At 37.8% G+C, this 72,089-nt stretch overlaps 1 protein-coding gene across 2 annotated transcripts; it reads right to left on the reverse strand.

Annotated features, from left to right (window-relative positions):
• Nucleotides 1–2,439: 2,439 nt before the first annotated feature.
• Nucleotides 2,440–36,464, reverse strand: flrt2 (fibronectin leucine rich transmembrane protein 2). Of its 2 annotated transcripts, none has more exons than XM_072688299.1 (2): nt 36,435–36,464; nt 2,440–9,959 (listed from the first exon to the last, which is right to left on the reverse strand). In XM_072688299.1, the coding sequence occupies exon 2, from the start codon at nt 9,642–9,644 to the stop codon at nt 7,656–7,658; it is 1,989 nt and encodes a 662-aa protein (XP_072544400.1). In that variant the 5' UTR covers nt 9,645–9,959; nt 36,435–36,464; the 3' UTR covers nt 2,440–7,655. The 2 variants fall into 2 exon arrangements, with proteins under 2 accessions (XP_072544400.1, XP_072544393.1); XM_072688292.1 differs by lacking the exon at nt 36,435–36,464 and adding an exon at nt 14,426–14,708.
• Nucleotides 36,465–72,089: the final 35,625 nt, after the last annotated feature.

Raw genomic sequence — 72,089 nt, forward strand, 5'->3', positions numbered from 1 at the left:
CAAAGACATTGGGGTTATGCAAAGAAATACTGACACATGTTTCTATTTGATGTCTTAGATGGTCACACAGTCCTCCTTTGAAAACAGAGATCAAGCAAAAGTCAGTGTCAGATTTCTGGATAGAGACAGAGTTGATTGTATCTGTATGTTAATGTTGTTCATAACAGCATACCTATCAATAAACTTTCACAGACTAAGTTTGCACAGTGATCAGTTTTAGCTTGTGTTTTGGTTATGTGTTTGTGCAGCTGCTTTATGCTGACTCTCTCACACATGCCCTTAGACTGACCACTGGCTTAGCTGCTGCCTCTGTGATTACAAATGACCAAAGTTCCTCTTCCTCAACCCTGTACTCTGAGCAGCACTTCAGACTGAACCACACCCGTAAGGCTGCATTCAGTCGGCAGAGCGGATTCCACTCAAAACATTATTATATCCTACATCAGGACATGGGTTTTACAGGCTCTGCAGTGAATCAGTTTTTTAACCATATGTTCAACTTAAGAGGATAAACTATGGTTTGCTGTCAATTTATATAAGATAAACACTCAAAATAATCTGGGGCAGCCAGTAGTGCTTCAGTTTTGCTTGCATCTGTGATTAAAAAAAATTACTTTTACACAATGCTCATTGAGGTCTCCCTCTTCTCCAAAAACTGTGTTTAAAGTTTATTTAGTGTAAAGAGTGATGCTTGTGTGAAGACTTTGTTGACTTATTAACTGGCACCCCTGTTTGGGTCAGAAATGCAAATAGATCAGTTTAAATCAGCCCACGTTATAGAAGAGAGGTACTTGCTTACACACTCTGTTGAACCTAGCAGAATTACCAGTTTCACATCAGGTCCAGTTATACAATCTTCTTGTTCTTTATGGCAGAGAAAGGACATAAAGTAACAAATATTTAGGGACATTTGACTTCTGAGATTTCTTAAGTGGTTCTCTTTTTTTCTTTCGTGTTTTGAATTAAGAACAAACTCTCCCTGCAGAGTTTGTAGTGAAGGTAAAGCAGCAGTGTGCTGATACTTTGGGTATATTGATCTTCAACATTTAACACACTTGATATTCATCAGTTGGCCTGATGATCAGGTTTGGCCTAAGTAATGATCTGCCAATTATTTTTTTCCAAGCTACTATTAAAAGCACTGATTAACACTTAATTGGCCTAAAGGCATCACAACTGACATATTTGAAGGGTAACGCTGTTGGCTGCACATTCTTTTGGTTTCCATTTTTTTTTTCTAAACAAAAACAATTTCCCATTAAACATATTAGGTTACTGAATAATGCATTTTTAAATGGCAGATATCCCCACACATTTAGTAGGCAGTTTATAACTTAACAGACTGAAATTGACATTAATTTGGTTATGCTTAGAGATGCATGGTTATATCAAAATTGTTATTGGCAGATTTTACAAAAGATTTTTGAATGTATGCAATAATTGAAATATGTATTTGTATTTTGATGTATTGCTATTTGATTATGTTCATGTAGCATGAACATAATCAAACATGCCATGAACCATGGCATAGAATGCTTACATTATTTTTTGCCTGGTAAAATGGTTCTTCAAATACAAAGTAAAAACTCTTGTGGATGGAACCTTATGGCTCCATACATCATCTAAAAGGGTTCCACTAGTGTTACAAGAAACATAACCCTTTCTCCTGCCTCAACATTCATGCCCTTAAGCAAGTAGGCACTGAGGTGGCTGTTCACTGCTCCAGATGCGTATGTACTTACTGCCCCTGATATGAGAGTGCATGTGTGTTCTGTTCAATGCTAATTTCTACTAACATTCAAGCTTGTTTTGAAGCTTCTAACAGACATTCAGTTCTGTTATTTTCACATAGGAGGAGCTTGTTTAGCTATATCTACCCAGAGACCACTGAGAAAACAATCATGATTTTCCACTTGGCGCTTCAGAAATGTGACTCTTTTGTCACTAACAAAACTTAATGAAAGAATACAACTAGTACCACAATACTGCAAAATGTAAATACAAGCATCATTCTACTGAATAAAAATGAATCATGGAGCCTTCTTTAAGCTTTCTCTGCAATGCATAGATAGACCTCAGGATCCCCCACTGCTAGAAAGTGACAGTAGAATATCTCAAACTTAAATGTCTGGAATCAACTTCCAGCCCTTACAATGGCATGTTAATGGTATAATAGTGTCTTGAAGATTCTTGAACATTCTCTACTAAAGTGTATGGTTATGGTTTTATAAATGGACTGGGCCTCTCGTAACTACCCTTATTGATGTTAAAAAATGAATAGAAACTGGGTTTTGCATAGGCAATACATTTCTGAGCATTAATATTTAAGCTGCCATTGTGCAATGTGGAAAGAGATGCATGGTAGGGAATTGAACAATGACATTCATGAGCACATTTATGTGTTTCAGACAGCAACATGAAATGTTCCAGTCAGTCACATTCAGTAACAATCCAAATCCAACAGCCTTTATTTTTCAAAAAAAAGTTTCAGTTCTCTATGTACATCATTTTTGTGCAAAAACATTAAAGGTTTCAAGGACTACATTGTAAATTCATTTCAAGGCACATACATGGGACAATGACAACAGGGTTTGTAATGCAATAAAATGAAAACAGAGAATACAAGGTTGCTTTGGTTCTTATGCATCTCCCTGGATTATCTATTTAACCCAGTCTCCAACCAAAACATGGCATATTTAACAATGCAGATTTGATGGGCACTGCTGTTGGAAAAGCTCTGTAAGAAATAAAACTTGATACGTTAACTTGCTTAACATTCATAAATGTATTATGGCTTCTACTTGGTTTGCCCTTAAAATGATCAATCAGATGTGCTGGACTCTTTCTTGCTCTGTCTTGCTCTGAGAAAAAGCTAAATAGTTCTGAAATATCCATCTTTTTATGCAAAGCCAACCAAGCATGTACCCTTTGCCAATTAAGGGTCAATTATAGGTATTTGGCCCAGTTTTACAAAAGGTGTGGCCTTCTCAAATTGGACAGATTTAACTGGCCACACAAAGGTCTTAAATGTGTTCAGACTTAGAATATTTTTTTTTTCAAATAGACCTCGCTGCCATTTACAGTAATTATTCAAATCTGAATCAATGTGCTTATTCAGTGTAAGGCCTGTGTGCTGAATGCAGACGCCAGCCAAAACCGCACAGTGCCCATTGACAAACGTGCCACAGACACACTACTGTGTTTTTTAGGTCATCTGCAGAACATGTAGAACAATGTTCACTCCACAAAAACCAGCCAGTGACTCACTCTGATTCATTACTATTCAAAATGCTGTCTCTTCACTAATGTCATCTATTGTTGTCTCACTAGTTGTCGGTGGTAATTGCCATTCCCAAATGTGTCATTTTCGTTCATTCTGCTGTGCCATTCATACAAATGCTGTTATCACCAAACCCCCATCTTCAAGTTTCACATAAAGCGGCCTGACATTTTCTGAAGCAACCACAGTGAAGAACTTCTTCACCTCCCTCACGAACCGTTTCTAGATTTGAAAATTGCCAAGCGCCTGGATTCCATCAGTGCACTTAAAGGGGAATAGTTTGGCAAAAATCTCCAACTGACCCAGTTTTTCCCTCCTTACCTCAAATGTAGTCGAACAGCCAAGACATGTTTGGTGTCTGACGTTTCTTCAGTTTTACAACTACAGAGTTGTTTAAGGCTAATGTAGCTAACAAATAATGAAACCTTACATCCCACCAATTAGCATGATAATAACTGCATACCTAAATCATTACACACTGCCCTCAAATCATGTGGAGTAGTTTAGTAATGTCTAATAGGTTTGCTTAAGTGGTTTCAGATCCTGTATGACTCACTGTTATCTATAAATATGAACAGGTTAAATAAGGGTTCGTAAGGGTAATTATTTAGTAAAGTCTTTTGACAATGCAAAGAACATTTTGGATGCTTAAAATGTTCTTCGCCTGTTTAAAGGAGTATTTTGATTGGTGAAAAATCTTTTGTGGTCTGTTCTATATAGAACCCTTTAAATAATGGATACAACACCAAAAAGACTTACTATACTTTAAGTGCTGCACTATATAGGAACATTTGCATAATGTGTCTGCTATACTTTTATCTCCAGTGCAATGTTACACCAGACTTCAGACACTGGAAAAAAAGAGGGAGTTTTTCAAGCACTCTTTAGTAAATGTGATATATATTGTTTTAAATCATGACAGCTTTAGGATGTGTTTGATACTTATATACTTAAATTGTTTGCCTGTGTTTAAATGGACCTTTTCTGTGATGGAAAACCTCTTTGAAAAAAAAAAAAAACATTCTAAATAGCACCAAAAACTTTGTATAGAACTATTTGCTCAGTGTAAACATGCATTAGCAGATCGACTACATTTGCACTGCAAAAGCAAAATATATAGGAAATCCATAAAAACATCTAAATGAAGTCAATATATGCAATGTTTCTAATTTTATGTTAGAATATTGTTATATTGTTTAACTTATTTTAAGAGACAATTGTACTTTTTTTGGACATGTCGTATAAAAATAAAGAATGTCAAAAAAATACACCTCCATGCATCGTGAACCCATTTAGATTCATATCCACCACTCAGAATGCCATTTGTCTGCCTATTCTCTTCAACTATGCCATTGTGCAGATTTATATGCCTGAAGGGTTAACTCTGCTGCTATTAATTTGAATCCCCTACTGCCTCCTCCACATGCGTCTGGACTTCTGTGTTTGTAAAATTACTTGTGAGAATGAGTTAAAGTGACTGTTAGCTTTAGGGTGAATGTAGTAATAAATAGTTAATGGACTACACATCAATTTAAAAGCCATAAATGCAAGACAGAATAAAGCCCTGTTTCAAGGGCTGACCCACAACATGATGATGATGATGATGGAGATGACAATGCAATGCAGAACCAGTAGTACGTAGCTCGAGAAATACTTTGATGACCACAGAAGTCCGGTAGCCCTTGAATTTTTTCTTCAAGATATCTTTTTCCACATGTACACATTTTCATGGGCTTGGAGCTCTCATTAAGGGATGAAACCTACACTTTTAAAACATGAACAGAACCATATTCACAATTATTAGGAACATTAAGCAAAAGTGTGGAGAACAGCTGTGGAAACCAAAAAAGGCTGTGATATTTCTTGTTTAGGTTCACTTTTATGGCCCCACTTTTCTATGGTCTGCAAACAATTGTAAAATTCTAGCAAGTATATTTAAGATTGTTGTAAAAAATACTGTAAATCATATTTAGATATTTTGTTCTTGTAGACCTAGACCCGGATTCTATTTACTCAAAACACACACAAAAGGTCTAAGTTAAACAGTTTTTTTACAACAGTCTCAAAATGAAAAATATTAAATATTTAAACTCATTTTTTGCAGTGTGAATGTGCATTAAATTTAAAACTAGAAAACAATGGTAATCGTTTAATGGCCAGTTGATTTTCTAGAAGATATAGAATTTCATATACTATACAGTCCTGTGCAAAGTAAAAGCTGTGTTAAATATGTTAATTCTAAAGTTCTTGATAAATGGATTAATAGAAAGTTACAGTTTACTCTGAATAAAATCACACGAACTTACATTAAAAGTTAGGAACACTTACTGTTTAAGAAATTCTAGGATTTTGTACAACAGAGTAAACATTCTATATGGAAAATAGCAAGATAAGACCAAAATGTTTAGCAAACCCAACAAAACTATGAACCACTTGACATTTCCATTTCTAGTTCAGAAGCACTTCATTTGTTAACTGTAGGATATTGTAAGCAACGTTATGTCAAGTTAGAGCTGTTGCCTAGTGATTGTGAGTTCCACAGCTACGTTCCTATAACCGCTGATGCTGAACATTCCCAACCACAACCTTTTTGCGTCTTGTTTGCAACATAGAATTTAAGCTTTCTTTTAACCACCTTGTGAAGGGTTAACTCCATCAATTGGTCTTTCCCCTTTTTGTTCCCCTCTTTCTGATTCATCCTGCCAGGCGAAAATAACGTCTGCATAGTTCTCTTCCTTTTTTGGAGCAGGATTATGAGTGAGGGAAGGCGGAGAGCCGGAGAGAGTTCTTTGAACTCGGCCCACAAAATAAAATCTTGTCAAAGCAAATAAAGTCTATGAGTAACAGTGCATAATAAAGACTCCTCCATGGTAAGGCTGCATTCCTAACTAGGCGCTCAGGCTCAGAAAACCAGCACAGCATTAAAAATAGTTTTAATTGCGATCATGCGGGGTTCTGAAGCGCTTTATCGGCAGACGGAGCTCTGGCATGTGCCAGTTCCTTGGGTTTGAGAAAACTTTTTTTTTCTGGTTGGGGCCCTCAATTCATCATCATATGTGAGCTGTTGCCTAATTGAATAGGCTCTTGATCAGGAAAAGAGTGTAGGGAAAATAAACAGCATGCAGAGCTGCGTATGCTAGGGTTCGTGCCATACCTGTCGAAACTTCTTAATCACAGACACTTGAAAGCAGAAGGAAAGGGTATGCGTCTCTGTGAGACCTACATATAGCTTAGGCCTTATTTGTAAATCTTCCAAAATAATTAGGAAGAGTAATTAGGGCACACAGAAGAGAGATACAGAGACTGTGTATCACTTTAGATTAGGTGTGTCATGAATATTTAAACACTAAGGAATGACTGCACACCTGCTGTTAAACAAAAAAAAGGAGAAAAAACAAAACTCAGTACATCTGCATTGTTTAACACCATGTAGAGCTGGCATTAGACAAGTTCTCAAACCAGTCATGAGGGATCCAAAAATCGCAAAAAAGTGTCACACGTAGGGCTGGAGAAAATGTGAACTGTCTGAGGGGGGGGGGCAGCAGAAGAACCACTGATCTAGACACAATGCAAGCATAACAAAAACACTATGTAGTCAATGGTTAAAAGAATCCATTTTCTGCAGTGAAGGGTGCCTCTCTGTATAGAAAGACAGATAAAAAAAAACTGCCCCCTAGTGGCAACAAAAAAAAAACAAACAAACAAACAAACACCTGCCCTAGTGAATGCTGGCCTGTAAAGCACTTCTGGCATTCTCTCTAGCTCATTCAGTGTTGTTCGCTTGCCCCTTTGTGAGCTTTGGGCCACTGAAAAATGTGTAACCTTCTCCCATCACAAGTTGACTTTCACAAAAGCTCATTTCCTGAATGGCAACTTGCACTCCCTCTCATATTAAAAAAGTGCACTTCATTACAGAAAAAAGAAAAAACAGCTCCTATGTTCACTCCCGCAATCCCCCTCCCCCCCACACAGGCTAATCAGCAGTGTTTAGTTTTCCTGACCACTGTGTTGTCTTAACTACCGTTCTGTGAAAAGGGTTGCTGTATTTCAGAGCAAAGGGCATACTGAGATTCTGTGGTTAGCAAAGTATCCAGGCCTGTGTTAACACCCAAGAGGCTGAAAATCTGGGGTGGACCCATATACCAGATATCTGACGTGCCATGATTGTACAAAAACAATTGCGCCAACCTTGAGTAAAGCCCCAATAATTACAAACCCATTGTATTATATTTACTAAGAATAAAATAAAATAAAAAACAGCGGAATTCCACATAATTGTCCACAGTATAAATTACCATGTTGACTCAACCTGGAAATATATATATATATTGTACATTATGTGTTGAACTACATATTCTTTTAGACCGTTGCAGCATCACGTGTGGCAGAAGTCCACACTCGGAACATTGCTGCTTTTGCAATATGCAATGCTATTGTTACTGAGATGGCAGTCTCTGTATCCAATGCCTCCATTGGGAGTGTATATGGGCTGGATTCTGAAATCACCCTTTAAGAGCTGCTCATTGTTTAGTGAAACTATCTGAAAGCTGGTTTCAGTCATTTCCAGGATAGAGTTATCTTTTTTGGTGCCGGCCTCACAGTAGTCATCTTTTCTCCTGCCTCTGTTATATTTCCATTTGGATGAGGACGACCTGCTCTTCTTGTGCATGTGCCAGCAAAATAGGCTGAGAAGAGTCACTAAGACCACAAACACTACTCCACCTATCACTCCGGCCAAAAGGAGTGTCGAAGTGCTGTCTTGTTGGGCTGCCTGTTCAGACTCCAGTACCTTATTGGAGTTGCTGGAAGCGGACTTGGTCTTGACTTCTGAACAAATCGTATCCTCTCCCGGTCTGTAACTGTTAAGGGTATCCAGAACATACACACAGATACGGTACATGGATCTAGGCTCCAAGTTGGACAAAGTAAGTCTCCGCTGCTCTCCTGGGACTGTCCTTTCTTGGCTCATGTCTGTCATCAGACCCTGGCTTCTCTTGATCCAGGTGATTTTGTAAGCTGTGACAGTGAAATAGGACTCCCAACTCACTTCTATGCAGGTAGCGTTTATGACATTCAAGGACATTTTCAAGGGATCATCATAGGGAGGAAAGGGACCAGGTGGTAAATGTGGTATGGGTGGTGTGGGACTGGATAATGTTGGGTGAAAAGTTGTGAATGGAATAATGGTTGTGTGGGTGTTTCTGGGAGTACTGGTAGTTCTTTGAGGTGTTGATGGAGATGGGGGTACCTGAGTGACCCATGGATGGAGTTCTGTGCCAGCCGGGCACTGGAGGGCTTCCAGTGTGAGCTCTCGTATCACCATCCCCCGTACTCTTTCTGGCTTGTGACACGTGAACCCACGGACGTTCAAGGAGGATGGCAGGGACTTGAGCCAGGCAATAACCCACTTGATGGAGCAGTCGCATAGCCAGTTGTTGTTCCGCACATTGAGATGTGTTAAACTAATTAGGCCATCAAAGACTCCCAGTGGCAAAGATTGAAGCAAGTTACTTGAGATATCAAGTTTTTCCATCTTTCCAAGGCCAAGGAAAGCTGTCACTGGGATGTCTTGCATCTGGTTCTCCTGCAGGTTCAGTTTGACCAGGGATTCCCCAGGAAGAAGCGGTGGTGGAGTTGTCAAAGAGTTCCTGGACAAAGACAGCTCTTTTAAGTTGTTTAGGTTCTGGAAAGATCCAGGAGCAATGGCCTCATCTTCCAAAAGGTTGCCATCCAAAAGGAGTCTCTGTAGGTTGGTTACGTTCTGAAAAGCATCTTCATCTATTTCAGCGATACGATTCTCATCCAAGCGTAGTTCCTTCAGGTCCACTGGTAACCCGATGGGGATGCTGCTCAGGTGATTCTTGGTGAGGAACAAGAGTTTGAGACTGACCGCTTCTCGAAAAGCCCCTTCCTCTACCCCTACGGTGGAGATGGAGTTATCGTCCAGATGCAGTTCTTCCAGCATTGGTAGCTGGGCAAGGGCTGCCCTGGAAATGGTCTGGATATTGTTCTCCTGCAGGTGGAGTACTCTTACATTCCTCGGCAAGTTGAGGGGGAACTCATCCAGCTGGTTCCCATACAAGTAGACAGTCTCCACAGAAGCCACATTGTGCAACTCCAACGGAAAGCCAGCGTTGTTGATCTGGTTGTTGTGAAGGAAGAGGGTTTTGTATCCCTCCTGCACCCCCAGAGGCACGGACGTCAGACTTCTCTCATTACAGTAAACAAATGTTTTGTCGCAGCGGCACTCTTTTGGACAGGAGGTCACAGGGCCAAACTGCACCTGCAGGCTCAGCAGCACAGTAAACCAAAACCGAACAAATGAGGTCCAATCACTATTCCACAATCCCACCTGGAACTCCATTGTGGCACAGGTTGGGATAATAATAAGAAAAAAATAGTAATAAAACACACTGTGGATTGAGGGTAAAGTATATCCAAAGGAAGGAAGAAGAAGTCGTTCAAATTTTGTATTTGCTAGTCCTCCACCTCAGTAGTCCAGTAGTTTTGTTAGTGGGAACAGGTTCTGCTACTGGCGCCATTCATGCTAAAATATCAGAGCATGGCAGGACTCATGGTGCCCAGTGCCCGGCCCATGCCTCCTCCAGCCCCGCCGTCACACTCCACTGGGGCTGATCCCAGGAAAACTCCAGGGGACCGGACATCTGGAGTCTGAGACCTGTGAAAACAAAACAGGGGATAAAGGGAATATCAGTCTTCTAAGCCTGGTAGATTTTTTTTACTGCATATATAAACACACTTTTTGGGACTTTACTCCACTAAAAAGGCTGCAATTGCCATGACATACTGCTACAGCTAAATCTAGCTGTAAGCTAAACATACACACACACACTATGCATGTCAAAACATACAACCTTTATAACTGTTCAAAGACCATATCATGATGCTCTACATCACTACTATTTCTGTTATTAAAACAACAACAGTTCAGTCAGCTCTTTCAAACCTACAGAGCCCCACTGGTGACATCCCATATAAATAAAATTAAGCCACAAATTAGTAAGGCATAGAAATCATGTCCTGTCATCAACCATAACTTAATGATCTCATTCCTATGTCTTCCTAAGTTGTGGCCATTACTTAATCACCAGTGGAGCTTCATACAAAGCCAAAACCTTTATGTTTTCATTTTTGACATCATTATTCATCACCACAGACAAAAGGTACAGTACTCAGTAAAAAATCATATACTCTAGAATAGAACATAATAGACTATATAAATATATATATATATATATATATATATATATATATATATATATATATATATATATATGTATATATATATAGCCTAAATACCTCAGTGAGCATCTTTATACCTCTCTATACTCTCTAAAAACATAATACCCGCATTGACTTGCTCCAAAGTAAAGAGTATTCAAAAAAGACCCTTCCTTCTTTTGTTGGTGCTTCACAGCTCAGTGCTGGGGGGGATTAAACCCCTCTGGCTGACACGTGGCATTAGGCCTGATGCCAACAGGTTCATGTTTGATCTACTTCAAGAAGTCCTATTCTATTGGGAATACTTTTCTACTAGGACTAGACAAGCTGCATGTGTGCATTTGCACATCTATGTCAGCAATGGGAGCAACTTAAAGTAGCTGAATGCATTAATTAGAAGAGGTATTTACAAACATTTTGACTTTCACTAAAATGAGTTGCTATTTCATAAAAAAACCCTAAACAACCCTACATACTAGATAGTCCATAAAAACCTTTATAACCACCCCTGTACACTAAAGTAGGATATATTTATTTATAAATACTGTCAATCAACAGTATAGTGGGATGTCTATATAGCATATGTAACAACACAACAACATATACTGCCTTTTAACCCGCAAAAGCAAACATTGGCAAATGTTGCACAGTAATTATTTGTGAAATGCGAAGCTCAGGAAGGTGTGGAAGAGTAAAACGCTGTTATCCTGCATAAACATATAAACTGTTAATATGGCACATACTGCTGTGTGCCAGTAGTAGATGCACTTTGAAGTGCTTGCTGGTAAACATCCTCAGCTAACAGTAAACAGAGAGTGTGACACCTGTGACGTCCGTATATTTCACATGTGCAGTGACTGAAGTGCAGCTTTGACAGGGATAAAAATTAGATGAGATGAGGGAGTGACGAGAAGGTGGGGGTTGAGCTCAGGGTGACGAACACGGCCTGTCAAATGAAACGGGATTGGAGGATAATTTAGCCCCTCCATCCGCGATAAATGATCGATACAGGCTATTCCTCTCAGCGCTCTGCTCCTGAGTGTGCTCAAGGCCACCGCTCCAGAGTTGACACAAGAGCCGCTATTGAGGTTTAACTGCTTATCCTATGGCCCAGCTGATTCACATTTCAGACCTGCTACAGATTTACCGATTTACTTTTAAGGTCATAACACACGCAGAGCATATTAAAGCCATGCCTCACTCAGTTTCGGGCCGAAGCTGTGCCGTATAGCACAGGATCTTTTTTCTGCAGTTGTTGTTTTGGATCAACAACCACTCTCCACCACTGTTTCAATACCAAGCAAGCTCTGTCTACTGCTTTGCACTGCATATTATGTACTCAATCAAAGGTTTGGAGTCAGTGCTTTAAATAGCAAAAAAGTGAGGGGTGCATGTGATGGTCAATCATTTTTTACTTTTTGGCCTGATGAACTGATTAATAGAATTAATTCAGAATTACTTAAAAAAACTAAATTATTTTACATTACCTTCTGCAAAGGTTTTTCCCACATTTGTATTGTAAGTGAAAGTGAAAAAAGATGTGTATAATAATATTTTCGAACATTTCCTATTTTTTTTTTTTTAAGTCAACTTATGGCAGAAAAAGTAAAAAAGGGTTCTTTAGGGGCTGTAAAAACAATTTGTTCTACATACAAACCATGATGACTCAAATAACCATTAAAGCATTCAACCAAAGCAAAATGGCTATTTATACAACTTATTCATAAGTTCAAACTATTCTTGGTTTATAGCATCTTTATTGAAATGGTTTTCCATGACATCCATGAAGACCAATATAGTTATGAGAATCTTTGTTCTGTACTATATAGGACCTCCTTTTTGCGTGTGCTATGCAAAGGGATTCCACTACTAGTGCATGCTGTAGTTCCATTTTGTTTCAGTTTTTTTTATTTATTTATTTATTTATTTTATTATTAAATACCCTGTTTTGCTTTCCTGTTTTCCTTCTGTGATATTGTCTTGTTTTTTAGTTGCTCTTCAAAATGACCTTAAGATTTTAAAAAGTAACATAAAAAATAAACAGAACATTAGGTACACACTTTGTTCAAAACTGTTTTGTATTTTTTACACAGCAGAATCACAAAAATGATCTGTCTGAGACGAAAAAGAAAAATGCTTGTTTGTCTACTAGAGGTGTGTGTAAATCTCACTAAGTTTATATATGAGGTTCTTTAGGAGGCCTCAAAAACTAAGACACAGCTACATTGGTAAAGTAAAAGCCACATGAGGCGTATTTGATAATCTTAATCTGGCACCAAGGCATTACAGAAGGTCTTTTAGGCTAAATTGTGATGTCGGGTCCTATGGATGGCATCAGTGAGCCGTGGGAGCTCATGACACTGTCTCTATTTTACTGGTCTTTCCTTGGAGCACTTTCGGAAGGTACTGACCATTGCATTCTGGTTACAATCCTCAAGACCTGGTCAATGTTTTGGAGATGCTCTGACCCAGTCATTTAGCCATCACATTTGGGTTATTGTCAAAGTGGCTCACATTCTGATGCTTGACCATTTTTCATCAACTTTAAGAACGGACTGTTCTAAATTGCTGTCTAATGTGTATATCACACCCCTTGACCATTGCCATTGTAATAAGATAATCAATGTAATTCATGTCAACTGTTATGGCTGATTGGTATGTGTATACAAACTATAATACATTTTGAAATTAATAAAATGTGTAATAACATTAATATCCAGAATGAAGTTCTAATAACATTAATATCCAGAATGAAGCTCTAATAGCATTAATATCCAGAATAAAGCTTTTATAACATTAATATCTAGAATGAAGCTCTAATAACATTAATATCCAGAATGAAGTTCTAATATCATTAATATCCAGAATGAAGTTCTAATAACATTAATATCCAGAATAAAGCTTTTATAACATTAATATCTAGAATGAAGCTCTAATAACATTTATATCTAGAATTAATTTCTAATATCATTAATTTCCACAATGAAGTTCTAATAACATTAATATCTAAAATGAAGTTCTAATAACATTAATATCCAGAATGAAGCTCTAATAACATTAATATCTAGAATGAAGTTCTAATAACATTAATATCCAGAATGAAGCTCTAATAACATTAATTTCCAGAATGAAGCTCTAATAACATTAATATCTAGAATGAAGCTCTAATAACATTAATTTCCAGAATGAAGCTCTAATAACATTAATATCCAGAATGAAGCTCTAATAACATTAATATCCAGAATGAAGCTCTAATAACATTAATATCTAGAAAGAAGCTCTAATAACATCTAGTTCTAATAATATCCAGAATAATGTAATGTCTTTTCTGAATTAAATAGATCTGCAGATAGATAGATAGAGAGCTGTAAATGGATAGATAGATAGATAGATAGATAGATAGATAGATAGATAGACAGATCATGATGGTTTATAAAGTTTACAGCGGGACTGATGGGATTCCTGTGGGTCTGTGTGAAGCTGTAATGTAAGACACAAAAGCGCCCCCTACTGCTGGCTTAAACACCTTCACTGCGTTCATTCACTCTCGTTCACTATCGTATCAGTGTGGCAGTGAAAGTTTACAGCAGCGCGTTTTGGTGTGGAAGTGTGGAAAGCATTTAATGTGGGTGAAGCTCTGAAGCGCTGTGTGCCTTGACACACTCCAACTACGCAGCACACACACACACAAACACACACACACACACACACCAACAGCAGGAAAACAAACTACACATCTATCACACACCGCAGACACGCATAACTACTAATAAATAACGCTAAGTATCAGAGACTAAAAACACACTGACATAGTTTAACACTCAGCCACAGTCACCCTCAAACCTCTCACACTCACCACAGCAAAGATGAACTGCCCCTAAAACTACCCAGTTTCACCCCTACCTTTTCACTCTTCTGTTTGTCCATGCTGCCCTCCTCCTCTTGTCCTTTATGTTCTTCATGCACGCGCGCACTTATCCATTACAGCAGAGTTATTCCAAAGCAAGTGAGTGAAACTCTTATTCCAGCTGATCCGCCCCACGCACCATTCCACCCCACTTCTGCCCGGGCGCTTCTCTCTCTGCCCTCTGCCCTTTTGCTTCTGTCTCCTGATCCCCTCCTTAGTGCTGCATTAGGACAGAGGGAGCAGATTTCCTCCTGTATGCCTTCCCTCGCTCCGTTCCGACACTCGTCTCAAAGCCATTGCGCTCCAGCTCAGCGGAGAACAGAACAACCGACAGAAAGCCCTGCTGAAGCTCCGCCTCCTCTTGCTCTCAACACTCTCTCTCTCTCTCTCTCTCTCTCTCTCTTCTCTCTCTTTCTCTCTCTCTCTCTCTCTCTCTCTCTCTCTCTCTCTCTCTCTCTCTCTCTCCTCTCTCTCTCTTTCCACTACCTCTCGGTCTCTGTCACTCTCGCTCTCTCTCTCTTACTATATTACTCTCCTAACACACACGTATTTACCCCATCTATGCTCCTCCACCCTGCATGTCCCTCTCATCCCATCCTAAGAGCATTCTTCATTAAACTCACGCATTACATACACAACCCCCCACCCCCCATTGAAAGCAAAAGAGGAGTTTGTTTATTACACTGCTGTAATACAGATGCTTTTGGATTGACATTGTAACAGCTTCAAGTAGGCCTTTTTTTTCTGTCCTGGCACTGAAGTGGTCGAACAAACTTCCCCTGGGTGTCCGAACAGCAGAGTCGCTCACTGTCTTCAAATGCAGACTGAAGACCCACCTCTTCCGAGAGTCCTTAAGCGAAGTGTAGTGTATGTTAAGTATTAACTTATTGTTGTATTAACTTACATGTTGACTTTGAAGCACTTGTGTAAGTCGCTCTGGATAAGAGTGTCTGCTAAATGCTATAAATGTAAATACAGTAGAATTGTAAAAGAAGAAGTCTCATAATGAATGATGTTGTGACTAGACTTTTCACTGACTGAGACACACTTACATGTATCTGGCTCATTATTAACGTTCAGGCTATATTCACATTACAAGAGTCACTGCTTAGTTCTGATTTTTTGCTTAGTTCACACTGGTGTGGATGAGCGATCCGTATTATCCTTTAGTGTAAACAGACTACTCTAAAATGACCCACATGCACACATCCCGATCAATAAACATCACATGGACCATGAGTGCCACAAACCTTAAACTACAGCGTTCCAAACGGCGTTGAGTTCCAAACGCTCCCTGCTCTCTAGTGCACTCTGTGAATGATGTGGATATTACATCCAAACGTCTAGCGCACTAAAAGAAAAGAAAAGGTTCTATATAAAACTGAAAAAGGGTTATTTGGCTCTTTACAGTAGTGGAACTTTTTTCTGATTGGTGTTTCAATGAACATATGAAAAAAAAAACTAAAAAAAAAAACGTCTAAGCACTTAAATTGATTATTTGACTTCTTCTACGTCTTGTTTCTATGTAGAATCTATAGTCTATCTATATAGAATAAGATATATATAGAGTCTTTTAAAAAGAACCCTTAAAGAATTTCTTAAAGAGCTAAAGTAGCCATCTGAGCCCATATACTGAATCCCAAATGGCTCTTTATTTGAGAGGATACACAGTTTTGGTACAGTTTTGGCACTTTGTAGGGAGCAGTGAGCCGTTTGAGATATCTCTGCAGCGAAAGCCGTGGTGAAGACAGTCTGATCCAAACATTGATCCAAACACTGATCCTAATCGTTATTAAGGCCATTACACACCAAATGCATTTTATTACTGTGATTAATCCAGATTGTCAATAAAGTCATTTGAACAGACCAAACAGGATTTTGCTCAGTGAAAATGTGACATTATTACATTTTGTTCTATTTTTGCCAAGGCGACACTAACTCCTTTCACTAATCACAACTGTATCCAGTGTTGGCATGGCGACAGCAAAGATGATGGATCTGCTGTATCTTAGTAGCTAAATTTCGTTAATAAACATCAGAAGGACAATATGATTTGACAAAATTTTTTTTTTTTTTTTTTTTTTTTTTTATATGAACATCTCAACCTTTTTTTAAAACAATATTATTTATGAGAAAGAGCTCAAATGTTACTGTCCTGAGTGAGGCAGGAGACTCTCTGCTCACTGCTGTTTTGAAATACTTACATCAGACTTCCTGTCCTGCTGGTTTCTGACTGATCTGCAGCCCATGGCATTAGAAAATACAGTCAAAGCTGACTAGTGTGTGGATCCACATGAGCTACAAATCAGAAATGTTTGCTTCCAGAATTTGCTAGTATTTAATTCAATGTTTTCCCCCTGTAACAGTGAAATGTTTCCAGTGCCACTGGCTGCAACACAACCCCAAAGCATGATTGATACACCCATGCTTAACAGTAATTATTTTTGAGTTACAATGAAAATGTTGTACTCCCAATATCCCCCTGAAAATTACAATTATGATTAAAAGCTTAATAGTTTGGTGAACAATCAAACAAACGTGAATTATCAGCAACTCGATTTGCAGTCAAGACATGTTTGGTGTCTGATGTGCTTCTTTATTTTAACAGGAGATGCTACAAGAGAAGCGATTCAGACTGTCATTGATCTCATCTCCAGAAACACATGGCCAAATATGTTTGTCTCTAAACCCGTCTCCCAAAACAAATCTTCATTGGTTTAGAACATTATGTACAGTATGACTTACCTTAGTTAAAACATACTTTTCTACAGAGCTGAATAGGAGCTGCTGCTTTAGACACATCCTCACGTAGCTTTTAAATGAATAAAGATTTTGGGTGGGTGTTTAGAGAGATGAGATTGGTGACAGTCAAAATCCAGTGATCAATCAATATTTAATTTTTCCTGTAAAGCATTTTTAATGCACAGTATGATTGTGTATGTGGCTTTTCTGAGGTTTGTGAACAGGTTGGGACAGCTAACAAGCAGCACTTCATTCTATTCACATGGATCCACTGCAGTAATGAGACTTTTTCTTTAAGGGGTTTTAGGCTGTAGCACCTCTGGCTGTAAATAAAAGTGATGTGGATGAGCAAAGGAAGTAGTGTGTATTTCTCTCTCATCCAGCCTGTACTTACAGCCCCCGCAGTATCAGCTTCCCACCAACCAGCTCTGTGACTTTCTCTGTGCCTTTCATGTTTAATTTTGTCTGCCAAATTTCAAAGATTGACTGCCTCGCCCTTCCCAGTCCACAAAATTTAATTTTGACATAAATCTGGCCGCCATACTCACTATGAATTATATATCCAGCACATGGAACGTGCAGAGAGGAAGGACCCTGCTTTTTGAATGTATTTATTCTATTTAGTGTTCTTTTCTTTTCTTTTACATTGATGGAAACATCTCGTCGCGCTGGCGAATCCAGGCACTAAAGCTCCAGACTGTTTTATAAGGTATTGGGTCATTTGGTTTCGTTTAACAGCTCAGTTTTACTTAGAGTACAGTTAAGTCCAGCTCTTTTTCATTTCTGTCTGGAATTTGAGCTGTTAAATACAGTAATCCTGAGGAGCAACGGCCTGTTCTCTGTGTTACTATACGTTCCCGTGTACAGCAGGGAAGACGAGGGAATTGGTGTCAAGTTTATTATGGTGTTTGCTGATTGAGCAGCTGCTGGGTTTCTGGTTGATGAGGGCTGAAAGATGTCACTGCACAAACACCACACACACTCATAGAAAAAATAAACACACACTTCCTTCCACACTGTTATTTCCTCTAAGAGGATTCTATGATTCTAAGTGTGTTCATGGCTAAAAGGTTTTGTGTTAAATAACTTAAATATTATGTTTTTAAAAAATTTGTTAAAATCAGTACATAAATATGAATTGTGACTAAAATATGGAGACAATGTTTTATTTAAGTTTACTGGAGAGGATTTGTTCACTTATTTACCTATTCTTTGTTATTTGAATAAACTAGCTTTTTATATTGTAAACATTATTAATGATGCATGGAATTGTTCTGAGATGTGATATTGGATTATATAGATTATAAATATGTTTTATTGTGAACTCATATATGGTTTACTACTTTCTTATTAATTTACTTTTTGGAATGAAGTCTTTTCACACTGACTTCTATAGTCCTTTTTTTTGCATTTGGAGATCCAAAATGTTTGTGACGGTGATAATGTGTGTGTGTGTGCGTGTGTGCAATATCTAACTTTATATCTTGTATTTTGTTTGGATTGAATCATCATACTTTGAAAAGCAAACCTTTAAATCGAATTTAATTCGGATTTGGCAGCTGTTAGCTGATGTTAGACTGTAATTTGCTGTAATTATCATCTTGGCTCTATCACGTTAGTGAATCTCACAACACTGCATGTGGATTGTACAGGAAGAAGAGCAAAATCTTAACTGTACACAAACATATTTTATGTCTACAAAATAAATCACAATTCCAGTGAAAAATGTTTGTTTTTCCCACACCAGAGAGGCTGACCACACCTCTCCACTCAGCTCCTAGTTTCAGAGTCTTCAAATGTAAGGCTTGACCTGGGTAACTTTTTACCTTTTGGGTTTAAATTGTCTGCATGTCACTATCAGCTCAGCTGTAGATCTTTTTCTCAACTTAATCACAAACACATGCAGGAAGCAGACAAACAGCACAGCCATACACATCTGTAACTGTGCTAGTGCTATCATTTCATTAATGCTTCAGAACTTTTATTATAGATATTCATAGATATTAATGTAGAATATTATTCCGGATATTAACCTAATTAGAACTTGATGCAGGATATTAATGTTCTTTGAGCTTAATTATGGGTATTAATGTTATTAGAATTTAATGCTGAATATTCTCTATTATTTTCCTTAAATTGGTGTTTTTGTTATTTAGTTCACTTTAAAAGTCATTTTTATCTAGAGCTAAAATAAGTAAAACTGTCCATACTTAAACAAATAAACCATACAGATAGCAAGTCATCTGGGGTGAAAGGTCAAAGTGGCAGCTCTCATCTCACACCCAGATGCACCCCAAACCTTAAAGTGTTTGAAGTCCCATCTGCTGTGAGTTTGCACTAGTCTGGGCTTAGACCAAAGGAAGTCTGAAGACTTTGGGGCTTTCCCGGAGTGTACCTCACACCCACCACTGAAATCCCAGCACTAATACTGAGTCACCACACACTAATCTGCTCTCATTCTCTCTTTTTCTTTCACCATCTCCTTCTCTCTCTCTCAACCCTATCAACCCTCTCTTTTCCTCTACACTTTCTCTCTCTTGTTCACTCGCTTTCGCTCACTCTACCCTCTTTCTCTCTCTTGTTTATTCACTTTTGCTCACTCTACCCTCTCTCTCTCTCTCTCTCTTGCTCTCTCTCCCTCTTTCTCATGTTGAAGGAAGTGTGGGAGTTTAAAAAGAGAAGAGATCCAAAACACTTGGAACCAGAGTCAGCAGTTTGCACACTAGTTAGTGTAAAGGGTGTGAGGTGTGTGTCAGTGTTCTGAAGTGTTGCTTGTCAACCCAGAGGAAACTGGCTCTCTAATCCATGGTTTTAAATGTGGGTTTTAATTTGGGATTAGACTGGAGTTTAGTCTGATTCCAGGCTAGGATTTACTAATAAAATAGAACTTATATAATAGAAGGTTTGTTTTAATCTAGGATTGCATGTTATTTCAATTTAGTACTAGATTTTAGACTATATGGATTAAATCTGATATTGCAATGAATTTTATTCTGAAACTATGCTAGCTTTAGTCTTAGATTCATTTTTGTTTTTACATTTTAAGACTGTGCTGTGGGTTTGACCCTGTTTACACCTGGACAGTTAATTTGACTAGTATCTGGATTGTATACTGATAAGATTTTAGCCACATGCGTTTTTATTCTGTCGTAAAATGTGTCAGATGGAAATCTGGGATGGAATATGATACTTTTTGCATGGCTGTTATTGCTAGTGTTTTAGTTGTACTGGGAGGGGTTTTGGTTGTTGAATTCATCTTAGAGAAACTGATGTGTTTACACTGCTATAACATGGTTCAAATGTGTCTCAGACCAACTCCTGAAGTAATTTGAGTTATTTTTATGTGGCCTATTCCAGATATAATTCTGATACTCAAGACACATGAATTGAAGGTTTAAATTGGGTCTTTGTTTGTCTGGGATTGCACTGAATTTCAATCCTGGTTGTTTTTTGTAATTACACTGCATATTTATTGACTACAAGTGGCTCATTGGTCTGTGCTGCCATTATGGGCTGGGGACCATGAGTTGCATGCTAGCTGCATGTATTGGAGGAGAAATGTGTCAGGAGCATTACCAATGTTAAGGGGAGAAACAGGCGGGCTAATTGGCAGTACCAAAATGGGAGAAAAAAGGGGAAAAAATTATATGTGGTTGGAGTGTTGAGTTTTGGTATACTTTTCCGGAGGTATACTAAAAATGAATGCACACACAAGAATAAAAAAAGCACACGTTTGAAGTTTAGGACAGGCCACAAGAGACTAAAACTAGATATATAATCTTACACATACAGTAAGGCAAAAAAGTATTTAGTCAGCATCTAATTGTGCAAGTTCTCCTACTTAGAAAGATGAGAGAGGTCTGTAATTTTCATCATAGGTACACTTCAACTATGAGAGACAAAATGAGAAAAAAAATCCAGGAAATCATGTTGTAGGATTTAATTTTTTTTTTTTTTGTAAATTATGGTGGAAAATAAGTATTTGGTCACCCACAAACAAGCAAGATTTCTGGCTCTCACAGACCTGTAACTTCTTTAAGAAGCTCTTCTGTCCTCTACTCTTTACCTGTATTAATGGCACCTGTCTGACCTCGTTATCTGTATAAAAGACACCTGTCCACAGCCTCAAACAGTCACTGCGCCAGGCTGGGAAGAGTGAATCTATAATAGGCAAGCAGGTTGGTGTGAATAAATCAACTGTGGGAGCAATTGTAAAAAAAATGGAAGGCAAACAAGACCATTGATAATCTCTCTCAATCTGGGTCCCATGCAAGATCTCATCCCGTGGGGTCAAAATGATCATGAGAACGGTGAACAAAAATCCCAGAACTACATAGAGGGACCTGATAATTGACCTGCAGAGAGCTGGGAAAAGTAACAAAGTAACAAAGACTACCATCAGTAACACACTACACAGAGAGGGACTCAATCCTGCAGTGCCAGGCATGTCCCTCTGCTTAAGCCAGTACATGTCCAGGCCCGTCTGAAGGTTGCCAGAGAGCATATGGATGATCCAGAAGAGGACTGGAAGAATATCATGTGGTCAGATGAAACCAAAATAGAAATTTTTGGGTAAAAACTCAACTTGTCGTGTTTGGAGAAAGAAGAATGCTGAGTTGCATCCCAAGAACACCATGCCTACTGTGGAGCAAAGGGGTGGAAACATCATGCTTTGGGGCTGTTTTTTTTTCTGCAAAGGAGACAGGACGACTGATCAGTGTTAAGGGAATAATTAACAGGGCCATGTATCATAAGATTATAAGCCAAATCAGTGCGAGCATTCAAGATGGAATGTGGCTGGGTCTTCCAGCATGACAATGATCCCAAACACACTGCTCGGGCAATGAAGGAGTGGCTCTGTTAAAAGCATTTTAAGGTCCTGGAGTGGCCTAGCCAGTCTCCAGACCTTAGCCCCATAGAAAATTTGTGGAGAGAGTTAAAAGTCTGTGTTGCCCAGCGACAGCCCCAAAACATCACTGATCTGCATGGAGGAATGGACCAAAATACCAGCTACAGTGTGTGAAAACCTGGTGAAGACTTACAGGAAACGTTTGACCTCTGTCATTGCCAACAAAGGCTATGTTATTATATGTTATATGTATTGAGTTGAACTTTTGTTTTTAACCAAATATTTATTTTCCGCCATAATTTACAAATAAATCCTTCTACAATGTGTTTTTTTCTCATTTTGTCTTTCATAGTTGAAGTGTACCTATGATGAAAATCACAGACATCTCTCATCTTTATAAGTAGGAGAACTTGCACAATCAGTGACTGATTAAATACGTTTTTGCTCCCTTGTAAACTATATTACCTCAATAACAAGCAAGCTACACTGAGCTGACTAACAGAAGTATTTAGTATTTTATCTAAGACTACATAGTTTTTTTTGTCTGCAACTAGTCTGTTTTTTAGTCTTAGACTAAATTATGTTTATCCTTTAATGGCACTGGTCTGCAACAATTTTGTGTTTTAGTTTTTAAAAAGGTTTTGTTTAACCCGGACTGTGATTTTTCTGGGGCCAATCTGTGTTTTGTTATGAGACTGTGTTAAACTGTGTTTAATCTGGGACAAGACTGTGTTTTAGTTTTCAGTCAGTCTGATTATAATCTAGAACTGATCTGCGTTTTAATCTTTATCTAAACTGTTTTTGGTCTGGTACTTATCTTTGTTGTAGTTTGAGACTAGATTGTGTTTAGGTTTAAGATTCACCTGTGTTTTATGTTGGGACTTGACATATTCTTTCACCAAAAAATCAGCAATGAGGAAATGTGTTCCATATTACAATAGCACTGATTAATAACATTAATTATTAACACTTTTAAAATCACTACCCAGAAGTGCTCAGACATTGAATAGGAGTAATTATAGGTTCGTTGGTATGTGGCTAGATGACAGATGTACTTTTAAATAACCTTCTGTATTGAAAAAAGCAGTATTGTCCATTCTGGATTATGCTGATGTGATTTAAAGATATGCATCTATCAATACCATTAAATCTTTGAACTTTGTAATATGCTATAAGATTCATTTTTGGAGACCCCTACAAAACCCATCACTGCTTACTCCAAGAAAAGATGGGTTGGTTATTTCTGGCTGTGTCACAGGAAACACACTGCCTTCTGTTAGTTTACAAAGCACTCGTTGGTCATATGTCATCATCCATTACAACAATGCTTCTTGTAAATATTTGACTTACTGTCCTTTTTATTTAGCTTTTTTTTTTTTTCATATTGTTTTAGCATTTTTATTTTTCAGTTTTATTTTAATTACTTTACTTGCACTTTTATTTTAGAAATTTTATAACAAAATGTCATTTGTTTAATTTAACTGTTTTATTAAAATAATCAGCATTTTCTACTTACAGACCCATATTAAAGATTCATATACAGACTAATGCTAACATCTTATTCATTCTGAATGAACGCTTTATTATTTATGGATATATAGCTTAAGAGACTGTCCTAAGTGATCCAGTACAGATGCTAATAGGCTCTGTCTGGCTCATTAGCAGATATAAATATGATTTGTGTGGAGCTTTTCTACACAGAGCGGATCAGCATCCTGCTGTTAGCTCTCGATTTCCAAACAGTGTTCAGGGTTACGGCTCTCATACGGCTCACTGAAGAGATTAACTGCCTTTCTCTGCTTTAGAGCTTCCTTATGAGAGGCATACACTCTGCTGAGAGAATGCGACCCATTTAGCCCTAGAACAATTCACCAGAACCTCTTTAATGGGAGAATAATTGTGTTAATCCCAGGTTATATCTGTCTAAACACTTCTGAAAAATGTTATTTGAAGTCTACTTTTATTTGGATGGTTTCCCCTTAACAGATAGTAGGGGTGTTCGGTTTATGGTAAATCTAAAAAGCTTTTTAATTTATTTTTTAGTAACTACATTTTTTTAAAAATTACATTTATGTACAATAAATAAATGAATAAATGAATAGTTGATATATAGCACATAAAATCTAGTACTTTTATTCCAGTATTACGACTATAGTATAAAAAACAATCTTGACAAATTGAATAATCCTACATTTGCTTGTTGCAAAAATATAATATGATTATTCACTTATTTAGGTTTGTTTTCTTCTCATATTGTGCAGTGGAACATTTATTGGCATATCCACTATATGTACAAAAACATACATACTCATTTTAATGAGTTCAGGTACTTTTACAGTGCACCCATTACTGACACAGACATTTAGCTGCACATGCACAGCCTATTTAATAGCCATAAATAAGCATTGCTGTCAGCCATGCATAAGTCCAAAGTCACCATGCCCAATGCCATACAGTAAATAGAGGCGTATAAACTGACTTCTCTAGAATGCTCCTGCCAGTACCCCTGGGATATGTTTGAGTGGTATTTTTGATCTATAACAAAACTCCCATTGGCAGTGCATGACTTCACTAATGCTCATGGCTGAATGTCACCAGATGCCATCCTTCCAGCAATATTCCAAAATCAAGTGTGAGGCCTTGACAGAAGAGTTGAGGCTGCTACTGCAGCAAAGGGAAAACAAGTGTCTACAAACATCTGGACATATAGTGTGCATTTGCTTACATCAAGCATATACATTCCTGAAAGAAGCAAAATTCAGAAAAAAGAATAACTATTAAATATACTGAGTAGCTTTAAGAGGATTTTTGGAAAGATTTAATTTCCCGCAGAATGTGTTTACATTTTACAGATTGCTCAGACAAATTCCTCCCAAATGTTTTGGCTGGTTTGTGTGAAAGAGTCTAAGATAATTTCTATCTTGTCTTTCATCTTCTGTGGAAACGATCTGCATGCTGCACTTATAAACACAGCATAATCAAAACAGGAGTGTATGAGAGACGTTATGATAAGATATATATTTTCTGTTCTGAAGTACATTCACTGCCTGAAGATTGCAAATACCTTGCCTTATTTAGACTGCATTTTAACCCTATTCATTTTATAATTAAATACAGAGAAACAAATTCCGGAAAGGTCTAGCTTGCAAAAAGCAAATGTGTGCTTTGGGTATATTTATCTTCAATGCTTAGTTTTAATGTCAAAGTGTGTTCCAGAGCTCTGAACTGAGAAAGGAAGAGCAAAAATAAAGAGCATAATATTTCAAATGACTGCTTAAGAATTGACTTTATCACTGGATGATTGTGATTGCCAGGAGTCCCAGAGAGCATCACATAGCCTAGCTCTCTCTAGGTGTATAAGATGGCCCTCACCTGCCCAGTCACTCACTCAGTGTGGGTGTCTCTTTGCCTACAGAATTATTAGTTAGCTTTCTTCTCCAAGCGTTCTATGCTCCAGTGATGTTGCAATAGTGGCAGTTTAAAAGGAAGTGGTGAAACTTCACATGTCTTGGTGAAAGCATATGTTTGCCATCGCCCTCCCAGTGCTAGCATCATGGCATTGAAGAAGTCACAGCTAGCACATGGGGACTGACAGCGACTACTGTAAAGTTGTTGTTCTAGTTGAAGACAAAATTTGAAAAGAAAAATGTTCCTGTTACTTTCATTTGAAATCGCTTGTTGTTAATAACATTTAATTAATTTAATAACATGATAGTTCTAGGTAGTCTTTGTTGCCACAATGTCACAGAATGATTTTGAAATAGAGATTGATCATCTGTCTTAGAACTCATGTTATGTCATATTACCCAAAATAATGACCTAGTACTTTAAGTGTTTACCTCACTCTTAGGCCTCATCCACAAGCATGAAATCATGAATTCATAATCTAAAGAGAGAGTTACATATTTGTAGTAGAATAGTATTCATACATATGTCATACACATGTCATACACATACAAATGTGAAATCTGTTTCCATGTGCTATCTGTGTGTAGATGTTGAAATTTTATGACTTATGTAGTTCACTATATAGGGAGTAAGGAGGTTTTTAAAAATCTCCTATTTGGAGAGTGTTTTCAAAAAGTTCAGATTTCAATGACCAAAAACAATATTTGATGGAATGGGGGGCCAAAAGGCAGACACAATATAAAAAAAGCTAAAAGCTGATAACTTTTATATATGGTCATTTATTTCAGTTTTCATTCATACCAAACATTGTTAAAAGAAAAGAAAGCCTAAAAGCTACATTTTGGTGAGCAGCGTGGCGAGACGAGAGCTGATAAAGTTTATTGATCTAGTTGTTTGTTCTGCAGCTCATAAGCATGTGACAGTCAGTCTTCCAGTTCTGCCCGTTCTGTCTGTGTTTCTCAGGTAGTTCCTGCAAACTGGCTCAGATTAATTGAAGCATGGCTACTGCAAATAAATAAAAAAAAAGAGAGAATATTTCCTCTTTTTGTCTCAGAGACACTGTCCCTTCAAAAAATAAAAGGAGGAACAAAAGCTGCAGTGGATGTAACAAGAGGCAAAGGACCCAAGATCAGTCTGCATCTTTCCCAATCCATCCTTTTTTATTTATTTATTTAGAAAAAAAAGCAGTATCCAGTGAGAGGAAGCACATGGTAAGTGTTTCTAATAAAGTGGCCAGTGAGAGGAAACACATGGTAAGTGTTTTTTAATAAAGTGTCCAGTGAGTGGAAGCACAAGGTGGGTGTTTCCAATAAAGTGGCCAGTGAGTATAAGTACAAGTTGTGTGTTTCTAGTACTAGTGACTAGTGAGAGGAAGCACAATGTAGGTGTTTCTAATAAAGTGGCCAGTGAGAGGAAGCACATGGTAAGCCTTTTTTAATAAAGTGACCAGTGAGTGGAAGCACAAGATGGGTGTTTCTTATAAAGTGGCCAGTGAGTGGAAGCACAAGGTAGGTATTTCTAATGAAGTGGCCAGTGAGAGGAAGTACATAGTAAGTGTTTCTAATAAAGTGGCCAGTGAGTGGAAGCACATGGTAAGTGTTTCTAATAAAGTGTCTAGTGAGTGGAAGCACAAAGTAGGTGTTTCTAATAAAGTGTTCAGTGAGTGGAAGCACAAGGTAGGTGTTTCTAATGAAGTGGCTATGGGTAAAAGCACAAAGTAGGTGTTTCTAATAAAGTGTTCAGTGAGTAGAGTCAGTTTTGCTCTGATTCATTGGAACTGCTCTTTCCTTCCCCTTTGTAGGTTCTGGGTTTTCGTGTGAAAGACCTTATCCTTCTGAAGATCAGACTTTAGCTGAGACACTTTTGGCACTGCAGACCTAAGTTAATAACACACTGTCATTAGTTCTGCAATGTGAGACCTGATGCCTTGATAAATCCAGTGTCACCCAAACTCAAATGCTCAGCGAAGGCGTCAGCTCTGCATATCTTGCTGTAGATCTGCTAAAGTCTCATATTATTTTGGCCTGATTTATGTGTCTTAATATGCATGTGGAAGAAATTGGTTCTGATCATATTTCTTCAGTGGTTTTGTCTATAGGGAATATTCCTTAAGTTACATTTCTTAACTTCAGGGATGAAATGAACATTTTGGTTTGTCACATCAAATTAAACTAAAATGACCAAGCCATTCAATAATGTATTGCAAGGTATAATGTTTATTTTTATTTCATTGTTATGCAGTTTGTAGTAATGGGAAATGTAAGATAATGCATAGTACAATAAACAAGCATGCCTAATGTAAGCACTGTGGGCATATTTGAGACATATTATGTTCAGACTATGCAGACATTTATTAAACTCATTTGGCTCATACTGTTATACCTTGTGATGAATATGAAGTAAGAAGGTAAGAATCATTGCAGGAATCTGTAAACTCTCTTTGTTTCAAATAGCCAGGGCCTAGTTTCCCTAAAGCATCATACTTGGTTTTAGCATCCATCTCAAACAGTAGAGAGCCCTCAGTTCCTTATGGGTGTTCAAAAGTTACAGTAATAATCTTATTTCACTGCTGAATATTGATTAGAAACAATGTAAAAGCCAAGCAAGCTTTTCCACTGGTTAGTCCTTTAGGAGCTGATATGAAGGTCTCATACATCTGATTAACCACCAGCATACTTAAAAAATGAGGAATCAGAAATCACACTTTTGGACCAACTATATAAGTTTACTCCTTCTGTGTTTAGTTCAATGGGAAGTATCTTCAATGGTAAGACACTTCTGGGAAACCCAACCTTCTTTATACTGGACTGACTGCATAATATCATGCATGACTGTGTACTGAACACATTAACATTAAGTCTGGCATTTGTACATAAGGTTGAGCAAACGTAATGGACAGAAAAACAGAAGCTACATTTTATTTTACATTTTTATTATTAGGGAGATATCTGTAAAATAATTAAGGATTTGAAAGAACAATTTAAGGAGAAAAGGGGGATAAAACAGTTGGTAAAATAAGATAATGGCATGACAAACTACCACTTAATCCACTGCTTGTTACTATGCAGTCTATTCAGTTTACAAGCTCTCTATAGCTGGTCTAAAAGCTGGTCTTTTTTAAGATTCATACAGGTGTTCAGTGTTCTAGACTCACATTCATAATACACTTAGAAAGGAGTACTGAGAACTGAACTTTAATCATATTGCCAAGCTGTAAACTCTTAATTCTTAAAGATTTCTTTAGTAAAGTCAGTGGATCCATTTAGAACCATGAGTACTTCATAAGTACTTCATGAGTACTTCAACAAACATGTTTGCTTGATAAAACTGTTCTTATAATCGATGGAAAATCTCTTGTAGATGGTTCTCTGAAGAAATGATTCCGCTTTTGTCACAATTTTAAGAACCCAATTTCAGTACAACGTATTATAAAACCATTTTTTTGCTTACAGCAAACTGTTTTTGATTAAAAAAAAAGACCCAAAAATGTTACTTGGAGAAACCACATTTGATTCTTTTTGCCTTCCTTGAGTAGAGTGTTTTTTGCTCTGTGACTTTATCACACCCTAAAGATTACTAACGATTAGCAAACTGACCAAGTTGTTCCTAAGTTATGACAGTGGGGGGAAAAAAAGCCAGGACCCTCTGGTGGTCCTGAGAAGTTAAAGAGGTAAAACTCTTAATGTACAGAACTACAATAAATAATAATTATTTTAAATACTGATCGAAAAAATCTTGTTGGAAAAATCGCTTTACATAAAGTCACATTGTGTGCTATATGTGGAAAAAGATGTTATTGCAATTAGATATGTGTTCCTCATAGTGTTTAGCATATTGCAGAGCTACGGGAGTGGGGTTTTAGCAACTGTTTTATCAGGTCTGTCTTTAGTCACTGACTTTAAGGCAGGGTTGTTTCCTCGTTTGGGTCGTTGCACTGATTAATCATGCAGGTTAGTGTAGGATTAGTGTTGGGTAACGCTGCTGTCAAGAGTTTTGTTGAAGTTTGAGGGAAAGTGAAAGGCATACAGACTCGTTATGCAGTTTCCATTTTACTTCAAGAATAGAGTCTTTGTTCCTGGGTGACCTTGGCACTGACAGCTTTATTTGCTGTTAAGGTGCTCCAGCCACCATCATTTGCATTAGGTGTTCAATCCACCACACAATCAAAATAAACACATCGTCCGACAGTACAAAGCAAAAAGGAGAACAAAAAAAAACACCTCGGCTGTATTCCCTTGAGAAATCAGCTCAAACTGCCTCGGCACGTATGCGAAGAATGACAAAAATCCCCTCTTCCTCAGACTTGTTATGGCAACCGGTCTGGCCTAGTAACTCTCAGGGGTATCGTTCTTTTTCTTTTTTATTCTTGTAAGTATCATGTATCGGAGGTGGACAGAGATGGAATGTCCCAAAGTCAACTCAACAAGCAAACCTTTTATCTCCATTTGTGTAATTTTTTCTCATTTCACAGAATTTGAAAAGACCAGCTACTCTTTACAATGTGTTCAAATGCCATGATAAAACGACCAGTAAAAACAGTCGAAAAGAGCTTGGAAATAAACTTGTTCATTTACTTAGAGAAACTATTTTACCAAAGCAAATTAAGTATTTTACTGTTTTGTAGATCTAAATCATTTGACACAAACAGCCCAATATAAGCTTCATTGCCTAGCGTTGCCCATGTTACTAACATGTCAAGTCAAACATCTATACATTTGTTTGTGTAGGGCCTGGTGGTTGGTGCTACAACAGAAACAGACCTACAGGAAGTGATACCTGAACAGTCCCATGAAAAACATTTACATATTTTAATTAAAGGAAAAAAACATTCAAATTGTATAGTTTACATCTTCAGTGCATCTTTAGTCTATATGTAAAAATTAAACTGCAGAAACAGGCAGTTTAAAATGCATTGTTTTTGTGATGTCAACTAATACATTTACATTTAACTGCCTTTACAGCCTGCATCAGCCTAGCACTGTCCATTCACACACACACACACACACTTGCACACAGCCCTGCAGGCCTGAGAGAGGCCTGGTGGCCCATCCCAGTGTCATCACACCTGATATAACACATATACAAACACACACACACACACACACACACACACACACACACAATCAGAACAGTACTATTGTTGAATTATAAGGAATAAAGAGAGAGTTTGGAAAGAGATCATGTAAAAATGAATTTTGAGGTATGACTGCTTTGACTCATAAACGTACACAAATGTAATAAGTAGATCTGAGAAAAAAAATAAAATACAATTTATAATATAGACTCTTTAACAACCGTTGCTGATGCCTGAATTTTTTTACCCATATGCTGGGCAAACTGAATCATTCCCAGATGATTCAGTTTTTCTGCACCAGAATTCCCCAGTGGATCTGTGTCTCTTGCTGTCTAAACAAACACATAAAGTGTTTTAGCAGAGCTGTGGAGAAAAAGACAGCAGCTACACATCTGAGAGATGTTTCTCAGCAGGTAAGCCGGACGTGTGTTTATGTGTGTGTGTGTGTATGATAGGAGCAGTTGAGTATTGAGCAAGGGGGCTGTCATTTAACACCCAGACTGAAGGAGAGAATGCCTCAGGGCTGTTCGTCACTGGCGCAGTTCCAGCTCCACTGATCGCTAACAAGAAGAGCTTGTTCTTATCAATGGTCCTTTTATGGTTCCACACACACACACACACACACACACACTCGCAACCCTGCAGGCCTGAGAGGCGTGGCAGCCTGCCCCAGCGTCATCACACTTTTCACACACACAGACTGATATACAGTCACTGTTATTCTATGTGAACGGAACTGGAGACCAAACAGACAGGTCCAGCTTTGCCCCATAGCCATTTGGTATGTGTGTGTTTGAGTGTTTGTTTTTGTATAGTTGTAGTGCAAAAAAATAAATAAAGGTGCACGTATTTGTCACTGTACAGCGTACAGCGAAATGTGTCCTCCGCATTTAACCCATCTGGTAGTGAACACACACTCACACATGTGTTAGGGGCAGTGAGTACACACACACACACCCAGAGCGGTGGGCAGCCAACTCCAGCGCCCGGGGAGCAGAGAGGGTAAAGGGCCTTGCTCAAGGGCCCAACAGTGGCAGCTTGCCGAGCCCGGGAATCGAACCCACAACCCTGTTATCGATATCCCGGCGCTCTAACCGCTGAACCACCACTGCCCCTGACTCAAGTAAAACTTAAGTAAAAGAATATAGGTACTCTGATGACTCTTCTATTGACATTATATTTGAACAGGGGTTTGCACAGTAGAACAGTGCATCACCACTCTAAAGTCTGCTGCAAGGAGTTCTCTTCATTTTCGTGGTTTTCTAAGACTAATTCTTTATAGCCGTGCAACAAGAATTTGCAATAACTAGTGACTAGAATGAACACACACACACCTGGAGCAGTGTGCAGTCACTTCAGTGCTCAGGAAAAAAGGGAGGAAAAGTGTTGCTCCTTTATACAGTTCCAAGGTACATGTAATTGAACCAGCAGCCTTTTAATCCCCAGTCTGATTCTCTAAGTTGTATGCCATAGCTAACCTCCACTGACAACATATGGGGTGTGTTACTGTATGTGCATATATAAGACATATTATTATTGTAATTATTACATATAGCTAAAGCATGTGTGTGTGTGATTCTGCTGGGTTTATCTTGGCTTGTGATTCCTTTGGATTCTCATACTATAAATCTCTGCTACTAATGGTGAATAAAACAACTGCCATTTACACAGCACTTAAATACACAAATGGTGTGGTCAGCTACCTACACTCACTCTACCTTTAACACCTTCTCCCTGTTTCTCACTTGCATCTTCTCACTCATTCTACACACACACACACACACACACTCACACATTTCCTCTTCTCTGTAATTATGTGCTTTCACTGCTGTCAGCACAGTTATTTCTCCTGCAGCTTGTAGCTGACTGTTTTCCTCGTGCAGCAAAAAGCTGACCGCATTGCACTCTGCTAAATGCTGGCCAGTACAGCTTCACAGATCAACAATTAATGGCCCAGAGAAGAGAGAGGTGCACAGGTCACGAACAGAGCTATAAGAGCTCAATTGGAAGAACACTTTTGATTGGCATACTTCATACTGTATATGACACTGTATATTTTAGGTTTCAAAATGCAATTCCCATTTCTTGGTTTCTGAAAACCAAGTTACAAAAGCATTTTGGAATTCATAATTCAACCTATAGCACTTAACCCCACTAGTTAGTCAACACAAGTTTAGCCCTGTCCATTCCACCTACAGCAATTTAGCCCCACCCATACAGTCTATACAAGTCTAGCCCCACCCCATTCAATTTACACCAGATTAGCCTCACCTCATTTAGTCTGAACCGATTTGGCTCCACCAATTTAATCTACCCCTGGTAGCCATATTCAGTCATACCATACCATACCAAATCTACCATACAGTAGATTTGGCTCCACCAATTTAACCTACAGCAGTCAGCTCCTCCCATTTAGTCTAAAGCAATCTAGCACTTAGCATAAGTACATAAAGTATTTAGCCCCGACTCAACAGTCTGTTCCACATTTCTGCCCAGACTGCTTCTAGAAGGGGAGTCAATCAGGGCAGAGCTCACGTATACATATTAGTCTTAAAGGCACAGCAACAAAAACAGTCCAAGGGATAAATAGATTTTTAATATAGTCAGGTGAAAAATATTTTTGACTGATTTTTCTTCATAAATCCACACATGTTATAAGGTAACACAATGAGGGAAAATAAAATAAAATAAAAGAATAAAATAAAAATAAAATATCTATTAACCTTTTCTCACACAAGCACACACATCTCTTCTCAATAGACTGCTGCATGTCCAACTGTTTAGGCACTAAAACTGTGCCCTGCAGAATTCAATATACAAACTGGATTCGGGCCAAGATCATCCTACATGAAAAGCTTTTGACCTTCATTTAGATGATCAAATCACAATTCACTCCACTGTTCCACTGCTGTGGGTTAAGTATGTGCTAATGGCTTTATTAGCTTCTTATAGTGTTATTTAATCCATACAAAACTAACACTCTTTGTATAAGCTCCTAAGAGGTATCTGAAAATTAGAAAAGTGAGTCACAGATGTAATTATTGTAATACATATACAGTTGAAACCAGAAGTTTACATACCCTATATAAAAAGACACATATGCATTGTTTTCACTGTCTGACAAGAATTTATAATAAACTTTTCCCATTTTTGGTCAATTAGGATTGGGATTGCTAAATGCAAGAATAATGAGAGAGGTAATTTTTTAAGAACATTTTTATTACTTTCTCCAAAAGTCAAAAGTTTAAATGCATTTCATTAGTATTTGGTACCATTTGCCCTTAAACTGTATGACTTGGGTCAAACGTTTTGGATATCCTTCCACAAGCTTCTCACAATAGTTGGCAGGAATTTTGGCCCATTCCTCCTGATCTGGTGTAACGGAACCATGTCCGTAGGCTGCCTTGCTCGCACATGCCTTTTTGAGCTTTGCCCATAAATTTTTTATAGGATTGAGATCAGGGCTTTATGATGGCCACTCCAAAACATACATTTTGTTCTCTTTAAGCCCCTTTGTAACCAGTTTGGCAGTATGCTTCGGGTCATTGTCCATTTGGAAGACCCATTTGCACCCAAGCTTACCAGCTTCAGCCAGCATCTTCACAAGGTATTTTGCTTTTGTTCTTGGGTTGATTTGGGCTCATTTCGGACCAAAGCACGTTCATCTCTGGGACACAAACCTGTGTCTCATTCCTGAGGGGAATGATGACTGGACATTCCCATCTTGTTTGTACTTGTGTATAATTGTTTGTACAGATGAATGAGGCACCTTCAGAGGTATCTGGAAATTGCAAACTACGAATGAGCAAGACTTGTGCAAGTCCACAATTCTCTTCCTGATATCTTGGTTGATTTTCTTTAGACTTTCCCATGATGTTAGACAAATAAGTAGTCTCTAATTATCTCAGATATTGCCAATGAACCTATCAGAAGCTTCCAAAGCTTCCAAATTGTTTAAAGGAATAGTATTCTTAGTGTATTTAAATTTCTGACTTTGAAAAAAAGTAATAAAATCTGCCTTAGAAATTCCATCTCTCATTATTCTGGCATTTAGCAAATAATAATATAACAATAATTTTGGTAATTCTAATTAAACTAAAATGGGAAAGGTTTATTCTAAATTCATGTCAGACAGGGAGAAAAAATGGCTTTTTATATAGTATATGTAAACTTCAGTTTCAACTATATATAATAACAAAACAATTTGACTAAGGGTGCCCAAACCTTTGGAGCATTTTTAACTTCTCCTATTGTGCCTTTAGGAGCGATATTTGTAAATGAGCTCTGTTCTGATTGACTATCCTGCATTGTGTCTCATTCATAATGCATCCTGAGCTGAAACATTCCTTATATCATAAGCATGAATATGCAGGAACTAAACTTCTGAAGGCGGCTGGCTAGGGCAGGGGTTCCCCAAATGTTTTCATCCCAGTTTCCACAAGAGTAGTTGTATTGTTACAACACAACAGGTGTTTTATGTATAATTTCTTTAACTTAGTATACAATCAACAAATGACAAACAACCCATCAACAAACCCAACAACATTCTAAAATGAATGACATAGATCATGACTGTCAAACAAAGACCTTGTACACCAATCAACTATAACATTAGTACCTCATATGTATGGCCAAGGATGTCTCCCTTGTGCCACCACAACAGATCTTACCATTCAAGGCATGGACTCCACAAGACACTGCAGTAAGTTGTGAGGTGTCAATGTGCCTTAGGTGGCCATGAACTTGTCACCAGTTCACCGGTTGTCCTTTCTTGGACCACTTTTGGTAGGTACTGACCACTGCATACCAGAAAGAAAAAATCTTGTCAGTCTGAAGAAGTTCTTAGACAGTTTGATTTTTGTCAAAGTGGCTCAAATACTTACACTTGCCCATTTGTCCTAATTTTCAGCTTGCAATCAGCTTTAAGAACTGACTGGTCACTTGCTGCCTAATATATAAACCCCTTGACAGATGCCACTGTAGATGAAGATAATCATCACTTTTCACATAACCTGTCTCTGTCACTTCACCTGGTACTAATGTTATGGCTGATCAGTGTATCTCTAAAATATTACCTTTACAGGAGAAGGAAAAAAGCTTCAATGCAACTGTCTGTGTGCCTCAGCAGAAATAAAGATTCATCAGACCAGATTAAGTTTCTCCACTGTGGCTTCAGCTTTTCGTTCCTGGCTGACAGAAGTGGAACCTGGCATGATCTTCTGCTGCTGTAGTTCCTCTGCCTCAAGGTTCAACATGTGCATTTTGAGATGAATTTCTGCTCACCACAGTTGTACAGAATGGTTTTCTGAGTTACTGCAGCTTGAACTTGTCTGGTCACTCAGTTGATCTTTCTTATAATTTTCATCCAGAAAACTGCTGCTTAGTGGATGGTGTTTTCCTTATTGACCCATTCTAATACCCATACCAAACTCTTATTTAAGCAATAATTACAGTAGGTGTACAACTCAGTGAGACTATATGAGTGGGAGAGAGTCTACACTTCTTAACGTTTTGGACATTTCAAAGTGCAGATAGCACATATAGTTATTAAAAGTGTAATATCTTTTCTTTAATCCAACACTCTTCACTACAGCTGTTAGTACAACAGCAGTACAGGCTGAGCCAAAGCTGCTGTCAGGCCTAAAAGTGGCATAATGGTGTTTAACAGGCAGCATTGTTGCATTAAACAAGCAGCAGCATACACATCCCTATTAACTAGCTCCATCTGTTTCAATAGTACACATGATGCCAGGTCTATGTTTATGTGTGTATGAGTGGAAAAAAGCCCCCTGAGAAAGTCACTCAATTTGCAGGTGCTAAAGTTATTAGGCATTCTTTATGGTGGACATGGTAACAAACTTTTAAACTTCCATGTAAATAGCCTGTGGGTGAGGGAAACCCACTGACACAAGGAAAAAAAAAACACACTTACATCCGCTTAACCCACTGTGCACCTGGAGCGTGTGTTTATTTGAACTTCTTGGCCGTGGGAGCTGCAGGGAGGACGAGCTGTGCAGGACGGAGATGAGCACAGAAACAAAAACACATGCTGTGTTTAATGTGTTGTTGATCATGATATAATATATTCTGTAGTACAGTGTTGTACACAAGAGCATTACTTTTTTAATGATTAAAAATGACATGATACTGCTTATAAAAACAAATTGGCCAAAAAGAACTTTTGCAGTCATTTTCTTCCCAAGAATTTAGATTGCACAATTAGCACTCAACTAGTGTCTTTGTACATCGCCATTAAAAAAAATAAAAAATACCACACCAGCAGGATATCACACCTTAGCAACCACTTAGGAACCACCTGGCAACAATCTAGAACACCACAGCAACTACCGAGCAAAAACCAAAGCAGTCCTCTAGCAATCACATGGAATACTACTGTGACACCACAACAACCAAAAAGCAACACTTTAACAACAACTTGAAAGTTGCTTAAGCTATGCAAGTACTTTCCATTTTTATTTTTATATATTATATATATTATATAATTATTATAATTATAATTTTTACAATTATAATGATATATTATTATTGAATACAAAATAATAACATTGATAAAAGCAGTGATTGAAATTTCAAACAGCAGCAAGTGAATATATAAGCTATAGCAAGTGTCATATGGTAGTGTGATATTAACTTGAATGTCTCTAAGAAATATTTGCTACAATTTATATTCCAAAATAGTTTATTTTTGCTAAAGTACAGTGCCTCCAAATCTATTTGTGCTCAAAGGACTCAAAAGGCATATGTCAAGTTTTGCTTCATTTTTGAAGAAAATGTCAACCAGCTCATTTTCCCAAATTAAACTTTAAAGCCCAACTTGACACTCATATTTAAACCACTCTCTCTCTCTTTTTCTCCATCTCTCAGTTCAGTTTTTTCAGTTTTCTACTTTTCAGTCCTTAACATTTGGACATGAAAAATTGACAATGTGAAAAAAGATGCAAAGGATTTTGGAGTGTGTACACACAAGAGTGTGTACATTTAATCCAGATTATGACTTTTTTTTTTCTTAGAAAACGATTATCATAAACCATGCCATAACCCTTGATAAGTCAGGGGGCCATGCCACCCCCACCCCCACAGAATAACACCAGTGAATTCTCAACTTATTAAAAAGAACTATGAGTCAGAGATTACAAAAGTACAGCATTAACAGTGACTTCCAAAGGCGAAAATCAGGTTTCTCATTCAAGTCTGCTCATGGTATATGAATTAGAATCAGAGGGGAAATTATAGAGCTACACTGTAACAGGAGTGGGAAACAAGCCGAAACCTCAGCACTGAATTTTATCACTGCTTTAAAAGTCTAGTCTGACTGAGACATTAGTGATGTGGGTAGTGATCTGACTGTCTGGGTTTGTGCTCAGACAAAAACGGTACAGGAAGATGGGTGTGTGGGTGTATGCATGTGTGTGTGTGTGTGTGTTCTGGCATCACCTGAACTACATTTCTGTGACATTCAGAATGAGGCTCTAATAAAGGTCATTTCTTATAAAAGCTACAGTTAAATTAATGTCTATAGGTGACTCATATTTCTTAAGCAGTGAACTAATCTCAAAGTAGATAATATCACAAAAAATATTTTAGTGATTTTGCTACACTATGTTTATTAAATAATTTAATCATTCCTTGTGGTGAAAAACTAATTTATTCTAATTTAATCTGAATTTAATTTTGATGTCTAGTTAATAATATTTAAATCTATATTAATTGTAATGAAAAGCAAATCTTTTAAATTTTTAATCTTTTAAATCTAAATTTTTAAGGTAAAAATCATAAAATATTTTTTTGTTATTTATGTTAGCACAAATTTTACACAGTGTTCCAGAAAAAAGATATCTTGAATATCTAGGATATCCATGAAGTGTATCAAAGCTACAAAAGAAATACTTATTCAATATTCAATGCCGCAGCTTAGCGTTGTTTCATTATGATCAGAATAATGGATCCACAGAGTGTGATACAGGACAATAAGAGCCAGTGATATTCAGAGTCTAAGAAATTCATTCAAACAGCTCATATATAGAACAGGTCAAACTAGACCAGTTTTACTTTTGTTTGAAGTGATTGAATAAAGTAAAGCAGATTTAAAAGCAGATTCATTTAAAAGCAAACTAGCATGATTTAATTTGCATAACAGTAAATCACATCTTTCAGCCCTATTCTTAAAATGCTGACACTCACAGATAAGCTCTTTTTATCTGTACATACTGTTCATAGATTTTTCTAAAATGTTGTCAAAAAACTGTCAGATCAAAAGATCTTAAGTTGGAATTTTAATGTATGATTCCAAAAACAGTAAAAACTGAAAGACAACAGTTTTTAAAGCACAATTATCCTTTTTAATTTTTTTTTAATTCCTTTTCCTATCAATCTAGCTATACCTCTGAAATTATTAGTTTATGTAAAAAAAATGATTATGATCTTTTAATTTAATCAAATTTAATGTTCTTTATTCTTTATTTTATGTAAAGCAATTTGAGTATGAAATGTGCTGTTTCTGTTCATGTGCCTTTAGAACTTATATTTGTAAATGATCTTTGTTCTGATTAGTTGACCTCTATTGTGCCTCATTCAAAAAGCACTCAGAGCATAAAACACTTCCTATGACCAGCATAAACGAGCAATGCAAGACAGTTTTATGCTACAAAATAAACATATACTGTATATATTTATAATTGCTAATTGTTGTGACATCATGAAAACAATACATTCAAAATGGGCTATTTCTGCAGATGACTTTTCATTTATGGATTGCGTGAACTAGAGAGTGAAAAGTATGTTTTTAAATTTAGAGTTTCCATGATATGTGCCTTTAAAGCCATGTTCAAAAATGGCACATATCTTGTGGTCATCCAGCGGTCCACCTGGTATGGGGGTTCTTTTGTCAATATTTGACTTTGAACATTTTTTTTAATTTTTTTCCAGGAGAAAGATAAATGATCCTGATTCTGAAGTCTGTGTTTCTGGGCCCAAGGGAACTATTGCCTAACATACTCACCCGCAGTGGCCTGAACAAACAGGGGCCAGATCGAATAGACAACTTTGAGGGAAAAATCAGAGAAAGAAACCAACACAAACACAGCACTGAATATACAGGACATGTGTTTTACAAATTATTCCACTGATCACATTTAAGCCTTTAAACTCTAAGGGTCTGGAAGAGGTCAACACTCTCACATCAACAGAGGGTACACACTAGTTTTATAGTACATACTGAATACTTCACAAATACTGCATAATTCATAACAGATACTTAATACTTTGCAGTGGTTACTGACTAATCCATTGTAGATACTGAACAATTTAGGTTATAATAGGTACTTAATAATTAATTAATACACATTTCAGGTGATCTATTAACTTGGGTATGTTGAGTATTTTACTAGGGCCTAGGACATAGCTCAGTCAATCAGATTTTAGAATCTGAACTGTATGTTTTATAATAAGCAATAAGTATTCATAACTGAATAATTAGCCCACAGTTTTGGGGCTTTCTCCACAGTTACAGTACATGTACAGTTGAGGACACAGCTGATGTAAGATGATCCTGTCTGATCTGAGTGATCTACATGAGCCCTTCAGAGCATTCGTACTGATGGTGTGGTGTCTCTGCATGCGCTACAGTGCTGATCTGTGAAGCTGGTCGGTGCAGAATGGCGTCAGTAAGTTAATACACCCCAGAGACAAGGGCCGGCTACGGGAGCGCTGCCATCCCTCATATTGTTTATGGAAAAAGGTGGCAACAGCTCTTTTTTTGCAACTAAAGTTGTGGCCAAGGACACAGAACAGAGCGGATTGCAGACACATGACTGAAACTGACCGCCACACTGCAGCACTGCCAATCCAAACCTGAAGCGCTTCTTGGAATCTTCCAATTTGTGGTGATAAATCACAGTAGGAAGCGATTGTGGGGTGATGGTGCTGAGGGGCTGAAATTGGAGCCCCTCCCATGCTGAGAGGAGGGGTACACCCTCAAAGGACGCCCGCCGTGTCCCACGGACCCTGGCCAACCACCCGATCCACCTCAGACCAGCTGAACAAACCAACCTACTCCGCAGGCCTCGCTCCGAGCAAAGGGATAATGGGGGAGAAACACTGACCACAACATGGAGGATAGCCATCTCAGTGCAAACCTACAATGTCTACATTTATATTTATTCATTTTGCAGCAGCAGTGCCGGACATGGCTCCCAGAGCAAATCTAATCAAATGGAGTCAAATACCTGTCTCAGTACAAACCTAGACCATGTACATTCATTGAAAAATTGCTCATACATTCAAACTAAAAAGACTTAACATGGTATTGAGTGATGTAACAAGTTAAATCAATATTTCTAGATTAAATTAAACCATATCAAAACTGTACAGATGTGGATGGAAGTTATACAATCATCATGAACTTCAATGTTGGGCCTTCAGTGATTTCTGGGGCAGAATGAATGTTCAACATAAATTGTTAATAGAAAAAAAAAAACATTTTTGTATTTTCTGAAAACCTTCAGGACAGGTTAAAATTATTTATAATTCTGTGATGCAGGTTTGGTTTTTCCTAATTCCAAAATAAACTTGCCAAGACCTCCTAACTTCCAGTCAGTGATCATAATTGACTACAGCTGGTAGATTTTCTTTGCCCACATAAAAAGAGTAGGTTTGATAGCATACTGTACAATGGAAAAGAGCAGATCTGAGGGTGGCTATAGATTTACACAAGACATGAATGTCTTGTACAACCATTTTGATACATAAAGAGACACATATTAGGCAGAAAGAAAAAAAAAGAAGTAAGGAAGTAAATGTTAAGGAAGTTCAAATTGAATTCATGTAAATTTAGCATGTATTTTGCTTATGCCATACATTGGACATCATATGAAGTTGAACAGACCATTAAATATAGGATATTTAGATATACATGTATTTTTTCCCTCTGAACAATCTTCTCTTGTGTTCTGCTATGTTTGTTTCCAGTTAGCACTCTGCTGACCTAATCTGGCTCTTCTCACACTGCAGGTGGCATAGGTCATATATTAGCCTTTCCCAAGCCAGTGAACAAGAAAGAAGAGCAGCAGGATGGAACACAGATGGAACCAGATACAGCATTGAGTCAGACTGAATCATAGAAGAATTGGAACTGGACACAATCTAATCACAATCCAGGTAGCAGCTAAGCACACTCCAATCTGAGCACAGTGGATATGGTCAGGTAATCCACACCTCTAACCCTTGAACTTTTTTCACAGGCTGAAAAGTCTGTACTTGTTCTACCACTGCATTTGTCCACATTGGCCTTTCCATTGCAAGTGCAATTTTTCCCCATGTGATATATTTGGATGTTAATAAATGTATTTCTTTAAACATGAGTATAACGGTTGATCTCTTGCCAAATGTTTTTGAAATTCCCAAAAAAAATTATAAAAAAAAAAATATATTTTATTTGCTGCATATTCAATTTAGCTTTTTTTGCTTTTTTTTTTTTTACAGGAGACAGGAACTGTACCAATTACCAGCATCAGAAATATTATAATGTGTTTAAATACTTTTAAGGGCAAAATTGTGGTTAATCATGCTGTTGTTCCAGTACTATGCTAGCGCTATCAGCTTGGCAATGTACTCCTTTGGTCCCTTATTGTTGTTGATTACATCAATTGCGCTATAAGGCATTAGAAGTTACTGAGCATCACAATCTATTTATTTATTTATTTGAATGATTCTGCCTTGTAGTTTCACTAAAAGAAGCGTAGAAACTGTGTAGAAAGTGCAGGATGTAAATTTTGTCACATTTATGTCACATTAGTATCTGACAGTAAAAGGCTTTTTGATACAGAATGTCAATCAAACATAAATGTAATTTATGTACATTTGCAATTATGTTTAAATAGTATAGCAAAACAACAGTAGGAGCAAAGGGAGCATAAATTGACAATTCATATCAGTCATTACAGACTCTTCCATCGACCCATATCTTGGAAATAAAGCCTAATTTATTGTTCAGTGGTTCAGTGAAAGGAGGATCCTGGTTGATGGAAGAGGGGAAGCAGTGGGAGAAGGAGGATCATCTGACATGTGGTTGGGGGAAAAGCTGTGTGTGGATGTTTTATTGGGTGACAGACAAATAAAGCATACCAGAAACAACGTGGGGGAAGACACACAGCGGCTTAAAAGCTGCAGTCACTCTGAGTCATGTTTCACGAGGGCTCCAGTGTCAACATTAAAGAGAAAGAAAGAAAGAAAAAGGCAAGCTTAATATCCTCCATATGCCCATGTGAGAATAACATTGTGGAGATATGATTGCCTTTCCTGTGCTAAACAACATTCAGGCCCTTTAGCTGTTCTTCTTTTTTCATTCTTTTTCCTTCCCTTTTTTCCCTACCTTTGCTTATTATTATTAGATTTGAATAACAATGAAAATATATGCATAACCCTCCTGTGGCATGCCGTGTCCTTTGAAGCGGCGTCTTCGTTACGGCTGATATTCACTCCGCTCCTCCTGGCTCTCTCTTCGTAAAGCTGGCTTTTTGAGAGGAAACACTGCTGCTCCCTTCAGCTCCAAAGAAGAAATGAGGGATCGGGGGGAAAAATAGGCTCAAAACAGCCTCGTTTAGCTCCGTTTGAGAAGCTCCAGAGATGCAGGCTTGGATGAGATTGGTGAGAGTTAGAGCGAGCAGATGTAGGGCCTGACCCTGAGGGGTGCTGTTTTCCACCACTGGCCAGCAAGCGAGGAAGGAGTGTCTCACTTGAAGTGAGACTTGCCAAGAAATGTTTGGTTTGCTTCTTTCATTTTGGAACAAGCAAATGTGGTTATGACTACTGATCGGCACACTGCTAATTACATGTCTAACCATCACACACTCACCTTATACCATAATCTCTAATAGACTCGCTTGTGTACATTAGACTCTTCTTTCTACCCATATCTTGGGGAAAAAAAGCCTAATTCTTGGGAAAAAAAGCCAGTACCTATAACCCATAACGTTTTTTTTTTTTTTTTTGATGAAAAGTATCTTCTTCCATATGTTTTCTTATTTTTCTTTAAGCAATGACTTTTTTCTTCAACTCTTTCATAAAGCCTCTCTGATTAATGCCTGGTCAGAGAGTGTTGGTGCACAACCCATTCTTTTGAAATGATTAAAAAAATTGTATAATGCTACTTCAAAGTATATATATATATATATATATATATATATATATATATATATATATATATATGAAATATCTACAAGTGGAGATCCCTTTAGTGAGCAAAATGATTCGTTTTTGTTTGTCTATATGATTTCTTTTAATTGTCATAGTTTAATTTTCTTGAAGAACATAGAATTAGAACATAGAGTGTGGAATTTAATTTAACTTTAGAAAGTTGCATTACAGGGAGAAATGCACTCAGCCACTGTAAGAAGAATAACTGTAACTCATTACTTTCCACCTCTGCTGGTCATTGGGAATAGAGGGCGCAGGAAGATCAGAGGCCCAAAGCCAAATCCTTCCACACTGGGCTTCCAGCCAGGCCATCCCGCGCTGTGCCTGGGCAGAGTTTGGGCTGGGGGATGAGGAGATCAGCCTGCCAGAGCTCTTTACTGTGTCCAGGTCATCAGCTGAGCATAGAGCTGTAACACGGCCTGTTAAAATGGCACCCACTGAACACAGGTGGAGCTGGATAAGCTTCAGTCCAGCTGACAACCACCCACCCAAAACTGACCGAATAACTAGCTGTCCAATTTTGCAGCTATTTGGTCATTTTCTGCCTCATTGCTTTGAGAGAACAGGAATAATAAGGAGAAATATCTTCAGAACGAGACCTAGAAGTCTGAGAGAGAGAGAGAAGTGGTGGTGGTGGTGAGGTGGGGTTGTTCAGGACTTAAGCGGGTTAAATGCGTCCGCTGTGAGTGAAGCAGAAAATAGAGTGTGTGTGTGTGTTTTTGGGCGGAGATGGCAGGGTGCACACACACCACACTTTCTGCCTCTCGCCTCCACACACTCCAAAACAAACATCAATCACCCGTTCAGCTTTTGCACAGCCCAGAAAATGACAGTCAAGAGCAGGACACATCCTCTCAAACTTCTCACAACTTACACAGAAGAACTGTCAGGAACTCAACTGCACCAGTTACAACACTAATATTAAGAACAATGCCAACAACACTATGAACAATAACAGAGCAACACCACCACTAACAATAACAAGAACCCCAATACTAACAACAATCCTAGAGCAACACCAACACTAACAACACCAAGGATAGCAACATTGACAACATCACCGAAAACACCAACATCAAGAACACTGCCATTATCACCAACACCAACACTAACAATACCAAGGACAGCAACACTAATAACAATACCAAGAACATTTCAAAAACACTAACACTAATAACAGTGCCAACATCACTGCCACACACCAACATCAAGAACACTGCCATCACCACCACACCAACACTAACAATACCAAGAACACTGCCATCACCACCAACACTACCAAGAGCACTGCCAACATCGCCAACAAATACAATTCTAACACGAACAATACCAGAAACACCAACAGCAATACTAAGAACAGCACTATCATCACCACCAAGAACAACACAATAACACCACTAGAACAATACCAAAAAGAATGTAAAAACATCACCAAGAACATTTACAGTACAAAGAACACAACCAACAAGACCACTGAGATTGTTAATAAAAATACTACTAAGAATGCAAACACCACCAAAAACACAAAGAATATTGCTAAAATTAACACCTCGAACATAAATTATAACAAAATCAAGAAAAGGACACCCAAAACAAAACAAAACAAAAACCAAACACCAAAAACACAGAAAAACACTGATACTGATACCAAAAAATGGCAACACTTCACCACAAAAAAAAAAAAAAACTTTTTTTGCTGTACCAGAGAATACCAAAGAATGTCAACGGCAACAACATGAACGACTGTGACATTGCAACATCAACAAATATTAGTAATCGCTAAATCCATCATTTTCAGACAAACAACTCCAGAAAAAGAAGCAAACAACACACAAAAAAACTTCTACCTTGTAGCAGGAGCAGTCTTAGTGAAATGCAGATGGTTCTGATGTCCTGATGTGCCTGATGCAGCCTGTTTCTCCTGCAGGTTCTCGGGACTCTGATTAGCCTCACTGTATTGAATTACTGTCTTAACAGAGACTCTCCACTGAAAACAGCTTTTGGTCCAACTCTGGGTCATGCTCGAGAAACAGTGGAGAGATGAGGGAGGTGCTGACAACTTTTCTGCTTTATGGAGAATTCATCATATTAAACATATGGAAAGTTTAGGCTATTGGAAAGCTCCCCAAATGGAATACACAGTGCCGTTCTTTGGATCCACAAAGCGGATCTTGACGAGTCCAAGGTGATTTAGAAATGGTTACAAAGGCAAAATTAAAGCTTGTGACAAGAAGTTTAAAATGATGTATGTGAAGTATGTGGCATTAATTTCAAGTCGAAATGTCAATATACAATTACTTCATTTTAAGGGGCATGTCCCCTTAAAGAACCAACTGTTATTAATATCCTGCACTGATGTTCCGCAATAAAATGTAATGTGGCTGTTTTAATGTGCGCTAATTTCTGCATCTCTCACTGTTGTGTCGTGTGCCGTAACTAGGTCTAATTTGTTTCCTGTGGTTTAACTGAAAGCAGTAATTAGATCTATGCTCCCCACAACATGCTGTTGCTGTAATTATTACAAATATGAGTTTAGTTCTCTGAGTTTGTTTCTCATGAATGTTTTCACCCGCAGTTACATTTTAAGAGATATTTAGTAAAGAGCATGGTTTTATAGAACCATAGCAATTACATTAACCATTAAAATGCTTAAATTGTTCTTTAAATGATTACTAATTAAACAGTCCTTCAGTTTAATGGAAAACCTATTGTAGAACCTTTTTAAGGTGGTTATTGTATTTAGCACTGAAAGAAATGCTTTTCAGTACTTAATGAGCCTTTTGGTGTGTAAAGTTCTAAAAAGGGTTGTTTTACTTCTAAGAGTAGTGCTAACTGTTTTTGGTGCTATATAGAGGTCCTCTATTACACCAAAGAACTGTTTAACCTGGCAAGGAAACATAAACACTGCCTTTACTAAAGAAGAATTCAAAGTAAGCTTTTTGGTGAGAGTGCACCCCTTTTAAAGAATTGCTAATGTAGCAAAGCTATAATAGTTTTACCCCTTTCCACAGTCCCACAAGTGTTTCTGCCCTTGCTGCTGTTTACTCTCCTTTCCTCTCCTTTTAATAATATGATGCCTCACTGATGTTGCTGTATTTACAAAATATGTAAAGAAGGTGATCAAAATAATTCCCATAATTCTCATTCTAAACAAGAAAACACACAAATTTGAATATACAGCACAAATTAATCACAGTTTATCATTTCTCTAAAACAACAATAAGTGCTTACTGATCCAAACTGTGCTTTGGATAAGCTGACATTCATTCAGAAAAAAACACAGCATATCCAATAATAAATTAAACCTCAAGGACCTGAGGCAGTAGCTCACATCAAGCTGTTTCTACATACTAATAAGCTGTGCTAAGTTTCATAAAGCAAAAGATGAAAATATCTCAAGTGAACATTTTATTGTTCTAATATCAAAGTCTTTTAGCAGACTAACAGTCTACAGATCACAGTCAGATAGAAAGGCAAAACTGATCAAATTGTGATCTATGATGAAATAGAAACAACAGAATAGCACTGTTTCTGTACTGCCAAGAAATGTAAATAAATGATTAAATGTATTCTGTCAATAACATTTAGAACAATTTGTTAAATAATTATATAATTCTATAATTCTATTAATGTTTATGTAGCTTCTGTTTAACATGTAAATATATCATGTACTGTAGATGTACTATATTTATTAAGCTTTTAAAAAGCCTATGGCCCACCGGGGGCCTAAAGTGTTATCACAAACTTCTATTACCAGAGAAATGCCCCACCAGTTTATACAGAAGTTACTGTGATATCTCTATACCTTAGTGTGTAATAAGCCTTGGAGTGTTAAGAGGTTAATATTGGGTTTACTTCCCTAAAGAGTGTAGAAGTCGCATAATTCACTCCCATTATTTTAATCCCTCTTGATGGCTGTTATAGAGCACCACTTTGAAGAAGATCAGCAACACACGGTGAGAGCCAGCCAGATTATAATAGAGCCATTAGACAACAGAGTTATTTTTACCCAATTTCATAACAAGTATCACAAAGTAAACAATGACAGATGAATGCGTGAAAAGGCAGACCACATGGCTAGATTCTTGATTTCATACACCTGCTGCAATAGGACTGAATGAAACAACTAAGTTTAATTGCCCAGCAGCGTCTCTACTTCCTCCGGAAGCTGAGAAAGGCCTGTCTCCCTCCACCCATCCTCACCCTCTTCTATAAAGGGACCATAGAGAGCATCCTGAGCAGCTGCATCACTGCCTGGTTTGGGACCTGCACAGCCTCTGACTGCAAGACCCTCCAACGTATTGTGAGGACAGCTGAGAGGATCATCGGAGTCTCTCTCCCCTCCGTCATGGACATTTACACTGCCCACTGCATCCACAAAGCAACCAGCATTGTGGATGACTCCACCTGCTTTTCGCACAGTCTGTTCTCCCTCCTGCCATCAGGAATAAGGTACCGCAGCATCCAGTTCAACACGACCAGACTCTGCAATAGCTTCTTCCCCCAAGCCATCAGACTTCTCAGCCCCAGAGACTGAACTGATGTTTTTTCTGTCCCATGCACACACATATACTCTCTCTCTCTCTCTGGTGTATTTGTTTACATCACAAAAGTAATAAGAAGGCTATAGGAAGAAGCTGTTCAGGGGAACTGTGGAGGCCAGGATGTGTTCTTTAAGACCAATAAAACTGTTAAAGAGAACTGCTTATATGCTAATAAGACGGGTAGGTCAAAACCCCCATTATTACCAAGAACCTGCACAAAGGTTTAGTTGAGTCAAAAGGGTCATGCACCATTCCAATTAATGTTCACCAAACAGTCATACAGAAAAAGAAAACCTTACCTGTAAGCTCATTACAAAATGCAATGTATGGCATATGCTACAGAACATCTAGCGAAGCCAGGTGAGTTTTGAAAAACAGCTTTGTTAGAAGAAAAAAGCTGCATTTTATAAAAAGAACACCTTTGCCAACTGTGAAGGATGGGGGTGGCTCTATTATGCCTTAAGGTTTTACTGCCACCAGTGGCACTGTCAATAATGCACAGGTGGAGGAAAGAATGAATCCCACAATATACCAGCAATTGCTGGATGCAAAAATATCAAACCAACTAAACAAGGCTTCAAAAGAAGTATAATGATCCAAAATATATTTCAAAACCACCATGGGCTACCTTAAGAGACAGGACCTGAAGCTTTCAGAATAGTACTCACAGTCCCCTAACCTCCTCGTATTGTGTATGCATGAAGAGCCAAAATATCTCACATCTCACTGTTAGTGCCAGACTTTAATTTCCTCAAAGATGTCTTGCAGCATTATTACTAACAAGTTAACTTGTTAACAATATATACCTTTTTCTTTGGAATCAAAAGCTCATGTTTAACAGTAATCTTTAAAAAAACAAAACAATTTGTTCGAAGATTGGTTGACTTGCTAAAAAATGACACTGGACATGTACTTTGAGAATGATCTTAAAATTAGACATGGTTTCAAATTCAGATCATATTAAAATATCTTCTGTACTACTAACAGACACTAATGTTGTATGTATGATCTAAACATACAGCACAGCACAGTCTCATTGTTTTAGTGAAACTACAGATCCGAAATCATTAATATAAAAGTACACCATTGCTTTATTATCATTGGCAATAGCTGTGATTTCTTAGGATTTAAATAATGGCCTGATTATGAAATATCTAGAGCACGTCTGCGATGCTTCATTGCTGCACAGAGGAGCGCACACCGCCGGCCCACCACAGTGACTGATGGCTTGTGAGGGACAGACATAGCAGGCTTAATTGCATTAATGCCCCCACCCGCTGTTTTAGCTGTAATTACATTACCCCTCATCCCCTGTGTTTGTTTTTGCTGCTCTTGTGGGAGCACTGGGCGTTTGGAGCTGCAGTGGTCGGTGTGAAGGTCAGTCGTGGAAATGTTTGGGTGGTGTTTTGAACGGCGTGGAAAAGCCCAGAGCTCTGGTTCTGGATTTCTGACCCCACTTTTGCTCTCTGCATAACTCAGCTGCAGCCTCTGGCTGAGAATAACACACATACAGACACGTGTGCCCGCACACACACACTCACTGACAACGGCTGATTCATCAGCTCTGTCTCTCTCTCACTTATTTTTCTCTTTCTATTACTCTTTCTCTCTATTTCTGTCGTTCTGCTTTCTTTCTTCTGTTCCTTTTTCCCTGTAACTCATTCTATCACATTCTCTATTCCTCTCCCATTTCATTTTCCTTTCTGTCTTTATCCCTTCTGTCTTTTTCTTTCTCTTTTCTTTCTCTCTCTCTCTCTCTCTCTCTCTCTCTCTTTCTCCACCAATCAATTAGCTGAAGTGCCTTTTAACCCACTGCAACTAAATATCTGCTGTAGTTCTGTCTGAAAGATTACGACTAGTAGTGTCAAGTGGAGACACTGTATATAAAAGTTCAGACATTTGTTAGTAGAAGAGATTTTGAACCTAACATCTTCCATTGATCCATTCATAATGCATATGTGTGTGTATGTCTCCTTTAACCAAGGAAAATGAGTTGTGTGTGAGCTGTATGTCCACATTGATCAGTAGAATGGTTCTGCGAGCTACTATATATGTATTTAACTTATCCAGAGTGACTTGAATTTATATCATGATGCATAGACAGATGAATGTAGTATTATGGGACTTGATTCTTATTGGTGTAGTGTGGTGTGTTTGTCCAGAGAATCACTTACTTAAAAAAAAAAGAAATTCTTTTTTATTCTATTCTATTGTGTTCTTTGTTTTTTTACATAGTTGAATTCTGTCCTCTATTCTATTCTAATCTATCCCACAGGCCGGGATGTTAAATGGTGAACTACTGAGGCTGAAACATGCCCTGTTTGTATAAAATCAGTTTTACTCTGTGGTAATATTCCATTAAGTGTAACTTCTGTGTACATGTTAAAATGATTTTGTGGCAGATAGTAATGCACAAGTCTGCAGAATGTACAGCGCTGTGTTTAACACACCATGTTAGGCAGCTGTGTGCTTATTAATGGCATAATATGATGGAAAATTGGAGCATTTCTGGATCAAATAAGAAGCTAATGGTTTTTCCATGTGCATCTCCAGACTGTGTGTGTTTAAAGCCACAAGCATATCGCATTCACACACACACATACACACACACGCACATACACACACACACACACACACACACACACACTCGGACTGTTTATGTAAGATCTCAACTTCACCATAGCATTACCGCAGGGCTAACACACGCACACACAGACTCTCACATGCATGCTTTTACAGCACTGAAACAAATGTGGAGCGTTAGAAAGTGATACAGTGTACAACAGTCAGTGTTCTGGAAAAAAACCCATTAATAATTCATAAAAGTATATCCAACCGTACCCAAGCCAATTAAACTTTTAAAAGCCTGCCATTGCTTTCAGTCTCCAACACGTGTAAATTAATCAGCAGCCCCACAACTTTTCTCCAACAAACTCATTATCTGCATTGATTACATGATTATCTTTTATGAGCAATACACACACAGAAACACACACCATACTCCCAAAACAGAGCTAAACTGATTTAATCATTCACTCCCTAACTCTTTCTTTCTCTCTCTCTCTCTCTCTCTTATCTCTTTTTTCTCTTCCTGCCTTCTCTTCCTTCATTTTCTCTCTCACACATATAGCATCTTCTTATGTCTCGCTCCCTCTTTTACTATTCCTCACTCTTTACTGTCCCTCTTTTTTTACTGTTCAGTCTATTTTCCTCTCTATCTCTTTATGCCTCTTCTCTCCATGTTTACTTTCATTGTATTTTTTTTTATTATTATTTCTCTCTCTCTCTCTCTCTGTCTCTCTCGCCATGCTGTCAGTGGCACTTACCTCTATAGGCATCAGGGTCAGAGCAGGTCACAATAGGATCCAACTTCCCGGAGTTACAAACATGCACCCACATCCACACACTGCACAGTCCCAGAAGGTACGAAACAAACCAACTTTGAACACTGAAGTTACAAAAACAGAAGAAACGAGCAGCAGCTGTGCGGACACTGTGCTTCTCTCTGTAACAAAACCTCACCAGCGAACTTCACCAAACTCCCTCTGCAGCTTATCTCCCTGGCTTATGTTCTCTTTCTTTCTCTCTCTCTCTCTCTCTCTCTCTCTCTCTCTCTCTCTCTCTCTATCTATCTATCTATCTCTCACACACATACTCTTTCTCTCTATTTCTCTGTCTCTATCTATCTGTCTCTCTCTATTTTTTTGTGCATCTCTGTCTGTATCTCTCTCTCTGACTCACTGTGTTATAAGTTAGTAGTGTAACAGTGTGAAGTGTGTTGTGTTAGTAGTGTACCAGTGTGGAGTGTGTCACTGTAACAGTGTGGAGTGTGTCATGTGTTACTAGTGTAACAGTGTGGAATGTGTTACTGCAACAGTGTGGAATGTAGTAGTGTAACAGTGTGGAGTGTGTTAGTAGTGTAACAGTGTGGAGTGTGTTAATATAACAGAGTGGAAGGTGTCATGTGTTAGTAGTGTGACAGTGTGGAGTGTGTCATGTGTAACTAGTGTAACAGTGTGGAATGTGGTAGTGTAACAGTGTGGAGTGTGTTTGTGTAACAGTGCGGAGTGTGTTACTATAACAGTGTGGAGTGTGTCATGTGTAACTAGTGTAACAGTGTGGAATGTGGTAGTGTAACAGTGTGGAGTGTGTTAGTAGTGTACCAGTGTGGAGTGTGTCACTGTAACAGTGTGGAGTGTGCTATGTGTTAGTAGTGTAAAGGTGTGGAGTGTGTCATGTGTTAGTAGTGTGACAGTGTGGAGTGTGTCATGTGTTACTAGTGTAACAGTGTGGAGTGTGTTATGTGTTAGTAGAGTAACAATGTGGAGTATGTTTGTGTAACAGTGTGGAGTGTGTTATTGTAACAGTGTGGAGTGTGTTATGTGTTAGTAGTGTAAAGGTGTAGAGTGTGTCATGTGTTAGTAGTGTGACAGTGTGGAGTGTGTCATGTGTTACTAGTGTAACAGTGTGGAATGTGTTACTGTAACAGTGTGGAGTGTGTCATGTGTTACTAGTGTAACAGTGTGGAATGTGGTAGTGTAACAGTGTGGAGTGTGTTTGTGTAACAGTGCGGAGTGTGTTAATATAACAGTGTGGAGTGTGTCATGTGTTAGTAGTGTAAAGGTGTAGAGTGTGTCATGTGTTAGTAGTGTGACAGTGTGGAGTGTGTCATGTGTTACTAGTGTAACAGTGTGGAGTGTGTTATGTGTTAGTAGAGTAACAATGTGGAGTGTGTTTGTGTAACAGTGTGGAGTATGTTATTGTAACAGTGTGGAGTGTGTTATGTGTTAATAGTGTAAAGGTGTGGAGTGTGTCATGTGTTAGTAGTGTGACAGTGTGGAGTGTGTCATGTGTTACTAGTGTAACAGTGTGGAATGTGGTAGTGTAACAGTGTGGAGTGTGTTTGTGTAACACTGCGGAGTGTGTTAATATAACAGTGTGGAGTGTGTCATGTGTTAGTAGTGTAAAGGTGTAGAGTGTGTCATGTGTTAGTAGTGTGACAGTGTGGAGTGTGTCATGTGTTACTAGTGTAACAGTGTGGAGTGTGTTATGTGTTAGTAGAGTAACAATGTGGAGTGTGTTTGTGTAACAGTGTGGAGTGTGTTATTGTAACAGTGTGGAGTGTGTTATGTGTTAATAGTGTAAAGGTGTGGAGTGTGTCATGTGTTAGTAGTTTGACAGTGTGGAGTGTTATGTGTTAGTAGTGTAACAGTGTGGAGCATGTTATGTGTTAGTAGAGTAACAATGTGGAGTGTGTTTGTGTAACAGTGTGGCATGTGTTATTGTAACAGTGTGGAGTGTGTTATATGTTAGTAGTGTAACAGTGTGGAGCGTGTTATGTGTTAGTTTAAGAGTGCGGAGTGTGTTATGAGTCAGGGTGCAACAGTGTGAAGTGTGTTACAGATTCATTGTATAACAGTGTAAACCTTGCTACAGGTCAGCTGTGTAACAGTGTGTAATGTGTTATAGGTCAACAGTGTAACAATGTAACAATTATGGGTAGGTTTTGCAACAGTATGCATTGTTTTATAGATCAGTGGTGTAACACTGTGTAATGTTTTATAGGTCAGTGGTGTAACACTGTGTAGTGTTGTATAGATCAGTGGTGTAACACTGTAGAGTGTTTTCTAGGTCAGTGGTGTTACAGTGTGGAGTGTTTTACAGATCAGTGTTGTAACACTGTGTAATGTTGTATAGATCAGTGGTGTAACACTGTAATGTTGTATAGATCAGTGGTGTTACAGTGTAGAGTGTTTTCTAGGTCAGTGGTGTTACAGTGTGGAGTGTTTTACAGATCAGTGTTGTAACACTGTGTAATGTTTTATAGATCAGTGGTGTAACACTGTATAATGTTTTCTAGGTCAGTAGTTTTACAGTGTGGAGTGTTTTCTAGGTCAGAGGTGTAACACTATGTAATGTTTTATAGGTCAGTGTTGTAACACTGTGTAATATTTTCTAGGTCAGTGGTGTAACACTGCGTAATGTTTTATAGGTCAGTGTTGTAACACTGTGTAATGTTTTCTAGGTCAGTGGTTTTACAGTGCGGAGTGTTTTCTAGGTCAGTGGTGTAACACTGCGTAATGTTTTATAGGTCAGTGGTTTTACAATGTGGAGTGTTTTCAAGATCAGTGGTGTAACACTGTGTAATGTTTTCTAGGTCAGTGGTATTATAGTATGGAATGTTTAATGGGTACATGGTGTAACTGTGTAGTGTGTTATAGATCAGTGGTGTAACATTTTGTAATGTTTTATGCGTCAGTGGTGTAACAGTATGGAGTGTTTCATAAGTCAGTAGTATATCAGTGTGGGGTGGGGTATGGATCAGTGGCGTAAAAGTGTGAAGTGTGTTAAAAGCCAGTGTGTTTTAAAGTTCACATTTGCATTTACATTTGTCAGTATTTTGCATCTGTGTCTAAATCTAACCTGTCACATCTCTGTTTCCTTTCTTTCTCTTTTTTTCTGCTTCACTCTCTTTCCACGTCCCTTAGTTTTCATCCTCTCTCTCTCTCTCTCTCTCTCTCTCTCTCTCTCTCTCTCTCTCTCTCTCTCTCTCTGTGTAATCCCACTCATGCTGATGAGCTCACTCGGGTGGAGTCCTGTTTCAACCGCCTACAGGAATTCTGGGAGCAGGAAGAGAGAAGCCGCGGGAGGTCGTAGGGTCGTGGCCCAAACAACAAAGCTGGGAATTATGGGGGTTCAGGGTTCAGCAGGGCCTGCGGCTGCCGGAGCTCTGAGAACACCACATTACAGCTCTGGGCTACAGGCACACACATTCACACACAGCTGTGTCAGCATTACGAAATACACACCACTGCAGTTTCTTACAGGCAGGATTTCATAGTTTGCTGGATAACTTAAGACAAAAGTGGCAATCATTTAAGAGATCTGTTCAGACTCCGCCTACACTGTGCTTTCACAGCTACTGCTGGGACATTAGCCAAGCTAATGTAGCATACAATTAATCAAACTGGACCACTACAATGCTTGTTCAGAGATCCTACACCTTTTGAATACTGGTCCAGGAATATTGTGCCCTGCATGTTGATGTATTCCAAATCTAACCTAGCTAATTAAATTATTTTGCTCATTAGCAAATGATTACTCATTGACTTGGGTGTGTTGGAAGAGAAAAAACACTGTTGTTTGCCTGATCTTACCTCTAATCTCCAATTTAAAATGAGATATCATGTCTGAATTGACTCTCACATAGAGTGCAATAGGGGACATTAGTTCACACAAAAAATTAATAAATGGATTTATGTGCCAGAATAGGAGATATTAGTCTATATAAAACAAGCACTCATATACACTAGAATAGGAGATGTTTGTTTATAAACAACCCCAATAAACACTCCTATACATTAGAATATGAGATTAGTCAACATTCCCATGTACTAGTAGGTTTCCAAATAGATTTCATTATTGCTTTTCTGAGTGCCACGACTGAACTCTTGTCTGACTGAGCAGCTGTGTATCTTTGTATCTGAGATGTTTATACTTGTCGACATGCAGACACATTCACCTCAGTAAAACTGGTGCATATTCTTTCACCTATTAGCAGGTTAGCAACAGGCCATAACTCTTCTTCCCCATGGCCCTCTCAGCTTTTATACTCCTTGGCAACATAGAATTTATGTTGCTTTGCTGGAAGCCGATAGAACTTTGCTAAATGAATGTGCAAAATGCTCTGCCTTGATACTTTCTGATCTACAAGCTGGATAATGCGTGGTTTTTAGCACAGTGAGGGATTTACACACCTTGTACTGCAAAGAAAAATAAATACTGTCCTCTGATTTATTATTTATTTCCAGATGTGTTCTTTCCCTGGGCCTTGCCTTCAACACAGAAGCTAACTGGAACTGTGGAGTAAGTGGCCTCCTTAAAATTCTCATAGAAAATCAATGTGTGCTGGGCTTGTGCACTTTTTAATTGTTTACTTTTTGGGTGCTGTTTTGCCCAATATTTCACACACACACACACACACACACACACACACTGTGTGGCCTCATGTTTATGTATTTATTTTAACATTTGTATTTTTTTTTTTTTATTTATTTTATTTATCAGCTTATTTAAGCTACATTGGATGATAAAATGCTTGAAATCATTTTGCAGTCAGTAAGGTTTTCTATATAGGAAAACAAAATCCCAAAGAGACCAAAGCTCTGTCTAGTGTGGTAATTAGGAGGATTTGGCTGTTTTAGTCAACAGTTTGAAGAGCTGGAGTTGTCCTATATCAGTGATGAAGTTCAGTCGCAAGCTAGTAGTAGCTGACCTTGACAAGTAAACAAAGGAGTCTGAGCTGTCATATTAACAAAATAGTTGAATGTGACAATCAACTGAGTGTTTCTGTTTCTGCAGGTGGAGGATCACACTTTGCACACAAGTAAACACATTGCACTAGTTAGCTAGCTTGTGTCTGTCACTACAGAAATTGCATAAAGCTTTCTAACTGGCCTGCTCAAATTGTAACCATTGTGTGTGTTTGTGTCCATATGGTAGTGTGTGAGTGTGTGTGTGTGTGTGTGTGTGTGTGTGTGTGAGAGAGAGAGAGAGAGAGTGTGGTAAGCTCTTTGCATGATAGGCTGTGAAGCAGTGCTAGAGTGTCAGTGCACTGAGAGCAACTTTAAAGGGCTGGTCATGTTAAATAAATTGTGTTTAATTATCCATCTGTGTGGCACTTGACACAACTCCCACAGGAACTCTCTTCACACACTTGTTTACCCACACAGCCACTGTTGTACTGCATTTTTACATGAATAAACACCACACTCTGCTCTTTACTCTGGCTTCTGATTTTTCCAAGGTGGCAACTGACTCACAGTGATTGGCTTTTCCTTTTTGCGAGCTTTAACACATTTACACTGAATAACGCAGTCAGTGTCTGAATTGTCTGAAGAAAAAATAATAATAATAAAAAATAACTTAATGTGTTATTAAATTAAGTCTGGAAGGATCTGGATCAATAGATAATATAGGACAATATAAAGCCCACAGACAATAAATAGATAGGTTCAGTGGTATTTTTCTTACTCTTAATAAATGTATTTATTGTACTTTTATTTATTGTACTTTTTATATTGTATATATAAATGTCTTATCTTATCTTATCTTATCTTATCTTACAGGAATATGTTGAAGCCTAAATCATAAACTAAAAGTAACTCTGTTAGTGCACATTCAGTTTTCAGTTATGCAGCAGTTTATCATTTGGGTTTCATAGGAGGATCAGTTCTGCACAAAGGACACGCATTTACAAAATGGGTCAGAACAGAAACAGTTTAAGCAGATGTGCCATTAAGTGGTAGATCACTGATATGGGTCTTTTAAACCAGTCACTAAGCTCATACAGTCCATATGTGAAAAATAACGCTTTGTTTATTGTAGTTCAGTTCCCTTCCAGACGAAGCAAGGAAATACATATTTATATGCTGTTGACGTATATATAAATATACATTTTAGTACTGGTTCACATTGCGTTCATATGGACATATTTGCAATCGAACAAAAAAGGTAAAAATAGGTGAAATATCACACCCGTATGACAGAAGGCTGCAAGTAGAGGTCTGCAGAGGAAAGTGTGTTTGCAGATCCTTTGTGAGCCATGCACTAACTAGCAGGTTATAATTAAAATAAAGCGTCATGATGGAAACTTTATGGAATGACGTACTTTAAAGATATAACATGTAATATTAAATAATGTGGCTAGTTTTTAAACTGAAACTAAGGTGTCAGACAAAAGATGTTAAACCAGAGACTCACCTATGATGAAGTGGGTAGATGTGGACAGTATGAGGTGGTAGAGTGAACAGACAGTGTTGATATTAGATTTTGTGCACAACTCTGCATTTTGGTTCATTGTGTTCATACTTAAAATGAACCAAATCAGAATTAGATTAGAAACACACAGAGACCCACCTGCTCAAGCGGTCTCAGTCTGGTGCTCACGATAGTTTGGTGAGCACCAGAGTTCGAAAGGCAGCAATCACACTTACTCTAATAAATGGTACTAACAAAGCAGTAGCACCAGTAACACTAAGCTGCAAAAGCAGTCTGTTTTGACCTTTGTGTTTGCCTACACTACTGTAGCTCCACCCATGTTGAAAGTAGTTTTCCAAAAATGAAAAAAACTCAACATAGGAATTAAAAATTTTATTTAAAATTTTAAATGTAATAAAATAAATAAGTATTTGCCCCAACAGACAGTACAAACAGAATAATAAAATCATAGAAAAACCTAAAACTAAATAAAATAAAAATGAATTATAATTATAAAGTTAAAAATAGTGATTCTCTAAAATTAACTGAAATTAAACTTAAATGAAAAGCAAAAATAAAATACAAAATGTAATGCCAATGCTTGAAGCCAGCAAACTAAACTGCTAAAACATTCCTTTTTTGAAAGTACCATCTACAAAAGATTTTTAGACCAGTTTCCAGGCAAAATAAATAAAAAAAAAATAAATAAAAAAAAAAAAAAAGAAAAAAAAGAAAAAAAGAAATATATATATATATATATATATATATATATATATATATATATATATATATATATTAAGCAAAGATGTTTGAGTTGAAGTTACATCTAAAACCATTGTCTTTTCTAAAGACCCTTGAATTTCTTTTTATAAGGAATTTTGGTTCATAAAGCCTTGCATAATGAAATTCATCGAAAGAACTAAAGAACTGGAATAAGGCGCAATATGGTCCCTTTAATAAGTCATTATATGTACAAAATAGATTTAAACAAGACCTGAAACTTTCTGTGCAGTGTGATGAGCTAACAGAGGGAAGGAAGCATGTTTTATTTGTGAATGAGTGCATGAGATATGATATTTAGCCCACAGGAGTCTCATCAGACATGCAGAACAATTCACTTTTCTTCGGTGGCAGGAAGAGGAAGAGATTGTCTCCTCGGACAGACGTCAGCGCTATTGTGTGTCTTCATCTTGGATGTTGGAATATGGGGAAAAAAACTTTCTTCCATTCTTCAGAGAACACAAACAGTCCAGTGGAGAAGACTTGGTTACCTGCACTTCAAACGCAGCTGTGAAACACACAGCTCCCTGCATTTTGTGTGTGATTTGTTGCTTATGGTCGACAGTTGTGAACAAAATGACCGGCTGCTTCACACAAGAGGAAATAGCCCACTTTTGTTTTTTTTTTTCCTCCTCCACTCTGCCTTGAAAGCTCTAACTAGAGCTGTGGTGGAAACATGAAACGAAAGTGCCTGTTTCTTCAGCAAACTACTACCTCCCTTTATGGTGTTTTGACTTTTAAATGGAAAACATATTGGTGAAACCTCAGCAGGCCTATCGCCCTGAAACCCCTTGTCTCTAAGCCAAACCCGGGAATATCTGTCTAATTACATCATTTGGAAACGGCATGAAAGCACTTTACGAGCTAAAGCAACCAAAAAGCTTTATTGCTCGCAGAATTGCCAATTAAAAGGCAACACCTGAACCACAGAGGTGCAGTAAAAAGCAACCACCTTCATTGCTCCGGATCTGCATGAACCCCATGTCTGCCTGTTTTTGTTTCCAGAACCCCCCTTTACCCAAGCTCAGCCCTTCTTCTGCTGTTAAAAGTTGCCGACAACGCACACTCACATCGAAGCACATGGGCTATAAGTCAGCATCTGACGTTCAGCTAACAGAATTACTAAAGCCCATTTCCTGGGGAGGATGTATGGCGAGCATACAACATAAACTTGTTCAGGACACGCTACTGAAGAGCAACACAATGCCCACCCCCCGTTTTCCACCCCCCAGCCGCACTTTACTCTGAAGTTGATCTAATCTGAGCCTCAGTCTACATACCTGCATATCAGCAGCATCAGAGCCAATAGCATCATCCTCCACAGACATAAACAGTAGATATAAAAGTTGAAACACTGTAGGATTGAAGCTCAACAAACTGTTTGGTTAGCCTCTTTTCCTGGAATATTATTGGTTAGGCTGGTATTTGAAGCAAATTTGAAACTACAGTGCCAGTTTCACATTTTTCCACTGCAAAACATACATTAATCGATTATGTGTGATGTCAAAAGCTAGAACATATCAAGATTTAGAATGCGAAGAAATGCTGATTGGAAGATAACACGGTGGTGACTAAATTGCCTGAGACAAAAATTAGCTGCTTTAATAGCAGAGTTAGGTGTAATGCAGTTACTATTATATAATAATACTATTTCTCAGAACAAACTAGCAAAACACAATTGACCAAGTCCTCACAATTGACCAAGAAATTAAGAATAACTTAAATATGACATGTTTCTGTTCTTTTTAGACACAATTTCTTCTTGTTTTTTTATTACTTAATTAAACATATTGAAAATACATAAACATAACACATTAAATGTGTCATAATTTTTGAAAGAGCTACATTTAATGGTTTATTATTTATTGTTTCAACAGCAACAGCAATTGTATATTACAGTTAGTGCCGACCTTGTAATGTGATTAGCCATGAGACATTCTGTGAGTGCCAGAGTCTCACGATAATGACACTGACTGCATAGATATTTCTATGTCTCAGTCCAACTTATTCCTGTAACCTAACCACCAGACCTTAAAAAGCAACAGCTATGTTTAAAATGACAATAATGAGCTAAAACAGAATCATCACCAACAACACAGCGTCAGAACAGCAAGCATTACTAGCAACACTCAAAAAAACACTCATTATAAACAGTGAAAGTTTAAGTTACACGTTTCCTTACATGGTTACATGGTTAATCTTACCAAAACAAGGACATACTGATCCATGAGGTGGAAAACAGAGAGTTGTAGATCTCTCATTGTTTTAATAAATGCAGCAGCACTCAGTTAAAGATCAGACTATTTTATGTTAAATATGCATTCTTATTTTATGCAGCCCATCTTCAGTATGTTTACATTTAATATCTTACCAGTGTGAGCAGAGCTTCATTGAATGAAATACACTACAGTCCAAGGGTATGGAATTAATACTTTTTAGAAGTTTCAACAAAAGTTTTAAAAACCATAGTTTTATAACCATGGAAAGGTTGTAGCATAACCATGGAAAAGGGTGTAGTGTAAATATGGAAAACATTTAAACTGTGACAAAAGAACTAATAGAAATGGCCTAGATTAAAGTGGTTGTACTTCAGATAATCCTTCATTCAAATTATTTTTTTTTTCCTTTTGGAAACATCACTATTTACATTTTTCTTTGAAACACATTTCAAGTATTTAAGGATCAGCCTTTAGATCAAAATATTGTTAAGATTACGAAAAACACATTGGATCTAGTGGGCTCAAACTCGTCCGGTGCTGCAGACGCACCTGGTTCTGAGTTTGGCTTCTAATAATGGGTATTCCATTCACATCCCATTACAAGCTGTAATTTACATCAGAATTTATAATCTCCAGGATGGGTTTAATTACAGTTTTGGTTTGATTAGCTTCTCTAAAAAGCCTGCATTTGCTCCCAGGTCTCTGTGCCACCTGTTTTGTGCTACTGCTGCTCCTAAATGATATCCATTTGAGTCACTGAAACATTTATAGAAGCAGTCGTCCCACAGAGAGTGGGTAGAGTGTCTGAGCCGGCCTCAGTCACACTGAAAGACAGTGAGACGGTGTGGAGAATTAGCAGCTGTGTTGACCTTTACGTAGCTCAGATCTATTCAGGCCATGCACTTTAAAGTTTACTATTTTGTTTTGCACAGACGCTACAAAGCTAACGTAGCTAGAACATGATGAAAAAATGTCAGCTTCTGATGCTGCTAATGTATATGAGGAGAGCGTGTGCTGATTTAGACATGTTGTGAGCATCATGCTCATTGGCATACAAATGTTTCCACTACTTGTTAGCTACATTAGCATTATGGTTAAACGAAGAAAGCAACCTTTGGACACCAAACATATCTTGGAGGACAGCATCTCTCTCTCTCTCTCTCTCGGAGGGTATGTCCCTGCTGGAACTCATGCTGTTCCTGCCACCTGAGCCTTTACCAGGTGTGTAAACTGAGACAGTTTCCCTGAGACGGCAGTGCCGATACGGCAGCCAACTGCAGCTTCTCACACTAACCGACTCTGATACACACTCGCACTGGAGCTACGGGTTAGACTTACAGCACAAATAAAGCCATGTTAATGCAGGAGAAAGTTACACTAAAGTGCACAGTCTTTTACAACGGAACTTCATGCTAATAGTAAGAGTCATGATAGGGATCTAAATTTCGACCAGAATGAAAGACTTGTGTGTACGTGTGGGAACACGCCTCAATAAGAGCTCATAAGTTCAGAATTTCCTTAAAGGTGAGGGACGGGTCACATTTGGGTGTCATTTGCTTTTACAATTCATGTCATTTTTATAAACTCGGACATGCAGTTCATAATTTTGGATCATTTAAGTGGTTTCCTCTTCAAGACAATGCTGAAGCCCCTCATTTTCTCTTCCTGTCTTAATTTTACTTCTGGCACAGATGTAATAAAATCTCTCATCTTCCAGAAATCCCTGCTCTGAATGACTGATTGGCCCAAACTGCTTTCTTCAGGCTGTATCCACATTCCTAGAACTGAAGAGTCATTCAGTCATTACGGTCACATGGCAATATATTGCCTTTGTCTGACTTAGGAGTAGATTTGTAAAGAGCTCTAATCTAAATGGCAATTTGTTCACACAGCTCTGAAAAACAGATACACTTAGTTACAACATCAGATAAAAGTTGCATTTAAATGATATCATATTTATGTCACATTGAAACTTTGTGACAAAAATCCAAACAAATTTGTGTCACATTTAGAAAAAACTACTTGCTAACTATTGTGTTTATATATATATATATATATATATATATATATATATACACACATAAAAATATTTTCTAAAATAATAAAATGATCTTTGGGACACATATAGACATACTTATTGGCCTGTCTTCGCCACTGTCCTAAAGCAAGGGTTTTGTATCTGAGCTTCAGTCCAGAGGCCCCCTGCAGCTTCAGGCTGTGGCCGGCAGAGTTAATTGAGCTGGAACGCGGCCGAGGTTGAGGGGTTTTGTGTTTCTGTGAACAAAAGCCTCTTCACAAAGCGTCGTCTCCCTGCGAGCCCCTGCGTGTTTATTAAGCCTGAAAACGGCCCAACTTTTCCACTACCTGAAAGCAGGCCGGGCTGATCCTGAGCAAACACACCAAGGAGTGGAAAAAAACTTGTATCCAACATTTACACTGGTTTTCTTTTTCATTTACATTCCTGCCCCGTCTCAGTCACTTTCTGTCTTCATTTAACCCATAGAAGACCAGATATTACAGTTGTTTTGCAGTACTATTTCAATTTAATACATTATTATAAGTTAATATACAATTAATAACAATAAATTATGTGTAGCTCTCAATCTATATGGACAGTTGGTACTTTGTTCTGTTTGACAAAAAGTGACAAAAGACGTTTTAAAAGTTTTAAAGTAAAATAATACACATAATACAATGGATACATTTACTGATAAGGAGACAGGAACATAGAAAATGAAGATTGAAGCTTAGCCAATAGATGCAAATGTAAAGCTTTGTTGGTATAAATCAACATCATCAGAATAAGATAAACATGATTAGAATTGGAGAGGATCATTACAAAAAATAATTATTAAGATTTTACGAAGTAACTATCTAAAAACATCAAGTAAAAGTCTAGAGGAGTCTAGTTTAAAAGGAGATTCTAGGCTATTTTTGCTAACAAATGTTGTTGTCACATATCACTGTAAACACATGGCCAAAAATGTAAAAAGTAAAAATAATTAAATATATCCATGCTGTTTTTTTATCATGTGTTGTTATTTATAGATTTACTATATTTTTGAAGCAAATAAGCCTGCAGTTTAAATGGGTTAAACATTAAACATTCTGTGATCTACATCAAGAAGCTCCTGCTACTGGACCTGACTTAATCTCCTACACAATGGCTATGTACAGTATGTCATTCCATCCTCCGACATTGTTTTCGCATTTGGCTGTCTGCCTGCACCCTGATATGCTCCATATGCAATGTGTGTGTGTGTATGTGTATGTGTATGTGTGTGCAGGTACCTCCCTGTCCACTGTGGCCCAGCTGCTAAAGGAATCGTTCCCAAAACGTCCCCTCAGCTGCCGTGGGGCTGAGTCGGGGACAAAAGGGCAGTTAGCTGGCCGTTTCTGTGCTTTGCTGACCCTTGGGGCCAGATTAGCTCCCTCTATTAGAGTATGTTAGTGTGTAATACGCCACTGAAGAGGATGGAGTTTTATAGGACTTGTGTAAAGCAGTTTTAAACTGGCTGTGTGTTAGGAAGGAGCCCATGACCAAACGTAATGGATGTTCCTTCTGCACATCATGGGAGAAAAAGGAGGACAGTTTTTTGTGTTAATCTCTCAGTGTCCCATATTTTAGAATGTAGACATTCAATTATATAAGAAACATCTAGAAAAGAAGGCAGTTTAAAGTAGTGCTTAAGACAAAGAGGCTGCACAGTTTAGAGCTTTTATAGGGATGAAACAGAACATATATACATTTTAGGAACAGATCAACTCTGTAAACTCTGCTCGTATCTCTGCATATTAAAACTTTACACCTTCACCCAATTACCCAATTACATTTTGGGTGTGTGTTTACTAGGGTGACCATATTTTGGTATTCAAAAAGGAGAAAACTGGGGACATACAGACATTCACAGTGGTTAGGATGTTGTGGACAGGGGTGCTTCAAAGGTGACCTAAGATGTAGGACTATGGTAGTGTCCATCAAACAAACAATCTTTAATTAAGCTCGGATTACATTGAGGGTGCCCCCGATTTAAAATGTTGCTGAGCAGCTTAATGTGTGTGTGTGTGTGTGTGTGTGTGTGTGTGTCTGTGTGAGGGTGGAAGTTAAATACCCTTAAAACATACAGCTATGTGAATTAACATAAACCCTTACTAAATTACAGAACTAATAAATATACATTAATAACAACAACAACAACAACAACAATAATAATAATAATAATAATAATAATAATAATAATAATAATAATAATAAGTTGAAAATAAGTTGTGATAATAACCTGTGAAAATCGGAACGTTAAAGCTAAGGCAGTAAGCATGAATGCATGAATGCAAAAAAACATCTATACAAAGAGGGATTCTTTTTATGTCACAGTTTTCAGTAAACATCTCCAAAGCTCTACTCATGGGAGTCAAGTGTTATTAAAAAGTGTTCTCATCCAACACCTGGTTTGATAAATCAGTGCTTAATGATGTTAAATCATGTGAGCTGCTGATAGAATTGAACCTATCCATGTGCTGGCGAGAAATCTGGGACCAGGATTTATTCTTCAAAGTAGCTCACCAGCTCAAATCAGCCCAAATTTAAACATTCTTGTTACTTTTTGCTTTCATGTTTACTTGTGTGTAACAATCTTGCATATAGAATAGTAGTGGCAAGAGCCGTGTTTAAATCTATACATACAATGTAGAAGCAAACTCTGATGTAAAATTACGACCCCTTAAAATGAAATCCCTTTTTATGAAATTTTGAAGTACTAGTTGGACATGTGTTTTAAATGCCGAAAAGAAGACATGTCTGGGAAAAAGAGGACATATACCTTGTGTTTAGGGAGATACAGTGTTTGTTAGCAATATTTGCCTAACTGTAAATTATAGAAGCACATATCACATTTCAAACATGCCATGGCTGCATTTGGAGTCAGTAATCAATCCTGTTTTTTGGATTTTTTTTTTACCCCCAAAATGCTGCTTTAAGCTTTATAGCTGACTGGAGTAAACTTTGTGTATGATCTCTGCATTTACCTTTTCTTTGTAACATTTAATTGAGTTATGGGAGGTAAGCTGCTGGTGTTCTGTTCGTGCATCACTCCTTTTTTCCATCTCTTTTTCTCTTACATCTTTGAGGCTTTATTAATATCAGATGTGCTGAAGTGCTGTGTGATTGCACAGCCTTAACCTGTGCCTTCATTCCACAGCCTAATGAAATGAGTGGAGGCTGAATTACGACTTCTGGGCTCGACTGAAAGATCCGATTCAGATGTTTTGGAAGAGTAGCCGCAGACATAGCCTGAACCAAACACACACACCAAGCCCTCGCTTGCTTACTCGCTAATTACAGACTTCTTGCGTATTTGTTTAAGGTGTATTTACTTGCATTACACTGTGGAATGTATATTGAAACCATTCCTCACAAACGAGTCATGCCCTGCCTCTGGCTCTGCAATTGGACATTAGCCTCCTGCATTCTGTATTGGGCTCAACTGTTAGCATGCTGCACTCCCAACTGACTCTTAGCATTCTGTAGCCTACTGGGATTAGCGTCCTATATTCCATATTAAGATTGGCTATTATCATCCTGCGTTGTGTACTGGAAAAAAACATCCTGTATGATTTACTGGGTTTGGTTTTTAGCATACTGAACTTGTACTTGTACTTGTACTTGTACATGTACTTGCGCTCTGTAATCTACTGAGATTAACTGTGCTGGTAGCATAGCATCCCTGTACTGCGACCGAGTGTTAGAATCCTGCTTTCTGTTTCTGTACTAAACACTTAGCATCCTGTTTATTAATTTGTTACATAGTTTATTAGCATCTTGCATTCTGTACTGGAATTGCCTGTTAGCATCCTGCATTCAAGAGACTCATAAGTGGTTATTAGCATTCTGTTAGGGGATTGGCTATTATTTTAAATTCACTGGCTGGAGTTCTGCTCTGAGGAATGATATCATAATGTCTCTTCTTATTGTGAAGATATGATTGAGATTAGACCTTGAATTAAACCATGGTTCCCATGGCAACTGGTTATTTCTTAAAGGTTTTGTGCTGGTCATGAAAAGGTTTTGTGTTTTAATAATCAAATAAAACTGATTACAAAACATACTACTACTAATAGCAAATCCAGTTACAATAATAATTATTAATACATATCTTTTAAGTGGCTTTTTTGTTTTATTTAAAGTAATATGTACATAAAATAATGGTTGTTTTTGTGGCTGAATTCATGTGCAGTATCACATTTTCTTTGTAATGAAGCGGTTAATGTTTTTTTTTGTTTTTTTAAAGCTCTACCTGCACAGTCTGCAGTGGGTTTTCTAGTGTTCTGCAGAATGAGGCCTTGCATTCCTTGTGCAGGTTTGGGAGTGAAGTTCAGTAACACAATCTGTTTTTCTTTAAATTGCTGCAGATTGCTCTGTGCTGTTCTCTGTGTGGGTGTTAATGCAGGTTGTGTTGATTTGTGCGTTTGCCGTGTGACTTAAAAGCACTTCTTCAATTTCAGCATTTTGCAGACAGACTGACATCTTCAGATAACAGTAAAAATATTCAGCCCAGAGCGTTTTACCTTCTACACGCACGCTGCATTTCTCACTGATTGCACAATCTCCAGATAAAACAAAAGCTCCTCTGTGAAAACTCCAGCTATTAAGTGGATATTAACACTGACAGACAGGGTTTTTCCCCCAGTTTCATTTCACTGAACTACAGGTCGTTTTCCAGAAGTCGAAGCACTTTTGGAAAATGTAAAATTTATACTGAAAATCAACATCTTTATGTCTTCTAAAAGGCACATTATTACATTTATATACAAACAATTATAATTTAATCCTAGATTAAATCGTTGACACAATTCAAATTTAAAATTGAATAAACACAGCATATTTTTTTGTATCTACTACAAATGTTAAAATACTACCATGAATTATTCAGTATCCTCTATGAATTACTCAGTATCAACTAAAAATTATTAAGTATCTACTATGAATTATTCAGTATCTTCTATGATTTACTCAGTATCTCTATATGTATATAAACTATATTGCCAAAAGTATTCACTCACCCATCCAAATCATTGAATCCATGTGTTCCAATCAATTCCACGGCCACAGTTGTATAAAACCAAGTACCTAGGAATGCAGGCTGCGTCTATACATATTTGTGAAAGAATGTGTCGCTCTCAGAAGCTCAGTGAATTCCAGCGTGGTACTGTGATAGGATGCCACCTGTGCAACAAATCCAGTTTTGAAATTTTCTTGCTACTAAATATTCCACAGTCAACTGTCAGTGGTATTACAAAGTGGAAATGATTGGGAACAACAGCAACTTAGCCATGAAGTGATAGGCCACCTAAAATTGTGCACAGAAGTTGCCAACTTTCTGCAGAGTCAATCGCTACAGACCTCCAAACTTCATGTGGCCTTCAGATTAGCTCAAGAACAGTGTGAAGAGAGCTTAATGGAATGGGTTTCCATGGCCGAGCAGCTGCATACAAGCCTTTTATGACTGAGCGCAATGCAAAGCATTGGATGCAGTGGTGTAAAACACCCCCACCGCTAGACTCTGGAGCAGTGGGGATGTGTTCTCTGGAGGGCCGAATCATGCTTCTCTGTCTAGCAATCCTATGGACGAGTCTGGGTTTGGCGGTTGCCAGGAGAACAGTACTTGTCTGATTGCATTGTGCCATGTGTAAAGGTTGGTGGAGGGGGGATTATGATGTGGGGTTGTTTTTCAGGAGTTGGGTTCGGCTCCTTAGCATACAGAGAGATTTCGGTCAATTTCATGCTCCCAACTTTGCAGGAACAGTTTGGGGACGGCCCCTTCCTGTTCCAACATGACTACGCACCAGTGCACAAGGCAAGGTCCATAAAGACATGAATGAGCGCGTTTGGTGTAAAACAACTTGACTGGCCTGCACAGAGTCCTGACCTCAACCTGATAGAACACCTTCGGGATGAATTAGAGCAGAGGCTGCAAACCAGGTCTTCTCGTCCAACATCAGTGTCTGACCTCACAAATGCACTTCTGGAAGAATGGCAGAATATAAATGTATGTATTATTCAGTATCTTCTATGAATTATTAATATCTACTATAAACTAAAATCCAATTATTTAGTGTCTACTATTATTGTTATTAGTGTGTTATTATTCAATTTAATTGTTTAAGCAACAAGAACAAAAACAGTGGATTAGCTGTTTAGTTACAGGCAGCATCAGGTAAGGTTGAGTTTATAGTGTTCTCAAAGTGAGAGAAAGAAAGCTGAATTAATTAATGATGTGTGATTCAGAGTGCAACACTGTAGTTAACCTTATGCTTTCATTTCATGAGGCCTGGAACAACACACACACACACAAACATATATAAACACACACTAGATGTAGTTAAGAAAAGTTCTCCTGAGGTGATGAAATAGATTGGATGACAAAATGGTGATGTGCTGTATTTCACTGCTCTCTGTTCCTCGGCTTTTATATTAGGGTTCAGGTGAAATAAATTAATGGAATAATACAAGGGTACAGTTAAGACTTGACTGAAGGGAAATAGGAGATTTGAGTTTTCAGTGGCACCACTGTTGCAATTGATGAAACACACAAGCTTCTGGCACACACACACACACACTTATTATACATACACTTAGTATAAAAAAATATTTTCCTTACACACATTTCTGTCTCAAATAGCATTATAAAATGATCTAGGTTGGTGTGGTGCAACAGATAACACCACTACCTGCCACTGAGCTACCACACCATGTGCGTCAGCTAAATGCCATAAATGTAAATGAAAAAATGTAATGATCTATACACTTTCTAGGAATTCAGATTTTTACAGACAAATAAAATTCAAACACAGTATTATGGAAAAACGCACTTGTAAAATGCAACATTATGGACTTTGTCTTTGAGTGTTGCTAATGTTTTAGTTCGCTGGTCTTTATTTTCTTCAAATTACATTCCACTTACTGAAGGAAAAAGTGCATATTTTACAATAGGGACTCGAAAACAGGTGAATGGAATACATTTTTTACTTAAAAAAGTGGTTAAACCTCCTGTTGAAACTATAAGTCTTATTCCCTTTTATTGCAGATGTGATCTTGTCTAATCTGAAATCTAAAAGATCATTTTGATAAAGCAGTGGATGTTTAGGCTTGCCTGTGTCCTTATGTTACATGTTTTTCTTCAATTAGTTCCAAGAACTTACTATTCATCCATCATTGATGCCTTTTGGCGCTACAAGTTTTTTCCCCTGTGCACAATTCACTTTTTTTTATGCGTAATTAGCATAGTGGTAGGAGTTCACTTCCTGTCTAGATATGATCCTTGAAAGTGGAAGCATATAATAAAACACTAATGACTGAAGATTTATGACCTATCTGCTTTTGAATTCAGTAATACACTCTATCTTTGGATGCATATTTGGTTTGTTTAATGTAAATGCTAAAAAAGTCATGCCTAGCAAAGCCCTATTTATTTTTGAGAAGGTCTTGCCAAAAGTGAGTCTAATCCTGTGTATTTTTGCAGCAAGTAAAGTAACTGAAATGTTACTCAAAGTCTGAGAAAATGTCTGACTGAAAAAATGGTACTCAGCAAAGGAAACCTAACCGCTTCAGTCAATATATTTTTAAACAGCCTATAGGTAAAAGGTTTTGCTAACAACTTGCAGATTTCTTCTGAAATCAAATGTATTAAAGGAGGGCGTTGCTGCATTAGCAGCTTTTTTAACTTTTTTTTTTTTTTTCCAGGGAGACTATACACTAGATGTATGTGTGAAACATTATTGTAAGAAGTATTTGATTCCACAACTCAGGCTTTTTATGTCTAGCACATTATAAGCAATGACCAAGGTGACTGGTGAGGTGACATGTCCTCACAGCTTCTACAGAGAAACCTATTGTCTTAAACAGTTATTTTCTATTACAATTTTACAAGGTATGCCTGTTAATGCCTGTGTCAGAAATGGGAGCTCCTTAATGCTGCTACACTTGCTGAATGTCATGTACTTCAGAGATCAACATATAAAATAATACTGACTAATGCATGAGTCAGTCTGTAGTCTGTAGTCAATCTTTTTGTAGTCAAACTAACCATTTTATTACATTAATAAATACTGCCTCAGTGACACAGCCTGTCCTGAAAAAATTCTCTAAATGAACCCAGTCTACAGTTTCCCTGCAGCATCAGAGTATTTCCCTCTGCAATTTGCAGTTAACAAGCACTAACAGCGCCCATGGCCATTGTATTTGTGGATTGTGGTAAAGCACATACAGACTGTGTGCTAGAGTAGGAAAAACTGTTCTGGACTAAGGCCCCCTAAGGACCAGAATTGAGCACCCTAGGGCTAGGCCATTGATTAACTCAAAAAGTGGAAAGGCATGGTGTAACATGCCGGCTACCTCAGGAGGAAGGAGGACTCTGGAGGCAGGGTTGGAGCATTTATCTTAGAACACACAAACCCAAAAAAACCAAACTATGTCCCTTGTTTGGCCTTGCTTGGTGCTCACTCTTCCCTACTCACTGTTCGGGGTACGCACCGCCAGTCCTTTGCAGCTCATCGAGGGAGATGTGACAGCACATGCCTCACAAGGCTAGCCTAGATCTAAAGTGGAAAACCTAGGCCATTGGTTAGATCCAAAAGGTTATGCTGAACATAAGTTTAGATCGGAATTAAATTGATTAACAGCATTTAAATGTGTTTTTCTATGTGTATGCATGCTAAAACCTTTAGTTTCAAAATGGTGAAAATATTTATACACAGTTGTGGTTGTACATTTGCATACACTTATAAAAATGTTATGGCAATACAATATTACTGGAATTACCACACCGTACAAATAAAAAGGCATTAATTTTAGTGAGTTATAGATGGAGCACAGACATTAACATTCAACCTCAGCATAGATTGTAGACAGAACCAGCTGTTTGTTGAAGAAATGTAGAAAATAATCTTATGACCTTGCTGGCGCTGCAAAGCTATTTTAATTTGAATAACATTTCAAAATTTGGTAGCTGTTTTCTTCATTCTGTTCCATCTTGCTATTATACTCTTCAGCACTGAAAATCTCTGTAGATGTGGATA

Source organism: Salminus brasiliensis, chromosome 1 (assembly GCF_030463535.1).
Source record: "Salminus brasiliensis chromosome 1, fSalBra1.hap2, whole genome shotgun sequence".
NCBI lineage: Eukaryota > Metazoa > Chordata > Actinopteri > Characiformes > Bryconidae > Salminus > Salminus brasiliensis.

Coding starts and splice junctions, on each gene's coding strand:
- flrt2 (XM_072688299.1), bottom strand. CDS start 9,644: ATGGAGTTCCAGGTGGGATTGTGGAATAGTGATTGGACCTCATTTGTT.